Here is a 71,826-nt window from a genome sequence, read left to right as displayed (position 1 = left end):
GGGCAAAGTTGCCTATTGGGGGTCTCTAGCCTGCTGGGGATTGGTTTTCAATTTATCCCCTTTTCTGCTTTTTCTTTAAACACATGATGTGGGAGTCTGCTTCTAACTCCCGGAACCACTCCCTTTTGGAGCTTACTTCTTCCAAAATTTCCGGGCACAATCACTGCATTGCCTGGGACCGGCCCTTAAGACTGTTTGTATTATCCTGCATTGGGATGAATTCCCCTTCGGTTTCTGGTAGTAAGCTTTGAAAAATCCTTTCAAGACACATTTTAGGAAAAGAAATAAAGATATGGAAAAGAGAAAAACTTTCTGAACCAATATTTTGTGGGAGGAGACAATCCAAAGAACTTATCTGGAGGACACAACTGGTCCCCGTGATCATGGCGTGCACCATAGATTCCGACCCAGTCTATTTGTATCAATTGATCTGCTCGATGGTTTGACTTGCTGGGGATGATAAAGGAGTGTTCATTTCGTTTCGAATGTGGTAGCTTTGCTGATCTGTCTTGTCGCCTCATAGTGCCCTTCGAGGGGTTTTCACTAATGAGACTCTCTCTTTTCTCTCATCTCCCGGCGCCTTATGGTGCCTGTGAAGGTTTTCACCAATAAGACTCTCTCATTTCATATCCCTCATCTTACATCGCCTTTCGGTGCCTGTGAAGGTTTTCACCGATAAGACTCTCTCATTTTATTTCTTTCGAGAATCCGGGGTGTTGTAGATACGACCCTCTCTTCCGGGGATTCTTTTGACTATCAACTCATTCCCAGTCTTACGATCCTCTTCTTTGCTGGGGATCAGTGTATTATTCTCGGCCTTATTTGCCGGACTTGGCATCTCTCGAACATTGATCGGGAGGTCTTTTGGATGTTGATGTTGGTTTTGGTGTAGGTTTGAAGAAAGGCTATAAAAATGAAAACAACTTGAAGGGTGATGTGCTACAACTTTTGGAATCAAACCTTTGTTGGAACTTAAAACATAACCTCTGCCCCAGTTTTCTTACTTGGGGAATTTATTTTTTTTACGCTTATGTTGAGCTACGGGCGTTACGCATATTGTGCTATATTGTGCCCACTATGTACATTATGCATCCTATATTTGCTATGATGCATACTATGACCGAGCCGTGAGGCGCCTACGTATCCTCTTTGAGGAATCAGGTCAAACGTAGTTCCCACGGTTTTATATTCCTTGATTTTTCTTTTCTTTCTTTTCATTTTCTTTTCTTTTCTTTTCCCTTTTCTTTTCCTTTCTTTTCTTCTCTTTTCTTTTTCATATCTTTCCCATTAGTGATTCCAAAAGAGGGGTATGAAAGAATAACTTAAGGCTCAAAAGGGGGAAGCAAGGGTTAAACAGTGTTTGGGTATAAGAAAGAATTGCCTCCGTCATCTCATTATTCAACAAATGCCAAATACAAACAAATAAACCAAAAATTGCCATAATTAAAGAAATTACGCATAATATCTCTTGACTGCATCTGAATTGATAGCCATGTCGACACATCTACCTTCGACATCTGTCAAACACAAAGCACCGTTGGACAATATTCTGGTCATGATATAAGGCCCTTGCCAATTTGGGGCGAATTTGCCCTTTGCCTCGACCTGATGTGGGAGGATCTTCTTCAATACTTGCTGCCCTACTTCAAACTTCCTGGGGCGCACCTTCTTATTATACGCTCTTGCCATTCTCTTTTGGTACAGCTAACCATGGCACACTGCTGCCAATCTTTTCTCATCTATCAGGCTCAACTGTTCCAATCGAGCCTTGACCTATTCATCATCATCAATCCCGGCTTCAGCGACAATTCGGAGGGACGGAATTTCGACCTCCGCTGGTATCACGGCCTCAGTTCCATACACCAACAAATAAGGAGTTGTGCCTATGGAAGTCCGGACGGTAGTGCGGTAACCCAACAAGGCAAAGGGTAACTTCTCGTGCCATTGTCTGGACCCTTCCACCATTTTCGCAGTATCTTCTTGATATTCTTATTGGCTGCTTCGACTGCTCCATTCGCCTTAGGACGATATGGGGTGGAATTGCGGTGTGTAATCTTGAATTGTTGGCATACCTCTCTCATCAAGCTGCTATTAAGATTCGCACCGTTGTCCGTGATGATCACTTTTGGGATCCCAAATCTGCAGATGATATGGGAGTGAACAAAGTCCACCACTGCCTTCTTGGTTACTGATTTGAAGGTTTTAGCCTCAACCCATTTGGTGAAGTAATCAATGGTCACTAGAATGAACCTATGACCGTTGGACGCTGCTGGCTCGATGGGCCCAATGACATCCATGCCCCATGCTACAAACGGCCAGGGTGCTGACATCGTATGTAACTCTGTTGGCGGAGAATGAATCAAGTCTCCATGTATCTGGCACTGATGGCATTTCCTCACGAAAGTGATACAGTCGTGTTCCATGGTGAGCCAATAACACCCTGTTTGAAGGATTTTTCTTGCCAATACATATCCGTTCATGTGTGGCCCACAAACTCCAGCATGTACTTCTGCCATAACCGACGTTGCCTGCCCGGCATCTATGCATCTCAACAATCCCAGATCCGGGGTTCTTTTGTACAATATTCCCCCACTGAGGAAGAAACCATTCGACAACCGCCGGAGGGCTCTTTTTTGGTCTCCAGAGGCATGTTCTGGATATATCCCCATCCTGAGGTATTCCTTGATATCATGAAACCAGGGTTCGCCATCTGCTTCTTCTTCTATGGCATTGCAGTAGGCGTGCTGATCACGGACCTGGATGTGTAGAGGATCAACATACATTTTGTCAGGGTGGTGCAGCATTGATGCCAAGGTGGCCAAGGCATCCGCAACCTCATTGTGAACTCTCGGGATGTGTTTGAACTTTACCGATCGAAATTGCTTGCTCAGATCATGCAAGCATTATCGGTATGGTATGAGCTTTAGATCTCGTGTTTCCCATTCACCCTGAATTTGATGTACCAAGAGGTCCGAGTCTCCCAAGACCAAGACGTCTTGGACATCCATGTCGGCAGCCAAGCGCAGACCCAGAATGCAAGCCTCATATTCGGCCATATTGTTGGTGCAATAGAAGCGTAGTTGAGCCGTAACAGGATAATGCCGTCCTGTTTCAGAAATGAGTACTGCTCCTATTCCAACCCCTTTTGCGTTTGCAGCTCCATCGAAGAAAAGCTTCCAACCTGGTTCCTCGGGTAATTCCAACTCATTCGTATGCATCACCTCTTCGTCAGGAAAATACGTTCTTAAGGGCTCGTATTTTTCATCAACGGGATTCTCGGCCAAATGGTCTGCCAGCGCCTGGGCTTTCATGGCCGTCCTCGTCACATAGATGATATCAAACTCTGTGAGCAGAATTTGCCATTTTGCCAACCTTCCCGTGGGCATAGGTTTCTGAAAGATATACTTCAATGGGTCCAAGCGGGATATGAGATAAGTAGTATATGAAGACAGGTAGTGCTTCAACTTCTGAGCTACCCAAGTTAGGGCGCAGCACGTTTTCTCGAGTTGAGTGTACTTGACCTCATGCACTGTGAATTTCTTGCTAAGATAGTAGATGGCCTGCTCCTTCCTTCCTGTGTCATCATGTTGCCCCAGTACACAACCAAATGAATTTTCCAAGACCGTCAGGTAAAGGATTAGGGGTTTCCCGGGCTTAGGCGGGACCAATACGGGTGGATTAGACAGATACCCTTTGATTTGGTCGAAGGCCTCCTGACACTCTGCTGTCCAACCTACTGCAGCGTCCTTTCTCAGCAGCCGAAATATGGGCTCACAAGTTGCTGTGAGTTGAGCGATGAACCTGCTGATATAATTGAGTCTACCCAGCAAACTCATTACCTCTGTTTTGTTCCTTGGCGGTGGCAAATCTCGGATGGATTCAATTTTGGATGGGTCTAACTCAATCCCCCGTCGACTGACGATGAATCCTAGCAACTTTCCTGATGGAACCCCGAATGCGCATTTGGCCGGGTTAAGCTTGATATCATACCTCCGGAGTCTTTGGAAAAATCTCCTTAGGTCTGCCACATGGTCCTCCTGACGCCAAGATTTGATGATCACATCATCGACGTACACCTCAATTTCCTTGTGTATCATGTCATGAAACACCGCAGTCATTGCTCGCATGTATGTTGCCCCAGCGTTCTTTAACCCGAACGGCATTACCCGATAGCAGTAGGTTCCCCATGGCGTAATAAACGCTGTCTTCTCAGCATCCTCCTCATCCATTAGGATCTGATGATAACCTGCATAGCAATCCACAAAGGATCCGATCTCGCGCCCTGCGCAATTGTCGATTAAGATATGAATGTTGGGCAGCGGAAAATTGTCCTTGGGACTTGCTTTGTTGAGGTTGCGGTAATCAACGCACACCCTGATTTTTCCATCCTTCTTTGGGACTGGTACCACATTGGCCAACCACTCGGGATATCGAGTGACCCGAATGACCTTCGCTTGTAACTGCTTAATCACTTCTTCCTTGATCTTTACACTCATTTCTGTTTTAAATTTCCTTAGTTTTTGCTTGACCGGAGGGTATGCCGGGTCAGTGGGTAATTTGTGAACCACTAAATTGGTGCTTAATCCAGGCATATCATCATATGACCAGGCAAAAACGTCTTTGAATTCCCTGAGAGTTTTGATCAATTCTGCTCTGACATTCGGCTCAATGTGGATGCTAATTTTGGTCTCTTGGACGTTATCAGCGTCTCCTAGATTCACCGCCTCGGTGTCATTTAAGTTAGGCTTGGGTTTCTCTTCAAACTGGCACAGTTCTCTGTTTATTTCTTCGAAGGCTTCACCTTCGTCACATTCAGATTCATCGTCACAAACGACCTTTTGCATCATTGAGTCGATTTCAGATTGATTTATTAGACTAGGTCGAAGATCCGCTGTGCATGCCATGTCATTAGAACCAGTAAAAAGAGAACTGTTCAGAAGGAAAAAGAACAAGACAAAAATTAAAATGAGACCAAAGAAGAGAACTTTATTAAATTTGCGGGATAAAAGGGTTCACACTTTTACAAAAACGAAAGTAAAATTTGGATTACACCCTTGAATAATCCGATCAAACAAATAAACAAACAAAACATTAATCAAAGCCTACTACCAAGACTCCCCTCGGACAGGAAGAGGAGTAACCGTCCAATTGTTGGTCTTGGCCTCAGGCCCCACAAATTGTATCTCTGCTCTGCTGGAACCTTCTCCAGCTTCCACCATACTGACATCCGCGAACAGCCTCTCAAAACTCTGATTCAGGTCTTCATTTATACCGATCAAAGGTCCTCGAATCTTTGGGATCGCTGACCCCTTGGCACTTGCTTTAACAAAAGACCTTGAGAGGCGTGGCACTGGTTTAGGCAGAAACCAGACCCTCTTCTTCATTCTTCGCGCCTCCTTCCTGTCTGCTGCGGTTGGTTTGAACCCCAACCCGAAGGTTTCCAGATTCTTAGGAAGGGAAACAGGTTGGACTATCCCTTGAAGTTCAACTCCCAGGCCTTTTCCCGGCACAAATCCATTACCCAGCATTTCTGATACCATCATGACTGTTGCGGCAGCTACCCTAGGGCGCGGGATGATTTCTCCTTCAGAAATTTTGTTGGCCGACCCTGTATTGAAAATCTGGTAGACCCAAGGACCTTTGTCATCAGTGGTCTCTATGAAAGGCACAATGGTTCCGCTCATGGTGCATGTCGTATCCTCGCCGTGCAACACGACCTCTTGTCTTTCCCACTCGAACTTCACTGTCTGATGTAGGGTGGAAGGCACCGCTTTAGCTGCATGAATCCAAGGTCGTCCTAACAGCAAGTTGTAAGATACCGTGGCGTCCAATACCTGGAATTCCATGGTAAACAGGACCGGACCAATGGTCAGTTCAAGTACAACATCCCCCACAGTGGCTGTTCCGTTTCCGTCAAACCCCCGGACACAGATGCTATTCTCCCGGATTCTTCCACGGTCAATCTTTAACTGGTCCAGGGTGGATAATGGACAAATATTGGCGCTTGAGCCGTTATCCACCAATACTCGGGTTACCACCGAGTCTTCACATTTGACAGCTAGGTATAAGAGCTTTATTGTGCTCCGTTCCTTCCACCGGCAGGTCATCATCTGAGAATGTCACTCTGTTCACCTCGAAAATCTTGCTGGCAATGGTTTCCAGGTGGTTTACAGAAATCTCACTGGGTACATGGGCCTCGTTCAATATCTTTAACAGGGCCCGACGATGTTCCTCGGAATGGAGGAGTAATGACAATAGTGAGATCTGGGCAGGTGTTTTTCTCAGCTGCTCAACCACAGAATAGTCTTGTACTTTCATCTTCCTCAGGAATTCTTCAGCCTCTTCTTCTGACACTGGCTTCTTGGTTGCCACTGGGTTGGTTTTTCTTAACTCCACCGGAGCAAAACATCGACCTGATCGAGTCAGCCCTTGCGCTTCACAACTGACTTCTTCCACCTGTTTTCCTTGGTACGTCACCACTGCCTTTTCATATTTCCAGGGCACAGCCCTGCTGTCAATCATCGGCAGTTGGACCACCGGCTTTATGGTCACCCGTTCTCTACATACCCCTTTCAACATGACTGCCGGTGTGGGCAGGATCCCTGGTATTACCAACTTGCTTGGCTCGGGTTTGCTTGCTATGACGGACGGGCTCTTCCCCAATATCACTACCGGCTTGACGCCTTCTCCCTGTGGCTGTATACTCGTTGCTCCACTGGTTAAGACTTCTTTCGGGGCGGCTTGGATCATCATCACTGTTTGTGAGGGTTTTCTTAATTCTCCTCCCTCACACACCAACTCAATCATGTGAGCTTCGTGGTGCGCTGGCAGTGGGTTTTGGTTGATGTTAGGGGCCTCCGGTGTCTGGACCTCGATCTTATTGGTGTCAATAAGATCCTGTATGGCATGCCTTAACTTCCAACACTTCTCGGTATCGTGCCCGAGCATCCCTGAACAGTATTCACAACTGATTGAACGATCCAAATTCTGAGGCGGGGGATTTGGTTCCCGAGTATGGACAGGACTAACCAAACCCAATTGCCGCAGCTTGTGGAACACAGCGGTGTAGGTTTCTCCCAGTTCGGTGAAGGTTCTTTGCTTCCGCAACCTGTCATTCCTGGCATCTGGATTTCCCCGGAAACCTGCCCCTGAAGGATTTCTATATGCCCTTGGTGGAGGGTAGGTGTTTTGTGGTGGTGCATATATGTTCTGGGGAGCCGGTGCGCGCCATTGTGAGCGAACCGGAGGCTGAGTGTATACCTGGGCTTGGTGTACGGAACAATGTGGTTCTCGAGGTGGATAGAAATTTTGTGGTGGGTTGTATGGGTAGTTTGACTTGTGAGGCCTGGGTTGGTTGTAGTGCGGCCTGCCAGCCCTGGACCAACTGCCTGCCTCGATCGTGGCAACCTCTTCTTTCTTTCTTCTCAGCGCACCTCCCGTGCCGCTTTGAATAGCCTGGGTTGTGGCCTTAAGCGCCGAATAAGTTCAAGATCTTGTCCGACCTCAAACCTTCTTCTATCATGACCCCAATTTTGACCACCTCGTTGAAAGATTTTCCAACCGTCGTCACCAAGTGACCAAAGTAGGTTGGATCCAATGTCTGCAAAAAATAGTCCACCATCTCTCCCTCTCTCATGGGAGGATCGACTCTAGCTGCTTGTTCTCTCCAGCGGAATCCGAACTCGCGAAAACTTTCCCCGGGTTTCTTCCCAGTTCTCAATAACGTGAGACGGTCAGGGACTATCTCTAGATTGTACTGGAAATGACCTGCAAAAGCCTGTGCCAGATCATCCCACGTGTACCACCTGCTGAAATCCTGCCTGGTATACCATTCCAGTGCAGATCCGCTCAGACTTTGGCCGAAATAAGCTATCAAAAGCTCATCCTTGCCTCCTGCCCCTCTCATTTTGCTACAGAATCCCCGCAAATGTGCCATGGGATCACCGTGCCCTTCATATAAATCAAACTTGGGCATCTTGAACCCAGCCGGGAGTTGGACATCTGGGAAAGGGCACAGATCTTTGTATGCCACGCTGACTTGATTGCCCAGCCCGTGCAAGTTCCTGAAGGATTGCTCCAGGCTTTTGAACTTTCTCAACACTTCATCCTGTTCAGGGGCCTTAACCGGCTTCTCAACCTCTGCCGGTACTTCCAAATGGGGATTGTAAGCCTGTGGTTCCGATGCGTGGAATGTAGGCTCAGGGGGATAGTATTGGGTGTCGTGAGCCTGAAATAATGGCTCTCTAGTCGTTCGCTGCAAAGGAGCTGATGTAGGTCCCACAAAAATGGGAATGTTGGGTGTTGGGAGAGGTTGATGGGGTGGTGGAGCTTGGGAATCGTGAGGGCTTCTTTCTTGATGATAGAGGGGATTTGGGCGGCTTGTGGAAGGGCCAGAGTGAGGGTATTCCGGCATGTGTCCCAGTGTCTCAGGGCTCTTTTGTGTTTTGGCCAGGGCTAGCTGCATTGCATGCATCTCTAGTCCCATCCTTTCAATCTTTTCCATTGCCTCTTTTAGCAACTGGCTCATCGGCCTTTCTTCCTCATTACTATTCTCTGAAGTAGTCATGCTTGTTGCTACCGGTCCTTTGGATCTGGTTTGGTATGAATGTGTTGCCAGAATTCTTTAACAACTAACTGTCTGGTATCAGACAACAACAAACTTTGTTAGTGTTAGAGCTTAACAGATTTGATCATAACACATAGAGGATGCAATGCACCTAGGCAGTTAACCGTTTCTACATGCTTTGCTTCAAACAACATGCGTCATCCCGGTTTGCTCATTTGTCTCTTTAAAGTATTTTGCGAAACCCTGCGTTTTATTCTATTTACATTTTCTTTTCTTTATTTATTAAAAGCGGTCGAATCTTATGGGGATTGCCTACGTATCACGTCCCCGCGCGAATCAGACCAGGCGTAGTTCTGCCTCAAAGCAAAGACACACAGTAATTCTTCTGGAGTCACTTAATTTCATTATCAAAATTTGCTATTACACAGTACTTAAAATAAAAATAGCAGAAGTACAGACTCCACGGTTTTAAACTTGGTTTAATGAAAAGAAAACAACATATGGAAAAACAACCAAAGCCAAATAAACAGGACTTGACCAAAACTAATTCTCCAATTTAAGGGCCCGCGAGGCATCATTCGGCCTTTTCGCGGCTCTAGGTGTAAGGTCTCTTTGCAGGCTCTTCAACTCGTTCATAATCCGGCAGACGCAGCCAATGATGGAAACAAGGAGGGTCTTCCGAGGTGTTTGCTCACATGCCAAGCATTTCATGTAGATGTAATGCCCTATTTCATCAATCCTTGCTCGGATGTCATCTCTTTCACTAAGCAACTGCCTGATTTGTTGGTTTTTCAACCCCAGTGCCTGAGCATCGTCGGCAAGTCGATCCTGAAACAACTCCATTTGTCTTTCCATGCAGGCCATTGCATCGTAGCACTGTCTCCTGTCAGCCTGGGCGTCTCGTGCTTGTTTGACGATCCGATCATGTAGAGTGGAGCTCGTCTCCCTTAATATTCTGACGCTCATTTCATAATCACTTATGACCTATTGCAAACGCTGCTTCCGGGCCATTGCGTACTTTGCCCATCTGACCTTCATCCTTGTTATGCAAGCTTTTGATTGTTCTAATTCTTCTTGGCTTTGGCCGACCTGATTTCTCAATCTTGCTATCAATCTTTCATCAGAGCGACGCTTCTGTCGGTCAACGTTACTCTTACTGGCTTGGCGAAGGCGGGCCTTCAAGGTTTGGTTTTCTTGGGCTAACTTGTTTCTTTCAGCCTGCTCCGAGGCGACTTGCACATTGTTCTCAAATACAAGCCTTTCAACTTGTTGCTTTAGCTTCCCGATTTCGACCCGGTAACCTTTCTCCCTTTTTAACCATCCCCATTGCTCTTGTGAATCATTGGTGAAGTGTTGGACGTGGGCCCTTTTAGCAGGTCTTTGCCGAGTCTGAAACCTTCTTTCGAACCAAGCACCGTACTTTGGGTCTACCTCACCTTTAGCTAGCTCTCGTACCATGGTTTTGGGCTCCAAGAATCTACATTCATGCCACAGTTTTCTAATCTTCCCCTCGGGGAATATGACTCCCGGGCTCAATTCCAAGGCATGCTTGCTCAGATTTTCATCATTAGGGACTACTTGAAACCTGCCCAGTTGTCGTAATACCCGATGAGGGGCATATGGCTGGATGCTGCGAAGCCCCATTAAGAGAACATGACATTCTTCAGCCGACATGTAGATAACCTCAGTATCAGTCAACCAACCAAATGCCCATTCAATTTGGTCAGATGTTGTTGACCTTAACCGTGTAAACCATTCTTCGACACCTTCAGGAAATCTGGCGCCTGTCATGCGCTTCTTGAATCCGCTGATACAATTCCTCTCGGTCAACCCGTGGTTCATGTATCCTACTCGGTGATGGAGGTGTTCCTGCATCCATAGCTGAAGTAACAGGTTGCAACCTTGGAAGAACGTACCTCCTTCTCGGCATATAGTTAGAGCCCGGTAGATTTCGGACAAAATCAAAGGAACCACAGTACTATTGGTTCTTTTGATTGCCACGTCGGCCATCCCTACCAGACCTATCTCTATCTTTTTGTCCTTCCTTGGGCAGACCATGACTCCCAAGAATGCTGTGATAAAAGCCAAAGTACGTCTTGCTTCCCATTTGTTTCTGTTCCCGCCGTGAGTTAGCCCAAGGTTCGGTTCCTCGAAACCCTGCGGGGTCCCGTACCGCTGATACAAGAAATGGAGATCACAACACCCTCTCGATAAATCGTCATGTTGTACCTTCCGACTAATGCTTAGTAGATCCAGAAACGCATGCGGGGACACTGGCCTTGGCGAAAGCAAATATTGCCCTCTTAACTTCTCATTCAGTCCCGCATATCCGGCAACTTCCTCAAGTGTCGGTGAAAGTTCAAAGTCAACAAAACGGAATACATTGCAGGTGGGGTCCCAAAATGGTATTAGAGCTTCAAGAATATCTGTCCTCGGCTCAACACCCAACAAATTTACAAAACCTCCCAATATTCTTCCTATTACCCCTTTGCTATCGGCTTCCAAGTCATTCCACCACATGTGGAGTTGTAGAGGGACCTCGCTGAGGGCTGAGAATGGTTCATTTTGCTCTGTGTTCATCCTGCACATTTATTAGGGTGACCTTTTAGGTGAAAACAAAACCCTTTATTTTGACTCTAACCAAAAATCTTTGGACAAAAACAAAAAAATTTATTTATATACATGTGTATACATATATACATATATGCTTTATGGTATATCATTTTTAGTAAAAATGAAAAAGAGTTGGACCCGATGAGGGTTGCCTACATATCTCACATCCGGTGAGAATCAAACCGACGTAGTTCGGGTGATAAACTAACTGGTTTGTTTATTTCTATTTTTTTTTTTTTATATTTTTTTTGTAAAAATTTCCTAACATTCAAAACCGGTCATCATGCATGTTTGAAGCAAATAAATGCACAAGAAGTGAGTAGGATGCATCAGGATGGCCTTTTTCTATTTCAGGTTGCTATTCCTAGACGGACCCAACCCCTGTGTTGAGTCCCCTAAGTCAAATGCACATGATGCAAATAAACGTTCCTACTAGGGATCCGGCATGTGGCTTTGTTATACTAGGTTCAGAACCTGGGTGTTTGTTCTAGACCTGGCTTACCCGAGCGGACAGCTCGAGCCGAGGGGGGGCAGCGTACCGGGAATACAGAAGCTTCACCGGCTTAGCAACTTATCCGAACCTCGTTCTAAATTGGGATTTGACACTATACAGAAAAGAAGTCATACGAAGTATGCCCTTCTTCATGATTTAGAAGACTCAGAAAGTATAGGTTTCGGCACAATTTATATACAGTTCACATAATATCAAAGCAGTAAAAGCAACATTTAGCACATTAGGCTCAAAACATGTAAAAATCAGATAAAGCCAAATATAACAATTTATCTAAGCTCAAATTTCTAACCCTGAACCAGTGGTTCTGGGTTACCATCCCCAGCAGAGTCGCCAGAGCTGTCACACCTCCTTTTTTCGCACCAGAGAGGGTGCAAGGGAGTTTTTTCCAATTAAAGGACAATCGAAACGGGATTCGTTTATTTATTTCAGAGTCGCCACTTGGGAGATTTAGGGTGTCCCAAGTCACCAATTTTAATCCCGAATCGAGGAAAAGAATGACTCCATATTACAGTCTGCGCACCAGAAATCCGGATAAGGAATTCTGTTAACCCGGGAGAAGGTGTTAGGCATTCCCGAGTTCCGTGGTTCTAGCACGGTCGCTCAACTGTCATATTCGGCTTATTTATCTGATTTTAAATACCATTATGAACCAATGTGCCAATTTTAACTTTTTACCGCTTTATTGTTATTATTTCAAAAGGATGTGAACATCGCTTAAAACATGTCCTTGGACTGCGTCACATGAAATGCACCCACAATCTGGAACATATTTTATTTGATGTTTTGGGATTTGGATCTGGGTCGCATGAAATGCACACCCCAAGTTTTAAGAAAGTAGATTATTAAACACGCACCTAAAGAGACTATCGTGTTATTATTTTAGGAAGGGCCGTGAAATTTGCTAAACGGCCCGTCCCGGAATCTAAGTATTTAATATATACATTTAGAGGGCCCCGCAGCTTCTACATTTTTGTTTGTCGAGGCTCGTCTCATTTTTATTTTAAAGGATAAACCTATAATGACTATATTTCCTATTAAGTTCGTCTCTAAAATAAAAGAAAATCTCTTAATTATTTACATGCTTGCAGATTATTTACAGCAGGATCCGAAATGCTTTTACAGAATAAGGAAACATGACCATGCATACGGACAGCTGATCGAACATTATGGGCCCAAATCCAGCTCATGCGGGATGGGCCAGACCTGGGCCACTGTTTATCCGAGGCGGGTCTGTTTGGTCTGTTTTGACCTGGGCTCGACCTTCATAAGGTTGAGGGGCGCGGACTTGTGCTAATTGTTATAAGGGTGTGGCTTGATAATTATAACGAGGCAGTTTATCAAAAGAGAATGAAAATTAACTAAGGCGGATAGTTTTATTCTTTGACATGCATTAAAAGAGAATGCTAATTACAAAACACAACTAATTTCCAAGACATAGCCTAGTATACTGCCAATCCTTTTGTCTGTTAACCTAACCAACATATGATATTAAACCATACTACATTTTTTGTATTCACTATATGAAAGGACCAACTCCAATACCCAAACAAGATTGTAAACCATTACACACTACATAATCATCTATATAGCAACTACATGTGGACATAGATGTCTTCAAATCTTCCCTTTTGTATTCATGCTCGACTTTCAAATTACATGGACAGTATTAGTTGTGTACCTGGTATAGAGGAACAAAAGAAGAAGGAAAAGGATCAGCTGAATAGTACACAGCAAACAACAGCACAGCAGATTCACAGCAACAACACAGCAACAACGACCAGCCAACAATGATGAAGCTCAGCAAGGAGTCGAGCAACAAATAAACAAATCCTAGAAAAACAGATTAGGAAATAACAGCCCAGAATGTTGAATGTAACAGCAACAGAAATCCAGTGACCACAAGAAAGCTTGGCAAACGACAGAAAAGCAAAAACCACGAAGACAACCTGATCAAACTGGACTCTTACACAGTTTCTTCTAGACAATACTCATTCACAATGTTTTGAAATTTATTCCTGTTTTTCCTTTTCAGTTTTCTTACTCACAGAATCTCTCAAGACTCAAAAAAATGAACCCCTTTTCTAATGGAAGGTCTCCTCTTTTATAGCCTAACCTTAACACTTTACAGTCTGTTTTACAACTCAAAATTGCCCCCCTGTTGTTTTTCCACTCACTTGTTTTAAATAACCAAGCTCCCATGAAATCCCTGACAGCCCCTCTCTCTTTTTGGTTGTTAAAGTGTATTGATCACTTGTTTATTTAACCAAAGTATGGGCAGTAGGAATATAATCTGACAGCACATGCTGTCCAATTATTTTAATTCCTTAAAGCTAACCATACACATGCTGCCCACGGTCTAAACCAAATGGCATCGTGTTTTAAAATCAAAGTCTGAATCTGCCATTATAACCTTTCCCCTAGATGTTCTTTAATTCGATTTGAACAAAATCAATAGGCAATACAATTCAGTTCCTAATGGGACTCAAATACGATCACAGCAGAAATAAGCAATACGAATCAAGTTGTTACCATTAACGATTGAAACTAATTGACGACATATATCGACTCGACTATATTAATCGTAACACATAACAATCAATCGTTCATATAAACAACACGTATAGAGTCCCGAATGACTTCAGACAAATTTGTTCAAACACTGGGAACTTATGTGAATTAAACTCGTTTGACGACTAATCTAATTGATGAGCACGTATATCACAGGGTATATTCAGAACACAAACAGAAGACAATTGGCCAAATAAAAAGGCCTTTAACAGAGATGGAAGAAATCCGAATGAAAAATAACAAAATAACAAACAAACACAAAGAAATATGCTGACAACTTAATTAGAAATAAAACAAAAGAAAGGAAAACTTACCAAAAAGAGTTTGAAATCAAAATGACCCAAATCTGACTCAACTTCGAACTCTTGAAGCCGAACAAACTTTAATCAGGGTGTTCTCACATGAGAACACCTTGATTAAGGTCTATTAGACCTCAAACCCTTGTCAAGGCCGGCCAGATTCCCCAGGTGCATGTGTTCTAAGGTCTGGATTTCCAGATCTGATTTTTAGGGAGTTGTGGGTAGATTCGGACCAAACCAAGCTTGGTTTGGTCACGAGGAAGGTCAGGGGAGTGTCTGGTATGAAGATGGGGTGGTTTGGCATAGATCGAGTTTTGTCTCGAATCTTCAAATCCAGATTCGAGACGATAGGAGGTGATTCGAGGTTCGTGGTTAGTGGATTCGTGTTCAGGGTGGTTGGATGCTTTAGGGGTGTGAAGGGGGTGGTCACCGGCGTTCGTGCCGCCGGGTTTTGGTGGAGGGGAAGCTAGGGCGGCTTGCTAGGGTTTGGGGTTTCAGCTCGGGGAAGGAGACGAGTGAGGGGTGGGGTTCGGATAGGGGGCGTGGGGTGAAGGGTTGAGTTTATATATGGGGAGGCTGATTGGATCTGAGCCGTTAGATCAGATGATCTCAACGGCTTGGATCTGATGCTGAGAAATGAGACGGGGTCGTTTGGTAGTTAAACGGGGTCGTTTGGTTTAAGTGAGGGGTTGGATCGGATTGGTTCCTGGGTCGGGTTTTGAAACGGGTTACTGATAGAGGTCCTGAGCCGTTGGATCGAGAGTTTGAACGGCCCAGATCAGACGCATGATGCGGCGTCGTTTCGGGAGGTGGTCAGGGCAGGCCTGGTTTGGACTGGGTTGAGTGCTGGTTTGGGCCTGTTTTTGTTTCATTTATTTTGGGCCCAACCGATTTTCTTCCCTTTTTGTTTTTCTAGTTTCATTTTTCTTTTAAAACAAAAAATAAAATAATAGACAATAAAATAATGAAATTAAAACTAAACAACAATGGAACATTTTAACACAATTATCACCAAATATTCAAGTAAGTTAACTAAAAGCCTAGAACGAACGATGCACACCTATATATATATTTTTTTTGAATTTTCTTTTACTGACACATATTTTTGTATTTTTGTTTGATAATGACTAGATGCAAAATGGACAGACCCACAAATGACCAACAACACATGTTACGGAAAGATCGAAAAATTGTACAGCGAAACCATTTGTCACTATTTTTATTTTCTTTTGGAGCGATCGTCCGTGCGGCGCCTTATGGTGCCTGTGAAGGTTTTCACCAATAAGACTCTCTCATTTCATATCTCTCATCTTACGTCGCCTTTCGGTGCCTGTGAAGGTTTTCACCGATAAGACTCTCTCATTTTATTTCTTTATTGAAGAATCGGGGTGTTATCGATACGACCCTCTCTTCTGGAGACCCCTTTGACCATCAATTCAATCCCAGTCTTATGATCTCTTCTTTGCTGGGGATCGGTGTATTATTCTCGGCCTTATTTGCCTGACTTGGCATCTCTTGGATATTGATCGGGGGTCTTTTGGACGTTGATGTTGGTTTTGGTGTGGGGTTAAAGAAAGGCTATAAAAATGAAAATAATTTGATGGGTGATGTGCTACAACTTTTGGAATTAAACCTTTGTTGGAACTTAAAACATAATTACTGCCCCAGTTTTCTTGCTTGGGGAATTTATTTTTTACACTTATGTTGCGCTATGTGCGTTACGCGCACTGTGCCTATTATGCACACTATGTACATTATGCATCCTATATTCACTATGATGCATACTATGACCGAGTCGTGAGGCGCCTACGTATCCTCTTTGAGGAATCAGGTCAAACGTAGTTCCCACGGTTTTGTATTTCTTATGATTTTATCTTCTTCTTTTTTCTTTTCCTTCTTTTCATTTTCTTTTTCTTTTCTTTTTCTCTCTTTTTTTTTTCATGTCTTTTCCATTAGTGATTCCAAAAGAGGGGTATGAAAGAATAACTTAAGGCTCAAAGGGGGAAGCAAGGGTTAAAAGTGTTTGGATAGAAGAAAGAATTGCCTCCGTCATCTCGTTATCCAATAAATGCCAAATACAAACAAATAAACCAAAATTGCCATAATTAAAGAAATTACGCATAATATCTCTTGACTGCGTCTGAATTGATAGCCATGTCGACACATCTACCCTCGACATCTGTCAAACACAAAGCACCGTTGGACAATACTCTGGTCACGATATAAGGCCCTTGCCAATTTGGGGCGAATTTGCCTTTCGCCTCGACCTGATGTGGGAGGATCTTCTTCAATACCTGCTGCCCTACTTCAAACTTCCTGGGGCGCACCTTCTTATTATATGTTCTTGCCATTCTCTTCTGGTACAGCTGACCATGGCACACTGCTGCCAATCTTTTCTCATCTATCAGGCTCAACTGTTCCAATCGAGCTTTGACCCATTCATCATCATTAATCCCGGCTTCAGCGACAATTCGGAGGGACGGAATTTCGACTTCCGCTGGTATTACGGCCTCAGTTCCGTACACCAACAAATAAGGAGTTGTGCCTATGGAAGTTCGGACGGTAGTGCGGTAACCCAACAAAGCAAAGGGTAATCTCTCGTGCCATTGTCTGGACCCTTCCACCATTTTTCGCAGTATCTTCTTGATATTCTTATTGGCTGCTTCGACTGCTCCATTCGCCTTGGGACGATATGGGGTGGAATTGCGGTGTGTAATCTTGAATTGTTGGCATACCTCTCTCATCAAGCTGCTATTAAGATTCGCACCGTTATCCGTGATGATCACTTTTGGGATCCCAAATCTGCAGATGATATGGGAATGAACAAAGTCCACCACTGCCTTTTTGGTTACCGATTTGAAGGTTTTAGCCTCAACCCATTTGGTGAAGTAATCAATGGTTCACTAGAATGAACCTATGACCGTTGGATGCTGACGGCTCGATGGGCCCAATGACATCCATGCCCCATGCCACAAACGGCCAGGGTGCTGACATCGTATGTAACTCTGTTGGCGGAGAATGAATCAAATCTCCATGTATCTGGCACTGATGGCATTTCCTCACGAAAGTGATACAGTCGTGTTCCATGGTGAGCCAATAACACCCTGTTCGAAGGATCTTTCTTGCCAATACATATCCGCTCATGTGTGGCCCACAAACTCCAGCATGTACCTCTGCCATAACCGTCGTTGCTTGACTGGCATCTATGCATCTCAACAATCCCAAATCCGGGGTTCTTTTGTACAATACTCCTCCGCTGAGGAAGAAACCATTCGACAAACGCCGAAGGGCTCTTTTTTGGTCTCCAGTGGCATGTTCTGGATATATCCCCATTCTGAGGTATTCCTTGATATCATGAAACCAGGGTTCGCCATCAGCTTCTTCTTCTATGGCATTGCAGTAGGCGCGCTGATCGCGGACCTGGATGTGCAGAGGATCAACATACATTTTGTCAGGGTGGTGCAGCATTGATGCTAAGGTGGCCAAGGCATCCGCAACCTCATTGTGAACTCTCGGGATGTGTTTGAACTTCACCGATCGAAATTGCTTGCTCAGATCATGCAAGCATTGTCGGTATGGTATGAGCTTTAGATCTCGTGTTTCCCATTCACCCTGAATTTGATGTACCAAGAGGTCCGAGTCTCCCAAGACCAAGACGTCTTGGACATCCATGTCAGCAGCCAAGCGCAGACCCAGAATGCAAGCCTCATACTCGGCCATATTGTTGGTGCAATAGAAGCGTAGTTGAGCCGTAACAGGATAATGCCGTCCTGTTTCAGAAATGAGTACTGCTCCTATTCCAACCCCTTTCGCGTTTGCAGCTCCATCGAAGAAAAGCTTCCAACCCGGTTCCTCAGGCAATTCCAACTCATTTGTATGCATTACCTCTTCGTCAGGAAAATACGTTCTTAAGGGCTCGTATTTTTCATCAACGGGATTCTCTGCCAAATGGTCTGCCAGCGCCTGGGCTTTCATGGCCGTCCTCGTTACATAGACGATATCAAACTCTGTGAGCAGAATTTGCCATTTTGCCAACCTTCCCGTGGGCATAGGTTTCTGAAAGATATACTTCAATGGGTCCAAACGGGATATGAGATAAGTAGTATACGAAGACAGGTAGTGCTTCAACTTCTGAGCTACCCAAGTTAGGGCGCAGCACGTTTTCTCGAGTTGAGTGTACTTGACCTCATGCACTGTGAATTTCTTGCTAAGATAGTAGATGGCCTGCTCCTTCCTTCCTGTGTCATCATGTTGCCCCAGTACACAACCAAATGAATTTTCCAAGACCGTCAGGTAAAGGATTAGGGGTTTCCCGGGCTTAGGCGGGACCAATACGGGTGGATTAGACAGATACCCTTTGATTTGGTCGAAAGCCTCCTGACACTCTGCCGTCCAACCTACTGCAGCATCCTTTCTCAGTAGCCGAAATATGGGCTCACAAGTTGCTGTGAGTTGAGCGATGAACCTGCTGATGTAATTGAGTCTACCCAGCAAACTCATTACCTCTGTTTTGTTCCTTGGCGGTGGCAAGTCTCGGATGGATTCAATTTTGGATGGGTCTAACTCAATCCCCCGTCGACTGACGATGAATCCTAGCAACTTTCCTGATGGAACCCCGAATGTGCATTTGGCCGGGTTAAGCTTGATATCATACCTTCGGAGTCTTTGGAAAAATCTCCTTAGGTCTGCCACATGGTCCTCCTGACGCCAAGATTTGATGATCACATCATCGACGTACACCTCGATTTCTTTGTGTATCATGTCATGAAACACGGCAGTCATTGCTCGCATGTACGTTGCCCCGGCGTTCTTTAACCCGAACAACATTACCCGATAGCAGTAGGTTCCCCATGGCGTAATAAACGCTGTCTTCTCAGCATCCTCCTCGTCCATTAGGATCTGATGATAACCCGCATAGCAATCCACAAAGGATCCGATCTCGCGCCCAGCGCAATTATCGATCAGGATATGAATGTTGGGTAACGGAAAATTGTCCTTGGGACTTGCTTTGTTGAGGTTGCGGTAGTCGACGCACACCCTGATTTTTCCATCCTTCTTTGGGACTGGTACCACATTGGCCAACCACTCGGGATATCGAGTGACCCGAATGACCTTCGCTTGCAACTGCTTAATCACTTCTTCTTTGATCTTTACACTCATTTCTGTTTTAAATTTCCTTAGTTTTTGCTTGACCGGAGGGTATGCCGGGTCAGTGGGCAATTTGTGAACCACTAAATTGGTGCTTAATCCAGGCATATCGTCATATGACCATGCAAAAACATCTTTGAATTCCATGAGGGTTTTGATCAATTCTTCTCTGACATTCGGCTCAATGTGGATGCTAATTTTGGTCTCTTGGACGTTATCAGCGTCTCCTAGATTCACAGCCTCAGTGTCATTTAGGTTAGGCTTGGGTTTCTCTTCAAATTGGCACAGTTCTCGGTTTATCTCTTCGAAGGCTCCCCCTTCGTCACATTCAGATTCATCGTCACAAACGACCTCTTGCATCATTGAGTCGGATTCAGATTGATTTATTAGACTAGGTCGAAGATCCGCTGTGCATGCCATGTCATTAGAACCAGTAAAAAGAGAACTGTTCAGAAAGAAAAAGAACAAAACAAAATTAAAATGGGACAAAAGAAAAGAACTTTATTAAACTTGCGGGATAAAAGGGTTCACACTTTTACAAAAACGAAAGTAAAATTTGGATTACACCCTTGAATAATCCGGACAAAACAAAACACACAAAACATAAATCAAAGCCTACTACCAAGACTCCCCTCGGACAGGAAGAGGAGTAACTGTCCAATTGTTGGTCTTGGCCTCAGGCCCCACAAACTGTATCTCTGCTCTGCTGGAACCTTCTCCAGCTTCCACCATACTGACATCCGCGAATAGCTTCTCAAAACTCTGATTCAGGTCTTCATTTATACCGATCAAAGGTCCTAGAATCTTTGGGACCGGCGACCCCTTGGCACTTGCTTTGACAAAAGACCTTGAGAGACGTGGCACTGGTTTAGGCAGAAACCAGACCCTCTTCTTCATTTTTCGCGCTTGCTTCCTATCTGCTGTGGTTGGTTTGAACCCCAATCCGAAAGTTTCCAGATTTTTAGGAAGGGAGACAGGTTGGACAATCCCTTGAAGCTCGACTCCCAGGCCTTTTCCTGGCACAAATCCATTACCCAGCATTTCTGAGACCATCATGACTGTTGCGGCAGCTACCCTAGGGTGCGGGATGATTTCTCCTTCAGAAATTTTGTTGGCCGACCCTGTATCGAAAATCTGGTAGACCCAAGGACCTTTGTCATCAGCGGTCTCTATGAAAGGTACAATGGTTCCGCCCATGGTGCACGTTGTATCCTCGCCGTGTAACACGACCTCTTGTCTTTCCCACTCGAACTTCACCATCTGATGTAGGGTGGAAGGCACCGCTTTGGCTGCATGAATCCAGGGTCGTCCCAACAGCAGGTTATAAGATACTGTGGCGTCCAACACCTGGAATTCCATGGTAAACAGGACCGAACCAATGGTCAGTTCAAGTACAACATCCCCTACAGTAGCTGTTCCGTTTCCGTCAAACCCTCGGACACAGATATTGTTCTTGTGGATCCTTCCGTGGTCGATCTTTAACTGGTTCAAGGTAGATAGTGGGCAAATATTGGCGCTTGAGCCGTTATCCACCAATACTCGAGTTACCACCGAGTCTTCACATTTGACAGCTAGGTATAGAGCTTTATTATGCTCCGTACCTTCCACCGGCAGGTCATCATCTGAGAATGTTACCCTGTTCACCTCGAAAATCTTGCTGGCAATGGTTTCCAGGTGGTTTACAGAAATCTCACTGGGTACATGAGCTTCGTTCAATATCTTCAACAGGGCCCGACGATGCTCCTCAGAATGGATCAGTAATGACAACAGTGAGATCTGGGCCGGTGTTTTTCTCAGCTGTTCGACCACAGAATAGTCTTGTACTTTCATCTTCCTCAGGAACTCTTCAGCCTCTTCTTCGGACACAGGTTTCTTGGTTGCAACTGGGTTGGTTCTTCTTAGCTCCACCGGAGCAAAACATCGACCTGATCGAGTCAGCCCTTGCGCTTCACAACTGACTTCTTCCACCTGTTTTCCTTTGTACATCACCACCGCCTTTTCATATTTCCAAGGCACAGCCCTGCTGTCAATCATCGGCAGCTGGACCACAGGCTTTATGGTCACCAGTTCTCTACATACCCCTTTTAACACGACTGCCGGTGTGGGCGGGATTCCTGATATTACCAACTTGCTTGGCTCGGGTTTGCTTGTTATGGCGGACGGGCTCTTTCCCAATATCACTACCGGCTTGACGCCTTCTCCCTGCGACTGTACACTCGTCCTTCCACTGGTCGAGACTTCTTTCGGGGTGGCTTGGATCATCATCACTGTTTGTGAGGGTTTTCTCAACTCTCCTCCCTCACACACCAACTCAATCATGTGAGTTTCGTGGTGCGCTGGCAGTGGGTTTTGGTTGATGTTAGGAGCTTCTGGTGTCTGGACCTCGATCTTATTGGTGTCGATAAGATCCTGTATGGCATGCCTTAACTTCCAACACTTCTCGGTGTCATGCCCGAGCATCCCTGAGCAGTATTCACAACTTATTGATCGATCCAAATTCTGAGGTGGGGGATTTGGTTCTCGAGTCTGGACAGGACTAACCAAACCCAATTGCCTCAGCTTGTGGAACAAAGCGGTGTAGGTTTCTCCCAACTCCGTGAAAGTTCTCTGCTTCCGCAACCTGTCATTCCTAGCATCTGGATTTCCCCGGAAGCCTGCCCCTGAAGGGTTTCTATACGCCCTCGGTGGAGGATAGGTGTTTTGTGGTGGTGCATATATGTTCTGGGGAGCCGGCGCGCGCCATTGTGGGCGAACCGGAGGCTGAGTGTATGCTTGGGCCTGGTGTACGGAACAATGTGGTTCTCGAGGTGGATAGAAATTTTGTGGTGGGTTGTATGGGTAGTTTGACCTGTGAGGTCTGGGTTGGTTGTAGTGCGGCCTGCCAGCCCTGGACCAACTGCCTGCCTCGATCGTGGCAACCTCTTCTTTCTTTCTTCTCAGCGCACCTCCCGTGCCGCTTTGAATAGCCTGGGTTGTGGCTTTGAGTGCCGAATAGTTCAAGATTTTGTCAGATCTCAGACCCTCTTCTATCATGACCCCTATCTTGACCACCTCGTTGAAAGATTTTCCAACTGTTGTCACCAAGTGACCAAAGTAGGTTGGATCTAGTGTCTGCAAGAAATAGTCCACCATCTCTCCCTCTCTCATGGGAGGATCGACTCTAGCTGCTTGTTCTCTCCAGCGGAACCCGAACTCGCGAAAACTTTCCCCGGGTTTCTTCCCAGTTCTCAATAATGTGAGACGGTCAGGGACTATCTCGAGATTGTACTGGAAATGACCTGCAAAAGCCTGCGCCAGATCATCCCACGTGTACCACCTGCTGGAATCCTGCCTGGTATACCATTCTAGTGCAGATCCGCTCAGACTTTGGCCGAAATAAGCTATCAGCAGCTCATCCTTGCCGCCTGCCCCTCTCATTTTGCTACAGAATCCCCGCAAATGTGCCATGGGATCACCGTGCCCTTCATATAAATCAAACTTAGGCATCTTGAACCCAGCCGGGAGTTGGACGTCTGGGAAAGGGCACAGATCTTTGTATGCTACGCTGACTTGATTGCCCAGCCCGTGCAAGTTCCTGAAGGACTGCTCCAGGCTTTTGAACTTTCTCAATACTTCATCCTGTTCAGGGGCCTTAGCCGGCTTCTCAATCTCTGCCGGCACTTCCAAATGTGGATTGTAAGCCTGTGGTTCGGGGGCATGAAACGTAGGCTCGGGGGGGTAGTATTGTGTATCGTGAGCCTGAAACAATGGCTCACTGGTCGTTCTTTGCAAAGGGGCTGATGTTGGTCCCACAAAAATGGGAATATTGGGTGTTGGGAGAGGTTGATGGGGTGGTGGAGCTTGGGAATCATGAGGGCTTCTTTCTTGATGATAAAGGGGATTTGGGCGGCTTGTGGAAGGGCCAGAGTGAGGGTATTCCGGCATGTGCCCCAGTGTTTCAGGGCTCTTTTGTGTTTTGGCTATGGCTAGCTGCATTGCATTCATCTCTAGTCCCATCCTTTCAATCTTTTCCATCGCTTCTTTTAGCAACTGGCTCATCGGCCTCTCTTCCTCATTACTATTCTCTGAAGTAGTCATGCTTGTTGCTATCGGTCCTTTGGATCTGGTTTGATAGGAGTGTGTTGCCAGAGTTCTTTAACAACTAACTTGTCTAGTATAGACAACAATAAACTTTGTTAGTGTTAGAGTTTAACAGATTTGATCATAACACATAGAGGATGCAATGCACCTAGGCAGTTAACCGTTTCTACATGCTTTGCTTCAAACAACATGCGTCATCCCGGTTTGCTCATTCGTCCCTTTAAAGTATTTTGGGAAACCCTGTGTTTTATTTTATTTGTATTTTCTTTTCTTTATTTATTAAAGCGGTCGAATCTTATGGGGATTGCCTACGTATCACGTCCCCGCGCGAATCAGACCAGGCGTAGTTCTGCCATGAGGCTAACATTTATATAAAAAAGATGAACAAACATTACATTTGAAAAACTTTGTAAAAACAATGTCTTGAAATACACACATTCAAATTGAAATAAACAGATACAATTCTTAACATCTCATAACGTGCCCCACTTTCCACTTGTGTTGTAAATTATTAGATCATTTGCTCAAGGCGGGGCTTGACCCGGATGACCTCCCAATGTTCGATACATCCTTTCCAACTCCACTGCTAGATGACGGGCAAAGGTGGGTGCATGCTCTGTAAACCTTTCATAATCCATTCCTTGGCAGTTTACATAACTTTGAGAGGTGTAGACCGCCAGGTCGTGGATCTGTGCCCTGAAATCTTGGAGATATTGGCCTTGATTCTGCAACTGCTGCTGGCGAGTGGTGGCTATATCTCGGATACGGCCTTCACGATCTAGGGCTGACTCTAATAGAGCTCGGAGTCTGGCCTGCTCTAATCTCATCTGCGCTCTTTCTCTATCAGTGTCCGCTTGTTGATGCTCTCTGTACCTTCTTGCCTCTTCTAGTTGTGCACGAAGTTGGTCTTCTGATCGTATCCAATGGTCTTTTTCCTTCTTGAATTGTGCCCTGTCTTTCTCGGATTGCCTATCTTGGCGTTCCTTATCAGATCTGGCTTCTTCGTTTAATTGTTGGATCCTTTCTTTTGCTTTGCTCAACGCCCTTTCTTTTGCAGCAAGAACGGAATCATAATCTTGCATTCTTTCAAAAAGATTGGCGATGGTTTTTTGATCCTTCCAATTCCTCATTGGCGTTTCAGAAGCCTTTTTCATTCTCAGAAATCGAGCATGAAGACTTTCATTCTCGCAGGCTAGACTCTTCTTCTCGCCTTCAGCTTCTTGTGCTTGCAAATCCTTCTCCAGACTGAGGTTCCTTAGATTTTCCTTTAGGGCATGGATAGTTGCTTTGTACCCCTTCTCTTTTTCTCCCCAGATCAACCGCTCTTGGATTTTATCATTAAAGTTTTGAATATGGGGTCTTTTAGTTGGCCTTCTTAGCTCAGGTTCTGGTACATCATCCACGCGAGACCGTTTCTCGAACCACCTTGCATATCCAGGATTTATCTCACCCTTTGTAGTGTCTGGGACTTGAGTATCGCTTTTCAAGTATCGACATCCATTCCACATCTGCTGAAGTAACGCCTCAGGAATAGTGGCCTCTGGGTGTAATTCGATTTCTTGCGTACTCAAATCTTCATCATCAGGAACTACTTGATATCTTCCTAGTTGTCTTAGGACTCTCAATGGCGCATACGGCTGGATGCTTCTCAATCCCAATAGTAGCAGATAACTATTTGAGTTTGACATATGTATCACTTCCCTCATCGGGAGCCATCCCAGAGTCCATTCAATTTGATTTGCCGTTAGAGCCCTTAGTTGAGATACCCATACTTCTATCCCTTCTGGAACCTGATAATTTTTCACTCTTTCCTCATAACCCTCGATGTAATTATCGTTGCTTGGCCCATACTGTATGATCTTGGGCTGTTGTTGGAGATGTTCAATCAGCCACATTTGCAACAAAATTTTGCATCCTTCGAAGACTTTCGCTCCTGCTTTACATAAAGTCAAAGCCCGATAAATGTCTGAGAGAATGATGGGGACAAGGGTGTGGTTTTCCTTGGTGGTGAGGATTTGCACAACTTTTGCGGTGCGAATATCGATTGTTCGCTCTTTGTTCGGGAAGACCATGATTCCTAGAAAAGCCACCATGAAGGCGAAGCGACGATGAACCTGCCATGCGTCTTTGTCTTGTTTGTTAGTAAGGCCTTTCTCATGAATTTCGAACCCATCTGACTTTCCGAACCTTGAATACAAAAAGTTGAAAGAACAACATCCGTTGACGACATTGCTTTTCCTGATTTGACTGCTGATGTTCAGAAGACCGAAGAATCGATGTACCGAGGGAGCCTTCGTGAATATCAAGCTTTGATTCCTTAAACTTCCGTCAAAACCAACATATCCAGCTACCTCCTCTAATGTAGGAGTGAGCTCGAAGTCAGAGAAACGAAAGACATTGTGAACAGGGTCCCAAAAAGTTACTAATGCCGCAATCAGATCATCACGGGGTTTAACTTTCATAATATCCGGGAGATTTCCCAAATGCTTGATGACCCACTTTTGACCATCTTCGCCTAATTCACACCACCACATTTGAAGCTGGAATAGAAACTCTTCTGTATTTGCGGATGAGGGGTTTTGTGTGGTGCTCATTTTGTATCTGAAATTTAATTTAATAAAGTCAAGACTCATTTTGAAAACATACTCTAATCATTTTCAATCAAAACTATTTTCAAGATTTAAACTATTTTTGGGAATTTTTCAAACTATTTTCAAGATTAAATACCTTTCAAGATTAAATACCTTTATTTCAAGATTTGAAAACTATATTTTACCTTTTTATTTTTAATTTTTATTATTTTTTTTTTTATATTATTATTATTATTATTTTTATTTTTTATTTTTTTAAAAAAAACCCCATTTTATTCCTCAGTTCTTACCATGATTTCATTTAAGTCGGTCAGCAAGCATGTTCGAGGCAAATGAATGCACATATAGCAAGTAGGATGCATCAGGATGGTCTTTTTATTTCGGGTTCACCTGTCCTAGACAGACCCAACCCCTGTGTTGAGTCCCCTAAGTCAAATGCACATGATGCAAATAAACGTTCCTACTAGGGATCCGGTACATGGCTGAGTTATTCTAAGTGTAAAACCTGAGGTTGATTGTTCTAAACCTGGCTTACCCAAACGGACAGTTTGAGCCGAAGCGGGGGCAACGTACCGGGAGCACGAAAGTCTGCCCGGCCTAGTTACTTGTCCCAACTCCGTCTTATTTGGTATGACTTTAACAGAAAGGTGGGTCACGCGCACGTGTACACCATAAATTCAGAAGACTCAGAAAGAAGGGGGTTTCGTAACAGTTGTATATATTCACAATTCAAATAATATTAAAGCGGTAAAAGCATCATTTAGCACATTAGGCATATATCGTGTAAAAATCAGATAATAAATAAAGCCAACTATAACAATTATTCTAAGCTCGAATTCTTAACCCTGAACCAGTGGTTCTGGGTGTAAATAAGTCCCCAGCAGAGTCGCCAGAGCTGTCACACCTCCTTTTTACATACCTGCGAGGGCGCAAGGGAGTTTTTTTCAATTAAAGGACAATCGAAACGTGATTTGTTTATTTATTTCAGAGTCGCCACTTGGGAGGTTTAGGGTGTCCCAAGTCACCAATTTTGATCCCGAATCGAGGAAATGAATGACTCCATATTACAGTCTGCGTACCAGAAATCCGAATAAGGAATTCTGTTAACCCGGGAGAAGGTGTTAGGCATTCCCGAGTTCCGTGGTTCTAGCACGGTCGCTCAACTGTTATATTCGGCTTGATTATCTGATTTTATACAAATATGAACCTATGTGCCAATTTTATCTTTTAACTGCTTTCATAATTATTATTATTTTTTACAGGGAATTGCAACGTCGTGAAAACATACCTCGAATCACGTTACATCAATGTACACGTGATTGTTGACATATCTCGACTCGGTTGAGATTTGGATTTGGGTCACATAAATGTGCACCCGAGTTAAGGAAAATAAATTATTAAAGGCGCGCTTAAAGCAACTAGCGTATTGTTATTTTGGGGAAAAGCCATGAAATTCGCTAAACGGCATGTCCCGAATTCTAAGTATTTTTATATATATACATTTAGAGAGCCCCGCACTTTGTACATCTTTGTTTGTCGAGGCCCGTCTCATTCCTTATGAAAAGAATTTGCAACGTCATGGAAATGCATCTCAGACCACGCCACAATCAATGTACCCGTGGTTAGAGACACATTTCGATTCCGTTGAGATTTGGATTTGGGTCACATAAATGTGCACCCGAGTTTAAGGAGATAACATTATTAAGTACGCGCTTAAAGAGACTATCGCGTTATTATTCTGGGAGGGCCGTGAGATTTGCTAAACGACCCGTCCTGGAAACTGAATGCTTCGATAATATACATTTAACGAGGGCCCCGCAGCTTGTGCGTTTTTATTTGTCGAGGCTCATCTCGTCTTTATTTTAAAAGGATATCCTGTAGCAACTACGTTTCTTGTCGCATGTGTCTCTATCAATTGAAAGCGGAGATAGTCCTAGTTAATTATATGCTTGCAGGTCATTTATAGCAGGATTCAGAATGCTTAAAAAAATTCAGAAACGAGGCTGCGTGCACAGTCAGCCGAGCAAATAATCACGGGCCCAAATCCGGCCCATGCGTGATGGGCCAGACCTGGGCCACTGCTTGTTCGATGCGGGCCTGCTTGGTCTGTTTTGACCTGGGCTCGACCTTCATGAGGTTGAGATTGCAAGTTTTGTGTTCTTTGTCTTAACATGTGGTTTACTAGTTATATGGGACCATTAATCAGAAGAGGAAGAACTTAGCCAATGATGTACAGTTTTCATGCTTGGCATACATTACAGCACATATTACAAAGTAAAACTAAGTCTGAGATGCAACCTATTTCATTGAGAATATTTTCACCTATCAGCATACATATGTAAACTACCATTTAGCTAATCTATATTGATATACACTGGGCATACATGGCTGCTTCTATTATCAACACAGGAATGAAAATTATCATACAGTACATGATATCTAATATAACAATCTATGTATGAAAGTCAACTTCAGGTCTTTTCTTTTTGCATTCATGCTCAATGTTCCAATTACATTTGATAGTGCATTGGTTGTGTACCTGGTATAGAGGACAAAGAAGAAAGGAATGATCAGCTGGGTAGTATGCAGTAAACACAGCAACAGCAGATACACAGCAACAACACAGCAACAAACCAACAATCACAAGTGTTTTCCACAGTCCATAGACAACCAGCAACAATTTCCAGAACAAAGAAAAACAGCAGATGGTCGAGCACCAAACAAGTAATCCCAGAAAGAGTAATGAAACAAACAGAAGTAACAGAGTGTTCTATGCAGCAACACCAGCAGTCCAACAATCACAAGCAGCTCAATCAGTGCAAACAACAGAACTTGGCCAAGACAGCTTGACCAATACGAACCCTTATGTAGCTTTCAGACAGTGTTTGATTACAGTACTTACTAGAAATTTCCTTATGTTTTCAGTTTTCTTTAAACTCACAAGACCTCTCTTAAGACTCAAATTTCTAACCCTTTTTTAAGTTATGAAATGGCCTATTTATAAGCCAAACGACCCAGTGCAGCTAAGCTACCTGGATCCCCCCACTTGCAGACTGCCCATTCCCTTTAAGCCCATGCCTAAGCATCTTTTGGTGCCAGCCATTTGTTCCCCACGCCTGGTTTATTCTTTAATCAAGGATTATGGGCTTATTTTAGTATTCATTTTAAACCCATACTCTTGTGTCTTGTTCCCCATTGGCATTAGTTTAATCCTAATTTAGTACCCTACTTGTCAGCTCATTTAAACTAAGCTTTTTCTGTCCTTTTCAAACCCCAGACTACCCCTGTTAAACCCTGATTATTACTGCCCTAAACCCATCGTAGCATCAGGGCATTTTGAACTTCTGAAAGTTCAATTTCAGAATTGCCCTAGCCTGATTCTTTTAATCGTTTTTTACAATGCAGTTACAAACTAGCATTCACAGATAATGTCCAATATTCATTTCACAATACAGGTTTGTTCAGTCATGTGAGGTTGTACGTATTAGCATATCTGAACATTCAGTCATAGGGAGTTAATCGACGACATTTATCAAGTCGACTATACTAATTATAATAGGTAATAATCAATCGCTCATATAAACTACACATACAGGGTCCCGAATGACTTCAAATATCTTTGTTCAATTACTGGGAACCTATATGAGTTAACTTATTTGACGATTAATCTAATTGACGAGCATGTATATCACAGAGTACATTCAGAACACACATAGAAAATCAAACGACCAAATAAAAGGTCTTTGACAGAGACGGAAGAAATTAAGAAAAACATCATACAATAACACACAGTCACAACAAAGCATGCTAACAACTCAATCAAAAACTAAAACAAAGAAAGGGAAAACTTACTGAAAAAGTTTAAACTAAACTGAACCAAATTCAACTTAGCTTCGACCATTTGAGGCCGAACAAACTTTAATCAGGGTGTTCTCACACGAGAACACCTTGGTTAAGGTCCATTAGACCTCAAACCCCTGTCAAGATCGGCCGGATTCCCCAGGTGCATATGTTCTGAGGTCGGGATTTTCAGATCTGGTTTTTTAGAAGTTGTGGGTAGATTCGGACCAAACCAAGCTTGGTTTGGTCACGAGGAGGGTCAGGAGAGTGTCTGGTATGAAGATGGGGTGGTTTGGTATAGGTCCGGGTTCGACTCGAATCTTCAAATGAAGATTCGAGACGAAGGAAGGTGATTCGAGGCTAGGGGGTGACAGATCCATGTTCAGGAGAGTGAGGGGGTCTTAGGGTGTTCAGGAGGTGGTCACCGGCGTTCATGCCGCTGGCTTTAATGGCGAGGGAGACTAGGGCGGCTGCTAGGGTTCAGGGGGGGAGGGGTTTCAGTGTTTGGTGAAGACGATGAGCGGAGGGGGGGTTCGAATAGGGGGCGTGGGGTACGATAGAAAGCTTATATACGATCTAGGGGTTTAGATCCTGGCCGTTGGATCAAATGAGATCTATGGCCAGGATCTATTCACTTAGGGAAGACGGTGTCGTTTTGGGTTTGATAGTGGGTGAGACCGGGTGAGGCTGGATCGGGTCAAGGTTTGACGGGTTTAAGGGGAATGGCCTAGGTCCGTTGGATCAAGGGGTTGGACGGCTCAGATCAATTTCCTAAGACGACGTCGTTTGGGGTTGAATGAGTGGCCTGATCAGGACCGTTCGTTTGAGTCAGATCAACGGTTCTAACAGGGGTATTGATACGATGTCGTTTGGGGTCCTGCTGGGGCAGCCTGGGTTGGGCTTGGTCTTGCATTGGCTTTGGGCCTCATTTGGGGTCCAAACCGATTCCTTTCCTTTTTTTTTTTTTAATTTCAACAAATTAACCAAAAATTCCTAAAAACAATGCAAATGATTAAAATGAACCTACACACATATTGGGTAACACCTACAACAATAAACACACATATTAGAATTTTTTTAAAAATGGTTAAATCACAGCCTAGAGTAAAAGCTGCATATTTTTTGTGAATTTTCTCTTAAAACCGGACTACGGCCTGATTACACACGGCGTTCTTATTTTTTGTGTTTTTTGTAAGATTAATTGCAACACGGGCCGAACCACAAATGACTAGCATCACATGTCCCGTGAAAATTGTACCGCGATGCCATTTATTATTTTTGATTTCTTTTGGAGTGATTGCTCGTGGAGCAAAAATCACGTGCTTACACTTGTTAAGAGTAGAATAAAGAACTTGTAGTTGGATAGACAATTGTATAGAAGGTTGCGTACTTTCTTCCTTCATCGAGCTTGTATATTTATAGCCCTCTCAACTTGTTATGGCTATTGCACATTCCGAGGGGATTTGACCATTGCTCATTTATTTATTTTCATACTTTGCAGCTCCAGCACTTTTATGAATATGGATAGTATATTGAATTGTCACTCCTTTGAAGATGGATATGGGCATCTTTGCAATATTGATTTCCTTTCCTTATTTGACTTCATGTACTTGGACAGATCCTATTTATCTCCACTTTCCTTTCTTGAATGTGTAAATTCTTCATTGAGTACCAACATGAGAATCCTTGTGTAGAGGATTCTTTTCCTGGTAGTAGAATATTTGCTCTTTATATGCAAGCAATATCTTGGTTGATCTTCTTTACAGAACTTTGCATTTCATAACTCCATCTCCACGTGCATCTTCTTCAACCTTCCATAGCCTTGATAAATTTTCATAAGAGCAATAGTCATTCTCTATATGGAAATCAAACTTATTTCCATACATTATTTTTTCCATACCAAAGGGGAAATGTAGTAAGAATATTTTCCCATAAATAATAGTGACATCTTTGAACTCCTATTGGAAATCCTTTCTCGATCTTGTAAAATAATCTTCCATAATAGAGATATTTACTTTACATAGAAAATACATTCTTCTCCTATTATATTGAAAATATTCCTTTCTTGATCTTGGAAAACAATCTCTTTCCATAGTATGTACTACATCCATAATATATTTTCTTTCCATAGAAAATATATTCTCCCTTGGTCTTGTAGTATCTTTTCCATGTAGTGTTTTTCTTCCACAAAATAATAGATCTTCTCCGTGATTCTAGCAACTTTTCTTTCAAGATGTTGAAAAACTTTCCATCCATAATATCCTGTAGATTCTTCTTCTGATATTGTAGTTAGTCATTCAATATTTGATATTCACTTTCCCATAATAAGCTCCCTAGATAAATTCTTCACATAATATTCCCTTTCCTATATTTGTTTGGATCTTTACCAGCATCTTCTTTCTTGAATAAACCTGTACAAAAATAAGATTACCACAAGTAAATGTTCTTTGATTAATAATTGTGTTGGTTTGTTATCATCAAAATTAATGCATGAAACCTTGAAGCTAACAATCTCCGGTAGTCGAGCCACATTGAGAGTAATCTCTCCGGTAGTTGGGTCATTATGAGAGTAATTTCTCCGATAGTCGGGTCATTTTGAGAGGAATCTCTCCGATAGTCGAGCCATATTGAGAGTAATTCTTTGGTAGTCGGGTTATTTTGAGAGTAATCTCTCCGGTAGTCGGGCCACATTGAGAGTAATCTCTTCGGTAGTCGGGCCACATTGAGAGTAATCTCTCTGATAGTTAGGTCATTTTGAGAGTAATCTGTCCGGTAGTCGAGCCACATTGAGAGTAATCTCTCCCGTAGTCGAGCCACATTGAGAGTAATCTCTCCGATAGTCGAGCCACATTGAGAGTAATTTCTCCAATATTCGGGCAAGGATGAGTACTCATCCCCTCACACCCTATGATGGTCTTCTTCATGCATGGATCATCTTGTGAAACAAGAACAAATTTCTTGTTTCACCTATAAAAAAGGACAATAGAATAAATAAAGCACAAGAAAATAAGAAGAAATTACCTTCGCGTCAATGCTTCCGAGTCGTCAAAAGTAGACTCAAAGTGGTTTGCAAACGCCGAAAGTGAAACTAATGGAATAAAGGGTATTGTATTTATAGAAGTCATAAGGCAGTTCTTGGAGGTGAATTGCCGATGTGGGATTGCGTATTTTGCACTCCGGATAGAATTTGACTACTGCATTATTATTTTGTAATAGGATTGGTCTCGGTAGTTATCGCTGGAATTCAAAAGCAATTCAAATTGCTATTTGGAATTGAAATCACTGGCGGCTTGGGGTGTGCATTCGATTTTGACCTTATCGATAATTACTTATCGATTATCGATTTGTACATATGCTTATCGTTATCGTTTCAATAAGGTTTTGATTTTTTTGATTTCGATTTATCGATTTTTGAGGTTTATCGATTCGGTTATCGATTATACCAATAAGAAAATTTGTGGGATTTCACAGAAAGTATATCGCTATAAACACATCTAACTAATATGGACAAAAAGAAGCTAAAATAAGACGAACACCGTTTATAACATAAAAATTGTGTCAACCTTACATTCTTCACCGCCGTTTTTACCTTTCTCTCTCTCCCGCGAACTGCAAACCCAGCAGAGAAAGTAAACTCCGGCGTACTCCAAGCCAATGCCCCTGGAAGCTCTTGAGCCATTGAAACGCCTCCTTCCCATGTCGGCGCAGAAGCTGAAGTGGAGAATGCGTACCTTCTTCTTTCCAGAACTGATCCGAGATATGGTCTGGCCATGAAAATCCGCTGGCTAAGAAGATTCAACTTCATCCTGTAGCAACTGAATCACGAAATTCCAACTATAAATAAGAACTTTTGTAAGTTCTAGTCGATCTTATTCGTGTGGGTTTGGCAAATGGAAGTGTGATTAGTATCAGAAAGGGAAAATGGCAAAGGCGCAGTCGAGTTAGGGACTTAGGGTAAAGGAAAGAGTATTATAGAATAAGGGTATATTTATCTTTTTAGTATATCTTATCGGTTTATCGATAAATCGATAATCGAAGAGGACAAAATCGAAATCGAAATCGATAACTCGATAAGGAAAATTTCGAAATCGATAAATCGATAACAAATAATCGATTCGATTTATCAATAAACCGATTCGAATGCACGCCCCAACTGGCGGCTACGACTTTCATGGAGATTAAATCACAAAAATCCCATTTACAAATCACACAAGGTGGCGGCTATGTCTTCAAGCACATTAATTTCATGGTTCGGCAGCACTGGGATATTCTTGGGCGGTTGAGAGGCTACGAGTTGTGGTTGAAATACATTCAAATTGCGTGAAATTTTCTAATCATGGCAATAAAAAAGAATGTGATCCAATCATTATAATAAGTCTTGATTTTAGTTTCCTACTGAGATATGGAGATGCACTGGCGCTACAACTTATTTTAAAATAATAGTTTGCATGATTTTGTCTTTGTCCTAATTCAAAGGTAAATGGTTATTACATTGTTAGGGTAATTGATTGGGTATATATGTAACAAATTACATGGGTAGTACTCTGCATTGTTCTCTGGCATGCGACAAATTTGACAAGTTAGCAATACTTCGGACCCATTTTCGGTTACGACAAGCCTATACCTCAACAAGTCTTGAAGCATGGGGCATTTGTAGGCATATAGAATTTATCGGATCTAAATTCAATAAATAAATTGGACCATTTTTTAAATCTATTAGTCCAAATAAATATTTTGAGCTAATATAATTGGATTAGTTATATAAGTCCAATTTAATTGGGCTACAAGCGATGATCCCACTTCATTAGGCCCAAGATGACATCTTCCTAGAGGCTCAATGCCGCATGTCGAATGACGTGGCATGCCACGTCAAATGGAAGAGCCAATAGAACCATGCCACATGTCAAAATGACATGGCATGCCAAGTCATATTAGAAGGCCAATGAAACCGCGCCACGTGTGCAAGTGACATGTTTACCAATCAAATGCGGTCATGTCACACTTCAATTTGATTGGTCGGAAAGAGTTTGTTCTTATCACAACTTCTCTCTTCCACAACTATAAATTGGGTTTTCATAACTCAGAAAAGACACCAAAAGTTATAACAAGAAGCAAGAGAGAACTCGCGGATCACACGCCGCAAATTTCTCTACAAGTTTCAAGCTTCAGGCAATCAAGTTCAAGTTCAAGCTGAAGAACGAAGAACAAATCAAGGTCAAGTTCAAGCAATCAAGCTCAAGCTCAAGAACAAGATCATTGTTCGTAGCAACAAATATAGATTCAAGATCAAGCTCAAAGGCCCTTGGATTTATTTACTATTGAAAAGAAGAATCAGAGGATTCATAAATATTGTACACTCATAATATTTGAAATAAATACTACGATTGTTGCATTATTTTTCGGTCTTGATTTTATTTTCTCGACGCAAATTTATTGTCTACAAGGATATAATTACATTATTTCTAAACTATACGTATATATAATATTTTTATTATTTTAAATTTGGTTATTATGCTAATGTAGTAACATCGACTTCCATTAATTAAATTTATTGTTCCAGGCTATAAATGCACGTCTGAATATTTATGTGCTATTATTATCGTGCAACGCACGTGTCACGATTCTGATTTTTCATCCTCGGGAGTCGTGATGGCACCTACTAATGTGAGTTAGGCAAGCCGACTGTTTGAACAAATTACCCTTTTACCAATTTTATATTCCTTATCAATTATAAAACAATAACGTGTAAACAATGAAAATTACAATAAGCGGAAGAAATGCAGTAAACTATTTGAAATATGTATCTAATATAGCTATTTGAGCCTCGACCACCCAGAACTGGTGTCATAGTTTCACAGACGATCCAAGAATACTACATACAAAGTCCGAAAGATAAAAGATACATTGTTTCTGAACTAAGTAAATAAAACAGGAGTAAAGGGATAGAGGGAGATGCCAGGGCCTGCGAACGCCTGCAGGACTACCTTGGATCTCGCGTAGACTGAAGGCACCCACCCAATCTACGGTCCAAAAGTTGTTGCTCCAGGATCTGCACACAGTGCAGAGTGTAGTATCAGCACAACCGACCCCATGTGCTGGTAAGTGCCTAGCCTAGCCTCAGCAAAGTAGTGACGAGGCTAGGACCAGACTACCAAATAAACCTATGTAATTTAACTATATACAGCGGAAAAGAAGAACAATAATATACAGTCAAGTATGGGAGGGGTGACATGCTACGAGGGAACTATCAATTTAGAATAGAAAGACAACAGGTAATTGGAATAAACAACATATCTTAGATATCAACAAAGAATCAGAAATCAATAAGTGCACGACATCACCCTTCGTGCTTTTACTCTCGTCCTCACCAAAGCAATCAAGTAATGAAAAAGGTGCACGACATCACCATTCGTGCTTTTACTCTCGTCCTCACCATATAATCAATATAATCGGCACGGAATGATACATCGTGCAGCACGACATCACTTTTCGTGCTTTACACTCTTTCCTCACAAATCATACACGGCATCACCCTTCGTGCTGTAACACTCTCTCACCAAAACAATACACGGCATCACCCCTCGTGCTTTAACACTCTTCCTCACCCAAACAACAATCACAAACAATAGGGCAAGGGAATAAATGAAATTACAATAAGAATCCCGGCAAGGGAATAATAGTTCAACAATCAAGTCCGAGCAAGGGAACAATATCAAAAGAAGCATCAACATCCCGACTAGGGAGATAATATTAAAAGCAACAAATTCCCGGCAAGGGAGATAATATAACGATTCTCTTCTCTTTTTCACTTTTATTTCTCAACTCACTTCACAACTTGATCCAATGCTCTAAAAGGTTCAATTACCACTTATACTTTCACATTTCATTGTACAACTTGAGCCAACGCTCCTCAATATTCAAATGTCATAATTACTTTCACAAACAATGCCTAACAATAAAAATCATCACCAAAGCATGAATTATACAACCAAATCATAATTACCACAATATAAGACTCACGGGCATGCTTGACACCAACGTATATATACGCGTCACCATGCCTATACGTCGTACTTGACAAATACCACATAGCAAAAAAGACTTGACTCTTAATCCCTCAAGCTAAGGTTAGACCAAACACTTACCTCAATGCTATGAACATAATTCAAGTCTCTACTATCGGTTTACCTTTTGATTCTACCACTAATTCGCTCGTATCTAGCCACGAGTTACTTAATTACATCAATAAATGCTAAATGAATCAATTCTAATGCATGAAAATGAGTTTCCTAAAGTTTTACCCAAAAAGTCAAAAATTGCCCCCGGGCCCACATGGTCAAAACCCGAGGTTCGAACCAAGACCCGATTACCCATTCCCCCATGAACTCAAGTATATAATTTGTTTTGAAATCGGGCCTCAAATCGAGTCCAAATCCCCAATTTTTGAAAAACCTAGGTTCTACCCAAAACACCCAATTTTCCCCATGAAAATCATTGATTTTGAGTTGAAATCATGTGAAAAGATATTAATGATTGAACAAAACGGGTTAAAATCGACTTACAATCGATTTGGAAGAAGAGTTGTCTTTGAAAAATCGCCCAAGAGTGTTTTGGTTTGAAAGAGTGTGAAAATGAAAGATTTTCGGCTAAGTTATAAAATTGCAAGTTGCAGATGTCGCCGCAATTGCGAACCCAGAAGTCTGTTACCTTCGCATTTGCGAACATGAGTTCGCAAAGGAAAATCAGGCCTCTTCGCATTTGCGACTGTGCCTTCACATTTGCGATGTCGCATACCATTTCTTCGCATTTACGAATAAGGTAGCCCAGGCCACTTCTCGCATTTGCGATACAATGCTCGCCTACAACATACCAGCAAATTCTTAAGTGAAGTTTTCACTCCATGGCCTATCCAAAAGTCACCCGAGCCCTCGGAGCTCCAAACCAAACATGCACCCCAACCTAAAAACATCAAACGGGCTCGCTCGTGCATTCAAATCACTAAAATAACATCAACAACTATGAATTTAGCATCAAAATCATGAAATTTCTTAAGAACTTCAAATTTTCCAAATTTTCTAAAATACGATCCGATTCACGTCATTTCAAATATGTTTCTTACCAAATTTCACAGACTTATCTTAAATCACACATACGATCTGTACCGGGTGCCGGAACCAAAATATGGGCCCGATACTATCAAGCTTTAAACACATTTCATTTCCAAAACTCATAAATAATTCCAGAAAATAATTTTCTTTAAAAATTCATTTCTCGGGTTTGGGACCTCAGAATTCGATTCCAAGCATATGCCCAAATCTCATATTTTCCTACGGACCCTTCTGGACCGTCAAATCACGGGTCCGAGTTCGTTTACCCAAAATATTGACCAAAGTCAACTTAAATCTATTTTAAAGTCAAAATTCATCATTTTTTCACAGATTTTCATATAATGGCTTTCCGGCTACGCGTTCGGACTGCGCATGCAAATTGAGGTGATGCCAAAAGAGGTTTTTGAGGCCTCGGAATGCAGAATTTACTTTTAAAACAAGTGATGACCTTTTGGGTCATCAGAACACGTTCGTAGAGACTAATATATGTAAAATCATCTATATTCTCGTGTATAATTCAAAAGGTTGCTTAAAGAGTTAATTGGACACAAAGAATTTTGTAATCCCTCTGTTTCAACTTCACTTAAATTGGAGTAGAGGGACCATATAATAAGGAAAATAAAATATTGACACTAGATAACAATATGCAAGAGGAATTGACCAATTATTGGCCATAAACTAGTTTAGCAAAGACAACTCCAAAAAATTTGGCATTAGATAGCCAAATTTTAAAAAATCTACTTCCTATTTGTCCTCTCTCTATAAACCCCCACCCTCTCTCTCTCTCTCTCTCTCTCTCTCTCTCTCTCTCTCTCTCTCTAACCTACGTAATCTTTTTTTTCTCTCCTTTTCTCTCTATGTATTTTTCCTTCTATCTCTTCTCTTTCGCTCTCATAGTTTTGCAAATTATGCAAAATAATCAGTGGGATGAAAAGGTAAAGTTGATCTCACATCAGAGAAAATTAGAAGCAATAACTAAGAGAGAAAAAATATATTTCAACTTTGTTTTTCTTCTCTCTTTTTTTTTGGTTGGATTGAACTAGTGGGTATGATTGAAATTGGTTGAAAATATCTAGACGGGGTTATATGCAAACTTTGAGTAAGATTATAAGTGATTTAGACTGGTTTCAGGTAAAAAAAAATGACCTAAAAATCCAACTGCGACATGTGTATATCACGCTGTATATTGTGTACATCAGTGTATATCACGTTGTATATTGTGTACATCAGTGTATATCACACAGATTTTTACGAATGTATGTGTATATCACTTTGTATATTGTGTATAAAACACAATTTTTTATGGACGCCCGTGGATATCATATTGTATATCGTGAATATAACACAAATTTTCATGGATATTCATATATACACATGATATACATGAGATACCACTAATGTACATAGAGATATACACGAAATACAAAAGGGCATACACATGTGGAGTCGTCTTGAGCCTGAGTTTTCAATCTGAAATGTGTTATACAAAGAAGGAAAATAAAATTTTAATATACTTTTTTGATATACACATTATTATTACATTATACACTGTGATATACAAATAATATAATTACTATTGTGTTATATATATTTGAATATACAGATAAAAAAAATAAAAAAAATAATTAAAAAATATTTGAGAGTTTTTTCATACCACTGAAGGAAATGGAACCTAATTTCTAGGATGATTGTTGCTATAAGAAGAGAGAGAGAGAGAGAGAGAGAGAGAGAGAGAGAGAGAGAGAGTTTTAAATATTTTTTGCTATTTTTAAGGAAAATAATTTTGATGGGGCTTATGATAGGGTGGTGGTTGAACCATTAGAAGAAAGAGAATAACTTTAGGCTACCATATGCCAAATCCTAAAACGTTTGGCTTTTATGCCAATTGTTGGACCTAGTTGTCACGCATGCCAAATTCCCTATAATAATTGGCTTCTAATTAATTGTGAAAATGACACCAGGTAACCATTTTTAAGCATGTTGTTTAAAATATATTCATAGTTTATAATATATTCAAAGATTAGCCAAATTCGCTCAAACTTCAAGACATGACGCGTCACGACCCAAATTTCATTATAGGACGTGATGGCACCTAACACCGTTGTTAGGCAAGCCAACCCTAAATCAACTAGTGAGTTCTCTTTTATTTTCATAAACAATCCCAATATTTACTTAGCTTAAATCTAAAACAGTTGATAATTAACAATTTTATAAGGCAACTGAATCAGAAAAAGAATAAGGGAATTATAATAATAATATACAAGCCAAAAGTAACACTCTACTAATGTGTGTGCCAGGATCTAGTGTTATAAGTACAAGAGCAACTAGTAGAATGTACAAAAGAATATAATATCTTACTGCCTAAAATAGAATAGACAATAATAAACAAAAGAGAGACTCCGGTATGCTGCTGAATGGCTCAGAAGGGGCAGCTCACCGTGGAGTCTCGGTCAAGTATCAGGAACGTGCGCCGGACGGGTAGCTAGATGCACGTGCCTCAGATCCTGTACAATTAAGTACAGAAGCGTCGTATGAGTACATAAACAATATGTACCCAATAAGTATCCAGTCTAGTCTCGAAGAAGTAGTGACGAGGGGTCGACTTGACACTTACTAGGGTTAAATAATAATATAATTTAAGTGTTACGCTAAGCATGGATGTCATGAATAAATAACAGTTGATAACGAAAAGTGACGGGTTCTTTCATAAATAATATTTCAGTTTCCGACGTTTCAGTTAACAATCTATATTTCAAGGCATTTAAAGCAGTTCAAATCACAGAATATACCAAGCAAACAGCATGCGCAAATAATGCCGAGGTCGTACGACCCGATCCAATATAATAATAAAGTGTGCATTGCCGGAGGGTCGAACGACGCGAACCATAGATGCATCTATTACCGTGCTCATGAATCATACATGCGACACGGTCAAATACAGATAAACACATCAAACAGTTAATCAATTATTTTATCAGGAAAGAAATTACCCGAAGTAATGTCAAACTTCTCTTTAACGGTCAAGAAAATGATGTTTAGCTTTTTAGAAATTCATTTGCCAAGTTCGATATGATTTACGCATTTTGAATTGACAATAAAGTTACAAATACGGCAAGTAAATCATGCTTTTGGGTTCTAGACTACCGGGACTTAAGCATAATAGTGCTACGCACGGACTCTCGTCACCTCGTACGTACGTAGCCCCCGCAATTAGTGGCACATATTCAATTATTACTCTTATGGGGAAAATTCCCTCTTACAAGGTTAGAAATGAGACGTATCTTGCCCCAAAACTTACTTTCAAATTCAAGAATACGCTCAAACCCTAAAATCGGAGCCGAACGATCCAAAAATTCAAATGGGGGTAAGAACTAGTCAATATATGCTCAAGAGTTTACATTCTTATTATTAAAGTAATTTTCCAACCCTAAATGCAAGGTTCCTAAAATTTATCCCCGGGCCCACGTGCCCGGATTCCAGATTTTTTTCGAACAAAGTCGTTATCCACAACCTTAGGATCAAGAATATATGATTTCTACTATATTCCAGAATAAATTTCGTGGTTAAATCTCATTTTTATCGAAACCCTAGGTTTTACTCTAAACTCATAATTTTCACTAATTTACATGTTGTAATCTACCCATAAACTATGTATTAAACTCACATTAAATAGAAATAACTTACCTCACAAAGCTAGATGGAAGTCTCCCCTTTTGAAGCTCTCAAATCGCGCAAGAATGGAGTGAGATATGTCAAAAATGACAAACTCTCATATTAAATGAAGGTCACTTGCCTTCAGCGATTTCCGCATCTGTGGTGAGGGGACCGCATTTGAGGTCTCGCTTCTGCGGGAGATCGTCCGCTTCTGTGGAAAATGGTCGGACTAGCTGGGGCCGCATCTACGGTCAGGGGACCGCTTCTGCGGTTTCGTTTCTATGGAAGAGGGGCCGCATTTGCGGAACCTGAGCTCCTCCCTTTGGGCCGCATCTGCGATGGCTTAGTCGCTTCTGCGGGCTCGCACCTGCGGCTGGCCAACCGCAGGTGTGGTTGTGACAGCAACTGGAGCTTCAGCTCATTCTCAAATTTTCAACTTAGCTCGAGGCTCGTCCGATTGACGCTCGGGGCCCCTGGGGCACCGCCCGAACATACCGACAAGTTTGAAATCATAAAACAGACTCGCTCGCACCCTCGGAATGCCCGAAACAACATTAAAACTAAGAATTACACCCTAAAACAAATTGAATCAAACTTATGAACTTCAAGTTCTTCAATCTACTTCCAACGTGCCGAAATATACTTATGCTACTCGGAATGATACCAAATTTTTGCGTGCAAGTCTTAAATGACATTATGGAACTATTCTTGGTCTCGAAATTCCGTTTGGACTTCGATATCACAAAAGCCGCTCCAAACTAAATTTAAAGAACTTTAAAAATCCTTAAGGAATCAACTTTCACTATTAGGCGCCAAAACGCTCCCGGGTCATCCAAAACCCGATCCGGACATACGCCCAAGCTCGAAATCATCATACAAACCTGTTGGAACCTTCAAGTCTCGATTCCAGGTCGTTTACTCAAAATGTTGACCAAAGTCAAACTTGGCCTTTTAAGCCAACCTTAAGGAACCAAGTGTTCCGATTTCAACTCAAACTCTTCCAAATTCCGAACCAATCATCCCCGCAAGTCATAAATCAGTAAAAACAAGTACAAGAAGTCTTATTTAGGGGAACAGAGTTCTATAAAGCAAAACGACTAGTCGGGTCGTTACATGACGTCCTAGAGTTTAAACCTCAAAGTTCAAATTTCAGGACATCATGTCATAAAGTTCGAAAATTGTGTCAATAAGTTTTAATCTTATGTCCTGAATTTTAAATTAGTAGTTCAGAAATTTAGGACACTCAATCGTGAATTTCAAATTAGTAGCTCAAAAATTCAGGACACTAAGTCTTGAATTTCCAAATTCAAGATACTTAGGCCCCGTTTGGCCATACATTTTGGCAATATTTTTTCAAATCTTTTTTGAAAACATTGTTTGTTCATAGATTAATGATCTATTTTTGAAAAATTTCTGAAATTATTTTTCAAGTTCCCAAAATCTAGTTTAGGGTAGATTTTGGGTGAAACTTGTTCTCCCACTCACAAAACTTCAAATTTTTTTCAAATAAAATGCATGTCCAAACATAATTTTAACTTCCAAAAATTATTTTTCAAAACTACTTCAAAAATTACTTTTTCAAGTCTCAGCAAAATTTATGTCCAAACGCTAGCTTAGTTTGGGTGAATTGTCTAATCTTCAAATACATTATAAATTTTGGATATATTTTAAAGAGCGAGCTTAAGATGACTATTATTGCACTTCACCCTAATTAATTTCATAGTTTAAGGAATAATGACTTTATTTTTTGTGGGGCGGAGCTAGAAAACGTATTACGAATTTAGTATCTTTTGTTCAAATCCAACATTTATCTTAATTTTTTATTAAATATATATAAATTATTAATTTAGAACTTGATAAATTAAAATAGTTAGAATTCTAAATTTATAGCCTTCAATCTTGGCTCCACCCCTAGTTCTTATGGTAAATGTATAACTAAAATTCTAAGAACAAAAAACGAAAATTTATTCAAGTAAAAAGAATTTTATCAGAGACAAAAAAAAAAGCAAAAAAGAAGAAGAAGCTAACTTCTGCTTTTTGATGCGTTGGTCACCGTTAGCTAATATATTCGGCCGAGAAAGAAAGATCAGAACGGACGACGTGTCGCCGGCTGCAAAATCTCTCCGTCTAATCGCCGCCGTTCCATGTCGTCGATGCTAAACAACAACAGTATCTCCATTACTGTCTCTGATGACGAGCCCGACGAATTTGCCAACAAGCTTAGGGCACGAGCTCGAAGGAAGAGAAAGAAAATCGGTCACCGAAGCAAAACCAGTTGCACTCATATTATCTTTAAAAAGCTTCTCCGGTGGTGGCCTGTTCTCCTATTCTTACTTGCCGCAGCTCTTCTCATCTTCGAGGCCTCTCGAATTGGAGGGAAACCTAGTTCGCTTGTTAAAAAACCGGATCCGGTGACCGGACAAAAGCTTAATAAGCCTGTTGAGAAGAAACCGCCGGCGAATTTAAATCGTCTCGATCCGGTCACTCATGTTGTCCATGGAGTTAGAGAGCGTGAGTATTTTTGCATTATGATCTAAATTATTTAAGTGCGAAACTGCTGTTTGCTATTATTACGATGTCAGTTTAGGCAGAATGTGCACATTGCTTGTATAATTGAATTGAGTTTAAGTTCTCTTCACTAATGGTGTAAAATATATTTAAAATATCAGGTCAGTTATTAGGTAATTACAAATAAATCTCTTAAGGTAATACTAATGCAGGTTAAATATTACTGATGGTGCAAATTCTTTTTATCCTATAGTATATAACCTAAATCCAATTGAAGTTTTCTTACATTCTATATGAAATGCCCCTGATATAGTGATTTAAAAGTTGAATGATTTAAGGAGTCGACAGGCTGCTTGAACTATGCATGTTTGTAATGTATGACCAAGCATCCAATTTGAAGCTCTTAATGTTTGTGATTTGTTATATTCTACAAAGAGATGAAATATGTGCTAGGCATAAGGGCAATGATAAAAATTTGGTCTTTATGAGCTCAGTGCTTTATTCAAGATCTTCCACTCCCAATTGATTTCCCTTGAACTTTCCAGACGAGGGCTATTAGTTGGGAGTTTCAATATTGGTCAATATGGGTCTTTAAGGGTGTTACTTAGCGAACTGCTTGCGAGCTAAGTTGCAAGGACTCTTCATTTATGGCGTCGCACCCATGTCGACACGACACCAATACTAGTATGGGTGTGGGATACGTTCCGGATCTGGTCAATCAATATTGAGTACTTTGACCACAAAATAAGGAGAAATTAGAAATAAGATTTGGCGTTTTGATTTCTGATTAAGACAAAAGCTAATGTAGATTTCTGGATGACTACCTACAACTTGATAATAAAAGATTGAGTAATGAACTCTACACACTGCATGCAAGTTTTCCACAATGTCTCATAATTTAGGCATATTTTTATAGATCTATTTTTAGATATACCCGACTCCCCCCACCCATATCCGTACCTAGGTTCATACACCCGAATCTTAAAATTTAGATCACGAACCGGCCTCTAGATCGACACCCGTATCGGATACCCGCACCCGAGTCCGAGCAACTTAGCTTGTGAATGACACTTGTTTATTCATCTAGAATTTCCTTGTAAATGCTTCCTTTCAATTGTCCCAAAAATTTGACCTCTTTCCCTAAATGACAAAGTCATCTAATTTTAAAAGTCAAGTTAATGTATAATTTGACTTTTTAGGGAAAGAGATCAAATTTTTGGGACAATTGAAAGGAAGCATTTACAAGGAAATTCTAAATGAATAAACAAGTGTCACTCGCAAGCTAAGTTGCTCGGACTCATACTTGGAGTTATTATATGAGTATCTAAGATATAGGAGGAATCATAAAGTTGGTGCTAAAGTGATCTGGCTGACATATGGGACAGATCATTTGGCTTTTCTTCAAGTAAAACTATGTTATTCAGTATTCCTTTGTGGTTTATTACACAGTGATTTTGTTTATGTACAAGATATTTGAAATGCTTGTCAAAGTGGATATGTTTTTTGGCCCATCGTCTTCAATAATGTGCAACAAATCATGCATCTCTCAGCCTGCTTGAAGCTACTACCAGCTGAAGAGCTTGAGCATCTGGATTTTCCCATGGATAAAGTACCTGCTGATCCTATTAAACGGGTGGTATACATCACAGAGGCAAATCCTGCTTATGTTGATGAGAATATGCCACTTGAGCAACACTCGGAGTCCACAAGATTTAATTTATTCACAGGAAACCAAACTCTCAAGCAAAGGGATGAAAGTTTTAAGGTTGTCGACCTGCATCTTGCTTTTGGTGATTGCCTATTTACCTATGAAATAATTTATGTATCTCTCTCTTTCCTTTTCTTTTGACAATTTGCTTAAGCATTATCTCTCAGGTGAAAGGAGAGGCTTCTATCCACTGTGGTTTTTACAGTGATAAAGGAGGCTTTAGGATTTCTGTTGAAGATAGAAATTATATGGAATCCTGCAAAGCTGTGGTGTCGACTTGTGCATTTGGTGGTGGAGATGATCTCTATCAACCTATAGGAATGTCAGAGTCATCTCTCAAGAAGGTTACTTTTTTGGGATTGTTAATGCTTAAGAGTGGTTTTCAATCTTTAGTTTACATGATGTGCGATTACACTTCAATTGCAAAGTAGTTGGGTTGGAGCGTTGGAGAATTAATTGATGCAGGACGCATTAGTTTACTCAATGTTTTTGGAATTAAATGATGCAGGACACATTAGTTTACTCAATGTTTTTGGAATTAAATGATGCAGGTATGCTTTGTGGCTTTTTGGGATGAAATTACACTTGCATCACAAGAGGCAGATGGCCATAAAGTTGGTGATGACCATTATATCGGAAAATGGCGCATTATCCTTGTTAAAGATCTACCTTTCCGAGACCAAAGGTTGAATGGTAAAATCCCAAAGGTATGCTTATTGCCCGATTCCTCGATTTATTGTATGCTTTTGTATTTTACAATGAAAATATCCTAATACTTAAAGTGAAGCTTCTGTTAATCTTGCCTTACTCCCGATAACAAGATTCTTCTCCACGATGCGTCGAGAAATAATGGTGCCTTACAAAGTAGAAGTGCTATAAAGCAAATCGGATTGATGATCCAATTGTGAAGATTAATAATGTCGGGAAAGTCAAATTTAGTCGCCTTTTGATGCTTCCTTTAAGATTTAATAATTGGATTTTTGGACCATGTATCATTTTGGAGAAAATCCATCATCTCACCTGCATACTCTCCAACTGCTTGATTTTCCATTTTTTGTCTCTGTACCTGGGCTCCCCATTGTAGCAATAACTGCAGAAATTGCATAATTTAATTGATGATTGCATCTGAAGTTCATGTGCCTTTATTGTCATTGATCTAGTAGGTAAAATTTCTACAAAAAATATCTGTATAATGCGGCAGCAAGTCATGGTCTCCAATTGTGGATTTCAGGACGTTGACCAAAAAAGTAGTTTTCAGGATGTTTGTGCTAGGGTTTTGATGCTTTTTGTCCAATATTTAGTCCACAATACTCTCTCACAATAAATTTTCAAGTTTCTTATGTTTATCCTTTTGAAATTTTTTAAATAATAGGTTTATGTGAATGTGTACTTTTTTTCTTGCTAGCTGTTTTATCAGGATTTAATTCATGTCTAAATTAATCAGATGCTGGCCCATCGTCTCTTTCCGAATGCTAGATATTCCATTTGGGTAGATTCGAAATCCCAACTTAGGAGGGATCCATTGGGTGTGCTGGAAGCTTTGCTCTGGCATTCAAACTCTGTGCTAGCAATCTCAGAACATGGGGCTCGCAGTAGCGTGTATGATGAGGCAAAGGCTGTTGTCAAGAAAAACAAAGCCACCCCGGAGGAAGTGGAGGTGCAGTTAGCTCAGTACCGTCAAGATGGCCTCCCTGAGGATAAGAGATTCAATGGGAAGAAAGGTAGGATTTCTCATTTCCCTTGTCAGCTGGGGATGGACTTACCATAATTGTTATCCACTGCATAATCATTATAAAATTGTACCTCAATTCCACAAACGAGACGACCTTTTTTTCCTCCCAAGTAGATAAGTCATTCTCACAGTCAATTTATGTGTGCAGCTCTTGCTGAGGCTTCAATTATTGTGAAAGAGCACACACCATCGACTAATCTGTTCATGTGCCTATGGTTCAATGAGGTGGTTCGCTTTACATCCCGTGATCAGCTGAGTTTTCCATACATCCTTTGGCGGTTCAAAGAGTTTAGGAATATCAACATGTTCCCTGTTTGTACACGTAAAGATCTGGTTAATAGCATGGGTCACATAAGAAAAGCGAAGCCTCTAACAAGTTGATGTATATTCGTTGTTTGCACGAGAAAGGTAGCCGAAACAAGAATGCTCAGGTCTTTCTCCAAGGTTCGAGCATATTGCTTCCTCTATTATGTGTGTTGATGACATTGGATTGAGAGATCGGATAGGATAAGCATATTCCTATTTATTCTTCAGAATTCAAAGGGCAATGTTTTTGAAGCCCTGAAGGGATAGGGAGAGGCCGAGGGGGTTTCATCAATGGGAAGAAGAGGAGAGCAGCGAGTATGTTGTGTATTTAAACAGTGTGGAAGGTCTTTTATTGATTTATAATTCTTTTATCATCTCTTTTGAACAAAGTGGCGTTGTTTGGAAGGTTTTTTTTTTATCAATTTATTATTCTTTATTATCACTAGTTTTCTGAAAATGTTAAATTTGTTGGGTATTCTGCCAGGGTTCGCATTCTACTGTGTTAATATTGAGGTGCGTTAACAAATGTAAAGCACCTAGTTTAGCTCTCTTGGATTAGTGCAGGATTTGCTCGATAATAATGGCGATGTCAAGACTAAAAATAGTTCCATACTTAAGTCATTATACAGTCAAACCTCTCTATAACAACCTCGTTTGTTCCGGATATTTTTGTATGTTATAGCGAATTGCTGTTATAGGAAACATATATTATGACAAAACATGAAATTTGGTTCCGGTAAAAACTTGACTTTTATAGTGAACTAGTGTTATATAAGATGTTATTATAGAGAAGTCTGACTGTATTCGTTCTTTGTCTTCGGTTACTTGATTGTAGGTGAAAAATTACTTACTATATTGAGCCTAGACTAAAATTTCTAATAAGCAACCTCTCTAGTGTAGTATTGTCAACTACTCAAGTTAACTCTCTGCACTATTCTCTTGTTTAAAACGATTCTGTCAATGAGGAAGCCATCAGCCTCTTTCAGTATTGACCATAAAATTATGCATACTATATTTCCCACTGTTCTTTTATGTTGGAGTCTTGGAAAAAGAATTCACTATTCAAAGGAATCGTAATACATAGAAAGGCAATTCTCTTTACTGACTCGGAATAATGTACAAAGAAATATGAATAAATTTTTATTGAATTGTTACAAATTGAAAGAATATTTAACAAAAAGGTCATATATAAGAAGTCCTAATTGTTGACTAGTATACAGTTCTATTTTGCTTGCAAATTTTCTTGCTCTATACATATATATACTTCTCCACCTAAAGGTATCAAAAGGTAGACTTTCTTAGTTGCCAGCCTTTGTGGTAGAGACAGCAAGTCTAGAAAGAATGAATACACAAATGGAGGAAACAAACACAGCTCCAGCAAAACAAGCAAGATCCAGTCCATTAACCACAGGAACATTCTTGAATTTCTCCAATACTCCAACTTGAAGTAGCATTATTAGTGCATGTCCTATTCTTGATTTAGCTTGCATCACTGACTTCATTCCCATTATCGATGGAAGTGTCTGAAAGTAAAACAAATTTTGGCCCGACCTTTGATCTCCTTCAACATTAGTTCTTGATCCCACGAACATGACATACAATCCCATTCCAAAAGTAAGCATAGCAGTCCCTAAAAGAAACATATCTGAAAGAAAAAATAGAACATTATTCGTTTAGAGTTAATTCTAATTTGGTAACATAAAAATGCAGTCAATTATCTGCTATAATCGGTTAAAATACGTTGATAGTATAAAAATAAATTAAGAAAGAAGTACTTACCTATAGCTTCGATCAATAGCTGCACGACATGTCCTAGGTCTGACTTCTGTGAGAGTGCGATAAAATAGTGGAAGTATGACTCTACCACTAGGTAACAGCCCTGCAATAACGAGGATGTTTATGTATTAGTCTTAAAATTGTAAAATTCAATGATTTCTTCCTGATGATACAAGTAAATAGAAACAACATAATCATAAATAATAATAATAATAATAATAATAATAATAATAATAATAATAATAATAATAATAATAATAATAATAATAATACTAATATATATTACCTCAACAAAGCATAATAATGAACCAATCAAAGTCCCTGCAACTGCAAAGAGAGTGAAGAACCGGCAATCCAAAATACCCTGCAAAACAGAATTCCATATATCCACTAAGAAAAAACAAATCTTTAGCATAAGAATATACTTCAATTTCTTGGGTTTTTATTCATTTAGTTAACAGGAAGTAGGAAATGTCAATCTGGGATTTGGACTTGTGGACATAAATTATTATGCGGAACTTCAAACTGTGTATACACACACACAAAAAAAAAAATCCATACAATAAAATCACACTGATTTTGAAGTCGATAACTTTACACCCTGTATTCATACCTCTACTAGTTAGACGCATAGATTGACAAAGGCGGATCTAAAATTTTTAGTACATGAGTGCACTATTAAAAAAATGAGAAAAAAACGTATTAAGTATGAATTAATCCCTATTCCTCTTAATAAATAACTCAACATTCAACCAAGTGTATCATTCAACCTTCTTGGAGTATGAATATCAATAATTAATATTATATACCAATTTAGAAAATAAGTACATAGAATACCTAATTTTGCGGAAAGACCATGGGTTCACGTGCCCCATAATTTTGCCTATAAATCCGCCAGACACGACATTTTATATCCCTATGAGAAAAAGAAAATCCATACCTTCTCGATGAACAACTGTAGATGATGCAACTTCTGCGGCATTTGTTTGAGGAAGTTTTTCAAGTTCTGAAGTATTAGATCTGAGACATTTTCTGCTACTAAACCGATATCTGGAAACCAGTTCTGTGTCATTGGTTCGTCAACAACCACACATGCCAATCTTGACATGGTGCCTGCCCCACCAACATGAGCCTTAGCTGCCACTGGTTTCTTCTCCACATCTCCGCCACCAACATTAATCTTACTACCTTTGTTTAAACATAGTAACCTCAACGAATAATTCCTGAAAGATTTACAAGGTGTTTGTTTCCGAGCATTGTCACCTAACCCCAATTGTTTTGAGGTACGTAACAATCTACCACTGATGGCCATTTTTCAGCTTGTTTAATTTTCTCTTTATTTTTTTTGACTTACTTTCTTTCTCCATTGGACCCAAGTATTTATATACAATACACAGAAAAAGTGCAGAAGATTCGTGGCATATTAGCTAGTATTGTCGTGAAGTAATGTGACCTTTGTTTTGGCACTGTTCTCCACTTTTCTTGGAGAGGTTGGTTTTGGTAAGGTATTATGAACTTTTCAACAATGTTAACCGCAAAAAATGTGGTGCAGTGGATGAGACTGATCTTTCCTTAACCAGAGGTCCCGAGTTCGAGTCCTAGGTATGAAAAAATCCTTGGTAGGGAGCGCTTTTCCGAATGGGATCCTACGCGGCGCGAATCCGGATATAATCGGGCTCCAATAAACACCAAGTGGGAAACTAAAAAACACTTTTCAACAATGTTACATTACAGTGTGTAGGGTCATAAGCATTCTCTTCCGCACACGTGGCAGTTCGTATCATTCCGCGGACTTCTATTCGTAGAGAGAATAATTTCAGAATTTGGAAAGTGGGATTCCTTTTTGATTTACATGGTTGAATTTTAAAACGCAGCTTTGGGCTGTATATCAGCTGTCGCCCCACGTGCCTTAATTTGTAAAACCCTAGTGAACGGTGTATACGAATAGATTGAACGTCAAGCAATTGAAGTTCCATTTTAGTGGTCATAACTACTTAGGTGATAGGTTTTTTTAATAGAATTAGGGCTAAATTTGAATATGTTAAACAGGTTGAAGCTTAATGTGTCAAAACCAAATCGCTCAATTAAAGTTCATTCTTCAATTGTTTATTTAAATTTGTATAATATGTTTTACTTTTTTTTTTGCTAATGAAAAGACTTATATTAGAAATTAAGTAACGTGAGAGTTATAATTATTATAAGTCAAGACCGTTCAAATAAGAAACAAAGCTGATAAAGCAAAGGGAGGTGGATTTTAACCCCGATGTTGATCTGACGCAACTGTTTTCCCTATTATATAACCGAATATATTTTAATAAGCTAAATTTGACACTTCTATATGGGACGATTCAAGCTCATCAATAAGTTTCTGTACGACGTCTTTCTCTATACTATTCATGGGTAAACCCCATACAAAAGATATTTAGGAAACAAGCTAGTGAAGAGAACAAAAATTGAATGTGTGGCCTATTCATTCGCACCTTCTTTCCACATGATTGTAAAGGAGAGCAGATTTAAACTTGTGAGTACCACGTTTGAATTGTGACATTTGTTGGCCTTGGTAGAGACGCGTCTTCTTTTAATCACATGAATTTCCTTACTTTCATCTTTGGAGTAAGCATTCGGCAACAAGAAGACAAATTCTTGGGGGTAAGGATAAAAACTATGGAGCTGTAAGATTGGTTGAACCATATTAAAATAAATATATATTTAGCTCACAAAATGATGGTTGGGCTTGTTTTTGTGTATCCGTGAATAAATAAATAAATAAATAATTGAATCAACTGTTTTGGTACACATAAACAACACTGTCTCTATTTTTTTTTTCCCATAAATAAAAGGAAGATTTACTGGTTTGAGATCTATTATTTGTACCCAGGGACAAAGCTAGAGTAGAGGGCGGATGAGACAGGTTCATTTGAACCTAAAATTACATTGTGCATATAATGTCAAAATCCTTTATATGCATGTATATTAGATGTTTATTTTTTAAACTTTTTTTTGGTCTCATTGGTAAAAATCCGTTCTCCCCATATGATTGTACTTGTTAAGTGAATTATATAAGATCAGAGGTAAAACTAATGGATTCGGATGAACCATAACGTTTATAGAGAAATGTATACTTTTAGCCGTTACCATATATATATATATATACACTTTTTGGCTGTCAAATGTAATTTGTTTCTTTGCCTCGAGAAGAGAGGAGCTGTGGTGGTGTCATAACCCAAAAATCTCAAATGTCGTGATGGCACCTATAATAGTACTAGGCAAGCCGACATCCACAAATAACTACACATCTTTAAATTGAAAACATAATGAAACAAGCTTAATAGTAAAAATCTCATAAATAACTGATTAAGAAAATACCACAACTCAATACAAAATCCCCCAAAATTCGAGTGTCACTAAGTACATAAGCATCTAAATGACAACACAATCTGACTGCTAAGACATTGTCTAGAAAGATAGAACAGTACAAATAAACTAAAAAGAAGGAGAGTCGAGGTCTGCGGACGCCAAGGCAACTACCTCAAAAGTATCCAAGCAATAGAAACTCCAAACCTAGCAACCGCCATGTCCAGAAGTACCTAAATTTGCACACGAAGTGCAGAGTATAGTATGAGTACAACCGAGCAGTGACGAGCTCAGAAAGGTACAAGCCAATGCATATTAAAACAGTACAAACATGATAAGAAAAATGACAGTAATACCTCATAGAAAACTCATAATCAATTGTACACAATACAGAAATGTAGACATGCTTTCAAGTTTAACAGTTTAAGCTCAACATGGATAAAATATGTGAAGTATGACTGATATGAGGAATGTTGTATCTCTATATCTACATGTCAAATGTGCACGTCACAATCTCTGTCACAGTCTCTGCCTTTCGGGTGAGCACTCTGTGGCGAGCACTTTGTGCGCACTAGGTAAGCCTGCAAACCACACAGGAGATGTAAACCATACTAAGCAATCCATGTGCGGCAGGCTCAATACAGAAGACATTGAGGTAACTGTGAGCACCTAATTTTTACCCTACAGAAAATACTCCTACAAATTCACAAAAAATAGATTTGTTTTTAATTATTTTAATTTTTATAGAATTTTTAGGAATTTCTTGCTAATTGTTGTTTGCACTTTAGTTGCATGTTTAATATCTTAAAATTATAAGAAAATACCCAAAATGTCTGAAATATTCATTGCATAATATTTTAGGTTTATTTGCATTTAGGAATTAATTACATTGATTTAATTGCATTATTAAGCAAAAATCACAAAAATGGTCATTTCTACATATTTAGCTTTTAGTTTTTAAAATTAATATTTAGCTTTTAGGAATTAATTACATTGATTTAATTGCATTATTAAGCAAAAATCACAAAAGTGGTCATTTTTACATATTTAGCTTTCTTTAATTTTAAGTTAATTAGTTGTTTTAATGATAGAAATAGATAAATAATTTTAATTTTTACAAATTAGATTAATTTCGGACTCATTTTAAGTTTTAATTGATTATGATTTAAAGTCCAAAAAAGAAAAAAGATTTAAGAAAGGAAGATGGCCATTTTTCTAAGTCAAAAATTGGACTGGGTCACATTAAAATGGCCCAATTGCTTTAAATCAAGCCCATACCTGATCGGCCTAACTCTCTATATTCCTAAAACACCCAATTCCCCCTTTAATTCAGGTGATTTGCATTTATACCCACTTTTTGGGTCACATTTTAACGTATACCCCCTTTGCAAAAAAAATTGCAAGCGTACCCACTTTTCGCGTAAACTTCAGGCATACGGGTCTGAAGTAGCAAATGCGATTACGCAAACTTCAGCATTCTAGTAGACGGGCCTGAAGTTGTTTGTAATTGTTGAACTTAAGCATTCTACTAGCTGAAGTTTTGTTCTCTATTTGCTGAACTTCAGCATGTTTTAGCTGAAGTTTTGTCCTGGATTCAATAGTTTTGTCGTAAAACTTTTTCAAAAACTTCAACAAAAGATGCTGAAGTTATTTAGTTTATTTAAAAACTTCAGCACTAAATAAGCTGAAGTTTTGTCCTGGATTCATTAATTTTTTCATAAAGCTTTTTCAAAAACTTCAGCAGAAGATGCTGAAGTTATTTAGTTAATTTGTAAAAACTTCAGCATTAAATAAGCTGAAGTTTTTTGTCCTGCATTCGTTAGTTTTGTCATAAAGCTTTTTCAAAAACTTCAGCACTAAATAAGCTGAAGTTTTTTTGTCCTATAGTCGTACTGGCTGAAGTTTTGTTCTCTATTTGCTGAACTTTAGCATAATAGTTCAACTTTCAGAGCTTAGTGTAAGAATTGCATCAATAAAGCCGCAATCAGCTTGCTGTTTGATATCCCATTCCTGGATCAATCTGAATTCATTGCAAATATAATAAATACGGACAATGAATTATAAATAGATGAAGAAAAGTTCTAAAATGTTGTTTCAACAAAAATGACAGTAATTATGAGCAAATCAGTAGTAAAATATACTACAAATTAAAAAAATAAAGAGTAAAATAAAGAGTAGAAAAGAAAGAAGGAAGAAAGGAGCGCACAAGTAACGTATATGTTAAGTAATTTTAAAAATATAGTTATCTATACTATATTAAAAGCACGAAGGCCCTTAGCGAAATATCGTTCGCCTTTTTTACCCTTTGAAAATAAAGTATACACTAGACAAAATAGTCATTTAACTATTTTCCTAATATTTATGACTTTAAAATTACCTAAATTTCAATAATATCTTTTTCCTTATTTAAACTATATAATATACCATATTTATAAAAGACATACCAGCATAATCAATGTAAGAAACTAGCGTGTACTAGAACTCATTCAAGGTTTAGGAGTGTTGTCTTTGTTTTAGAATTATTGCCGGTTAATTCTTTAGAATTTTACTATTTTAGTAAAAAATAAAAGAAAATTAATTGAAAGAGAATAAATATAAATTATTACTCTTTTAGTGTGAATATTTTAAAGGTTATTCACTATTCTCTTTACAACAAATAACTTAAAGTAATGAAAGGGTGCATGTGCATTAAAATTTACCAATAAGTAATAGATTTAATTTTAGGTCCATAATTGTTGAAGTTTCCTATACATGGTAAATCAAACTTATAAACCTAACATGATGAGTAAAAAAATATATATCTATAAATAAGTTTACCAAAGACAACAATGCAATTATTAAAATAATTACAATTATATTATAGTAATAATAAACTATAATGTATTTTAAATTTTTCGTTGAAGTTATACATGTTAAAGCACAAACTCGGTTAGATAATTGAAATATAAATAAGAAACCAAAATTTATATATCTAAATTAATGGTAATAAATTGTACCTTTTCTTTATAAGAAATTTAAGGATAAAATAGTAAAAAATAAAGTATATTATAAATAAGTCGTCATTTTTAATGTTTTCCTTTTTTGGCATCCAGTCCTACAAATGCTAATCTCACTATATTTTTTTATATTAAACTATTTATAGTAGTTATTAACTCAATCGTAATTGCTTTTATAACTTTATAATATCAAGTTTATACATATTGAAGTCTCATGTACATCGCAAACCAAACCTATAAACATATTAGGAACTATCTATAACTAAGTTTAAAAATGACAAGACTATATTTGAAAATAATATAATTATAGTAATAATAACTATAATGTACTTTAATATTTTTGTCGAACGTATACATGTTAAAGCTCAAACGCAATCAGATAAGTGAAACATAAATAAGATAAATTTATATATCGAAATTATACTAATAAATGGTATATATATTTGTAAGAAATTTAAGAATGAAATAGTAGGAAAAAATATATTTTAAACAACTTGTCATTTTTTTCGTTGCATTTAGTCCAACAAATGACAATGCCTAGCTCTATTTTTTTATTAAATTATTTATTATAAGATATTAATTCAATCACATTCATTTTTTAGACTTTACATTGTCAATATTAATTTTTGGAGTTATAAGACTAACCTTTTATTCTCTTTTGTGTTTTGTTTTTAGTATTAAGTCATTAAAATAACAATAATTTTCATGAGACCTCACACATACTCATAAATCACAATAAATTATCTAGAAACTTTTGTCGGCCAAGATTTCTTCATTTATTGAGTTAACTAAATGAAAACACCATTCAGCAGTTCCAAGAATATTTCTTTAACTTTTATTATATAATTTAAAATTAATTAAATATATAGTCGAATAATATTTACGTAATTTTTAAAAAATTATGTACTCATTAATATATTAATATAGGTACACGCGTAACGCTTTAATATACGTATATTAACGTCGTAAGTTAAAATGGGTGTGTGCAATTTTTACCTTTAATTCCTTCCTACCAAAATCACAACCCTCCTCCTTGAAAAAAACCAACAGCGGCGCTCCATAGCTCCTCTCTTCTTCAACGAAAAACAGCCACCCCTCCGTCTTCAGCAACAGAACTCCCTCCTCTCAACACCTTCAGTTGCCTCAACAGTCCTCTCTCTCGTTTTCTGCGTCGCTTCCGTCATCGGCGAACTCACCGGAAACACGAGAGTAGCGGCGCCTCATCTTTTCACATCTCCGCCAGCCGCCATCTCTGACCCTCGCACCCATATCTCACTCTCGCCTGATACACACGTACTCAAGAGCTTACATAAATGGGCTGGGAATTTGAAAAGTCTAAATCTCTGATTTGAAGAACAAAACAATAAAAAGGGAAAGAAAAAAGGAGTCCGAAATTGCTCAAGTTGGTTACTACTGGTTTTCGAATTTATTTCTCGGAGTTTCTGGATATCTGTTTGTGTAAAAGTGCTGGGATTTCGCTGAGCTGAGCTGCTGCTGATTCTTGACTCGTTAATTTCGCCCCTGTTTGGTTTTCTCTTCATCGAACTTAATTCTAGAGGAACTAGCTGTTTCCGGCTGGATTAGGCTCTCAATTTTGTTATCTCAGCTTAATCGGGTATGTGCACACACCCCTGTTACTCCGTTTGAATGCCATATGAAAAGTAAATTTGTTCATCTTTTAACTCGGCTCAACTGCATAGATCTATCGTGTGTAATTGATGATCTTGTTTTGAATTGTCTCCTCTGTTAGACTACGGAATTGTTTATCCTCTAATCATATTCAAATGTTTAGATCTAGCATGTATAGTTGCTAAACTGGTTCTTAGAATTCCTTCTTTGTTAAGATTTGAAATTCTCAGCAGGTTGAAATTAGATATTCGAGTTGTTAGATGTTAAGGGATAATTTGACATTTACTGTTGATAATTAATCATTGTTAGAGTTTCATTTGTAATACCATAGATTTATCGCTTAAGGTTGTAGGTTAGGGGAAATTGTGATGTCTTTTTTACCACTAGAGTGAGACTAGCCAGTTAGGAATTAGTCTTAGGATGCTATTGATCAACTACTGATGATGGACTTTATCTTCTGTGTATTAATACCTTACATATTCTCGTATTTCCTATATCTCTTATATTGCTGTTACTTTGTTTTTATGGTATTTATGTTATGTTATGGATTTTATGGTATTTTATGTTGTTTTATTATGAGTCTATTGATAGTACTAATATAGTGTCTCTTGTTGCCTCTTTGAGCCGAGGGTCTCCTGGAAACAGCCTCTCTGCCCCTCGGGGTAGAGGTAAGGTCTGCGTACATATTACCCTCCCCAGACCCCACTTGTGGGATTACACTGGGTTGTTGTTGTTGTCTTGAAGAATCTGAATGTGTTCATTTGAAATGGGCTCTGAAACTGAAATATGTGCTATAGCTATGTTAAACTATTTTGTTTGTTCTGCATTCATTTTCATCTGTTCTCATAAGATGGATGTGTAAGTATCTGTTGGGTAATTCTTAAAATATGGATGGCAAGCTTGAAGGTCAGTTTCTTCGAACTTGTCCAGTTAGTTTCAAAGTTGATTTAAATTTTAGTGGTGTTGAATGCACAATTGCTAACAGGTCGCAGGGTTTTGAACTTGTTAATGAATCAATAGCTAATCCATTTCACCACAATTAATCTCCATAACACAAGGCCTTACAATAATCTCAAACTTAGGAGTTGAACAAATTATGGATGTTTGTAGTTCGCTTTAGACACAATTTAATCTATCATCATAATTATGTACACGTTCGCATGACATGATTATGATTTTTCAAAAATTAAATCGAGGTATGCGTCCGCGCAACTTCGGCCAAACAATCTTTAATTTATAAAGCGTGATAAATCGTGTACACGTATGTGTGACATGGTTTTCGCGCCCCAAATAAAACGGGTTTACACACATGTAATCCGTTTCAAGATTAAATCCATAAACGCCATAATTAAAGGCGGTAAAAAGGTAAATGTACATATGTTCTAAAAATGAGTAATTAAACAATTTAATTAAGCCATGTATGATTAAAGCGATCGTGCTAAAACCACGGAATCCTGGAGTGCCTCACACCTTCTCCCGGGTTAACAGAATTCCTTACCCGGTCTTCTGTGTTCGTAGACCATAAATAGAGTCAATTTCCTCGATTTGGGATTTAAAATAAACCGGTGACTTGGGACACCATAAATTATTCCAAGTGACGACTCTGAAATAAATAAATAATTCCATTTCGAATAGTCACTTTAATTGGAAAAACTCCCTATCCCCTCAGGAAAAAAGAGGTGTGACAACCACACTCAGCCTTGATGATCTTGAAGTTAAAAAAAGAGAGCCTTTTTAATTAATTAACGTTGGCAACCCAGTTATAAAGAGAAGAGCTCGCTTCTGTTGCTTTGTTCGCTTCAGGGGAAGTGATCCTTTTTGTGTACCTGATACGCTTCAGATCAGAGAAGCGCCAGATGTCTCGCTTCGCATCGCTTCTCGCTTTAAGCGAGGAAGCAGTCACTTTTAACAACACTGAATCTGCCTCTCCCATCAATACTCTACCATCCTCGTCTTTGATGCACCTCACTTGGTCCAAATCCCGAGCCTTCCTCTCTGTCGCCTTGGCCAGCCGGAATAATTTCTTCTCCCCGCCTTGGCCCCTAGTTCCTGGTACGGACTATCAAAAGCGGCAGTCTTAGCCTCTGTGACCGCCAGCTTCGCCTTCTTCCTAACTACCTTATATCTCTCTCTGTTCGCTCTCCTCTCTTCCTCGCTTGTGCTCCTTATTAACTTCAGGTATGCCCCCTTCTTCGCTTCTACTTTACCTTGTACCAGTTCATTCCGCCACCAGTCGCTTTTGTGCCCGCCAGAGTAACCCGTCGAGACTCCCAACACCTCTCTCGCTGCTTCCCTTATACAATCCTTTGTCGACGTTCTTCCTCTCTCTCACAGCCGATAACCTCCCTTCCAACTCCTGAGCTTTATCCTTAGTCAAGGTGCCCCACCTGATTCTCTGTCGTCCTCGTGCAGTCCTCTTCTTCCTCTTCATCATGATACCGACGTCCATCACCAAGAGCCTATGCTGCGTCGCGAGGGTCTCACCCGGGATAACCTTGCAATCCTTGCATAGCCCTCTGTCACACTTCCTAAGGAGAAGACGTGTTTTCAATCGTCACGGAATTGAAATACGAAACTTGAAAAATTGATTCTTGTATCTCAATGTGCTGATATGAAATTTTAGAAAAGTTTTGCAGGCTTTTATTTCAAATTTTTCAATATTTGATGCAGATTTTTATTAGAAGATTTATTACTTTGAAGTTCAAGGGTGTTGTTATGCTGAGCTTCTTGCCTCTTAATATCTATTTAATTAATGTATATTTTATCTTATTTGAGCACTTGACCCTTTCGAGTAAAAGAAGCATTCTTATATTTGACGGCACTCATCTGCTCCTCTATCATTGCCTTGGGACAATTTGAGATAATCTCTGGATTCGTCCCTGATTTATTGAATTTGTGTTTTGGTTAAAAGGGAAGGTTATTTACAATTTGAGATAAATGGGGTTCTCTACATACTCGTTGCTCATCTGTTTCTAATCATATCTTGCAGAAATGATTGTTTTGGCAAGTTCAGTGTTTTGCTCAGCCCCAACATGGCCACTGTGCAACCCATCAGAGAGCAAGCAACACTCTAGTACACCCATCTTTAGGAGGCTGACTTTAACAAGATGTCAAGCCAAAAGATGGTAAGATTTTCTTTGACAATTTGGCGATCAGTTTCTGTGCAATTCTAAGGCTTTTCACTAGGTTAACTCTGTTCTTGACGCTAGCTGTGATTGTTATGATATGTACAAAGAGCTAGTTCCATATGCCAATGCATGGTCTTGGCAAAAGGCTATTGTGGACAAGAGGAAAGCACAAATTGAAAGGAATGAGGATCTTGCGGACACACTCATTGTATTGCAGCATCAGCCGGTTTATACATTGGGTACTGGTAGTTCTGAGGAGAATCTACATTTTGACATAAAGAATGCTCCTTTTGAATTGTATCGAACAGAACGTGGTGGTGAAGTGACTTACCATGGCCCTGGTCAGGTACATTTCACTTGCGCCTACTTCCCCAATTGTATTGATGCAGTATGATCCTCATTTTTCGTAGTGTGCTCTGCAGCTGACTGAATAGGTTGTTTTTAATGCTTGATGGTATTGATTCAAGGGCTTGCAAAGTTTCTATTCTAAGTTCTCTAATCAGATGTTGGTAAGCTGAAATGGGGCTTTGACAAGACTGCTGTTATACTCTCCACTGCTTAACTGCTGGGGCAGGGATGTGTAGATGGTGTTAGGTTTCCCCTTTTTGAAATGTATTACTTAGGATTTGCATATGTGCTTAAAGACTTTGAATCATGTGTTCGTTTGAGCTCTTACACTTCTGACATGTGATGCTTTTATCTGAAATTGTAGCTAGTTATGTACCCAATCATCAATCTCCGATATCATAAGATGGACCTTCATTGGTACCTCAGGAGCCTTGAGGAGGTGATTATACGAGTTCTTTCTTCATCATTTTCTATGGAGGCTTCCAGAATTGACGGTTTAACTGGTGTTTGGGTCGGTAAGTTCTGAATCTCCATATTATTTGGATGGCCTATATCAGTCTGCAACAGTATTATCAGATATTTCTAAACAAGATTTTAAGATACTGTGGTTATAAAGGTTTAGGTGAAAATAGTTAGTTAAAATGGTTTGTATTGAAGGTCCCTCATGTGCTCTGGGGCATATGAATGACATTGGTGATTTAGAACAATTTCTCGTAGGAGTTGCCTAGTCATGGGAACTGGCAATTTCATCTCAATTACATTGTTGTTTCTCCCCTTCCACACACCTCGCATACGAACCTTTTCTTCATTTTTTTATCCCTCAAGTTTTCTGTATTGTTATTATTACGTCTCTTAATTCTGAAGGGAGGCATGAAATACTGGTCTAACACTGGCTTCTTTCAGAGGGTCGCAAATTAGCTGCAATTGGTATTAGAGTATCTCAATGGGTCACGTATCATGGCCTAGCGCTGAATGTCACCGCAGATCTGGCTCCCTTTCAGCAGATAGTTCCATGTGGGATCCGTGATCGTCAAGTTGGAAGCATAAAGGGATTACTGAAGGAGTTCTCAGTCTCTAATGGCTGTGGTACAGAAAACCATCAAGACACTGATGATTTCCAACTTATTGATATTGCTCATAGATCTTTAGTTAAGGAGTTTTCTGAAGTTTTCCAAGTTGATATCCATGGTAAACCTATACCTGTTTTAACTTCTTTTAGAGAAAGCCCTTCTCCTGGCTTGATTAAGGATATGACTTATTCTTGAAGGGTGAATTAGTCATGAAATTTTACAAAGAATTATCAGATTTGATGCAATTTTTTCTTTTCAAGTGATTTGGTCTGATTGATCTAAATTATGAGCATTGCAATTCTGCAATTGATACTTTAATATGGATACGGAGTAGTATGCTTTTGCTGTGTCGAACATGTATGGCACTGGTTAAGAGTGTATTACCATCAAACTCAATTATTCCTGAAACAAACTTATCTTCTTCCTTTTTGGATAAGTAAAAAACTAATTAACAAGGTGTAAAGATTCTTTCGTTGTACATTTGGACATTTGTTCTGTGGCTCCCTTTCTATGTGGTCGGGAGCTACGTTATGGTTTCCTTCCTCTCTGGTTAAGTAGCTAAAAAAAGAAGCGGTATCAGGACCGAAATACTGCATCAGATAATTTGAAGCTAATGCAACCCAAAGTTTCTATAAAACAAAAAAGAAAAGGATGAACAACTTCATCTACAAAGATTAGTAGTTTTCAGAAACAGGTCTGGAAGGAAAGAGCCTTTGAAGAAATGTAAGCAACGACCATAAGCAAGTTATTCCCAAGACTTGGAAAGTCACTATCAAAGCAATCAATGCACCATTTCTGTCAAACAACTCCGGGGTGACAGGAGCTCCGCTCATGGCAAACATCAGCTTCTCCACAAAATGCACGGATCTTGTCAACTGATATATTCTGTAAACCTGCAAATATTCGAAATCCTCAATTCTCCATTCTACTTTCACACCCGAAAGAAAAAGAAAATGTAGCAGTATACATACCTCAAAAATAATTGGCACCACGGGCCAAGAAGATGATCCATGTCTGTCAAGAAATCTCTCGAATAAATATTGTACTAAACAGCCAAGCAGAAAAGGAGCCACTGCAACCAAGCCTGGCAAGCCAAGTGAAGGCCAGGTAACATAAAGAGCAAAGAGGGGGGCAAAAATCTTAAACCCCATTACAAAGAAAGCAGATGTTATATATCCCTTCAGCCCAGTAATAAGGCTCCATCTCTTTGCACTGAATTGTAGATATGGCTTCTGAACGTGGTCAGTGACCCGAAGGTATGTCGCAAGGCCAATATAAAACATGACCTCAGAGAAAAATGAAGACACAATTTCTGCAAAGACATGTAGATTTCATTAAATTTTGACATGTATAAAAGCAGGTGCAGCTAATCGTGTTCATCTAACTATGTTCACAATCTCATGGCTCATACAATTTGGAAAATCTCAGTTCTGTAAATCTGATAACATGCTACCTTCTAGTAATGGTAAAATAGGAAGAGATCCTATTACATGATACGACTCTTCGACCAGGAAGATGCTTTTAGGTGGAAGAAAACTGACCATAAAATCAGTATTCAAGATATCATAATGTTGTTGCTTAACAGCTTAAACAAGCAAGCTACACATCAACCGAGCTTGCCTATTAAAACTATCATAACTACCAGAACGTAATCAGCTAGCCCAAAGTAACACTTCAACCTACAATTCAAAGTTGGGTATTTTTACTACATGCAGCTGATACAACAATCATAAACATAAAAGCAGAGGAATCTTCTGAGACACTTAAATCTTGTTTTCCATCAGCTTAGAGCATACTGCTAATTACATCTAGTGGGGATGTATCTAATTAACCATTTTAATTGTCTGAGCTAGTAGCTTCTACTCTCCATGAATGAATAGAATAGATGATTGCTAACAAACCATAGGAACTTATATGCTTTATCCCAAAAGAGACAGACAGTTCATGATCGGAGTACCTCCCATAGGAACTTATATCAGCTAGATAACCACAACATTCAAGCTTAAGAAAATAGCATGGTCCCACTTCTTTGTTCATTAACAAACTAAAATAAATTGTTTGTTTAATCCAAAAGGGAGATATTCCTAAATTATGTTATAAAAATTGACTAAATTAGCCCTCACTATACACATCAAAACATTCAAAGCTGATAATTTTTTAACATCATTTCCACAAATTTCTATATCCAATCACTAGATTAGTCAGCACCATTCCAAGAATTTGCATATCCAGTCAATGTTTACAGAAATCAGCACATATAAAGTAACAACCAAGTATTAACTAAACTTTTGGCATACCTGCAAAGGTCACATTCTTGATTAAGTCATCAATGGCAACAGCAATGAAGAACCGAGGAAGCACTAAAGAAGAGATCAACGCAATAGGAGCAATAACCCAGAGAAAGGAGCTTCTTTTTTCCTCAAAAGGGGCTGACACCAACTTACTTTCTTCAATTAGTTGGTGAGTAAGTCCGTGGAATGAAACAGAACCTGATTTACCCCGAAATGGTTCAGACCCATTACTGGCGATTAGACTTACACTCCTACTTTCCCTGCCATCATAATTTAACTTCTCCGGAGGACTAGAATTAGAGGCATACACTATCAACCCCTTCTTCAGTGATGGAATAACTGTAGTAACAAATAGACCATATTGAAGCAGAGCAAAAAATACTATATTTCGAGGCAATATAGAGGTACATAGAAGAGGAAATTACAAAGAGAGAAAGGAACTTTGCATTCCAACTACGCACAATAGTATCTTTAAAGCAATATAGACACTCCAACAGAGGAAAATTTCAAAGAAACAAGAAAATTTACATTTCAACCCACAATATTATCTTTATAGGAACAAAATAAAACCCAAAAGAGAAACTGAAAGGAAGCAAGGAAATTTACATTTCAACCCAAAATACTATATTTAAGTCAATAATAGGCATTCAACAGAGGAAATTGCGAAGAAAACGAGAAAATTTACATTTCAACCCAAAATATATCTTTAAAGCAATAAAATAAAACCCAGCAGAGGAAATTGAAAAAAAGAAGGAAATTTACATTTCAAACCGTTTTGAGCAAAAGGGTTTGTTTTCTCCAATCGAACATAGCTTCTGCCATTGTTCTTCCGCACCAGAGATGACACAGAAACCTAAATAGAATTAACAAAATTTTACAAGTGTATATACAGATAGCTATGGGCTAAAAACAAAAAAAAAATACTTACATTGTGAAACTGGAATTGAGAACATTTGGGGATTGAAGCTTCATGTTGAAGCAAAGAACAAGCAGATTGCAGGTTCATATTTTGTTTTTTTTAAGGATAGTAGTAAACCCTAAACCCCATTTGAGCTCCTTTCTTTTTTTCTTTTAAATTCCAAGTATTAATTTACAAATCTCTCCGTATGTTTACTATAATGACACATGGCCTCATGCAGTTTGCAATATTACGGACACCTTATCCCATATTAACGTATTTGAACATCCGAGTCCACCAGCTAAAAGCTACTCCCTTTTTTCAATATATATGAATTTATTATTACTACTTATTTGGGAACTCAATGTCCCAATTTTACTTTAGGATCTGTTTGGAAAACCATTACATAATTAGAATTGGTGTAATTACTAGCAGAGGTGGAGCCAGAATTTCAAGTTTATGAGTTCGTAATTCTAATTGTTTTAAGCTACTAGGTTAAATTAATTTAGATATATTCAATGAATTTTTTAAAACAAATACAGAGTTTGAACCAAATCTACTCTAGCTCCGCCCCTGATTACTAGGATAGTGATTACAATGTTATAATTACGACAACCTGTTTGTGTCATAATATAATTACAGTGTAATTACAAGTATAATTACATAGTTAAATTAAATTATATATATAAAGTTAATTATCAAAAATTAAAAGTTAAAATTTAACAAATATATACCTTTATAAATAATATTAATTTTGACATTTAAGATAGATATTGATTCTTGAAAATATATTAAGTAATAATCACATATTTGTAACTAATATTGTAAAAGTATTTGATATATATTTTTCAAAATTAATAAAATTTTACTTTAATGAATAATAAAAACTAAAAGTACATATTTTGTAATAACATCATGGACTGCATGCCTGATAAAAAGATTAATATTTATAAATATAATGCCATAATATTAATCATATATTTTATGTAAAAATAATATATCAATTCTAATTGAAAAATGAATGGCATGCAATCTTAGATAATAAGTGAATACTACTAAAGCAAATAAAATTGGATAAAAAATATAACATAAATTCAAAAAAAATAAATTAATGTAATACTCTTATGTAAAATTACAACATAACTTAAACTAAGTTTCAACATAATTTAAGTAAATATAATTCAAAAGAAAAGAAAAACATAAGTTTATAACCTCATTTAACAATGAGATTCTACTTAATGACATCACTCATTATATGCTAACTTTATTAAAGATTCTTTCTTTTTAATATTAGGAGGATGAATTTCAAAAAAAGAAAAGAATAATAGCACAATTGTGCTAAATAAAAAAGAAAAAAAATATAAGCAACTACATGGAATCACAAAAAATAAAGATTGAAAAATAAGAATATTATTTAAATATTAAAAAAGTAATCTATCCTTTTAACATATTTAAGTTTGCATATAACCTCATCATAACAAAGTTCAACTCTAATAACATTACTCATTATAAGTCAAGTGACTTATTTTTTCTAAGATTACGAGGTATAATGTTTTAGAGAACTTAGAATAATAACATAGCTAAGTGTATTTAAAACAAAGAAAATAAGTAATAAAGAAATAAATTATGAGAAATTATGTAGAAACGCGTAAAGTAAATGTTAGGAAATAAGAAAATAAAAAATAAAAAATGTAAAAAATATATATTTGAAAAAAAAAGAATTTTAAAAGTTTTAAAAAAATTAAAAGTAAAAAAATAATATAAATAAAAAGTAAATTAAAAAGAAAAAAAAGAATTTCAAAAAAAAAATAACCTGGGAATTACATCATGTAATTACTAGCAATTCTCAGCTCCCCTTGAGAATTACAGAGTGTAATTACACCCCCCAGTTACACCTAATTACATGCTGACTAAGTAATTACTTGATCGGACAAACATGTTAAAACTGTGTAATTACACCCTAAATTCAATTAAAGGGTGGCTTTCCAAACATGCCTTTATTGTTTGGTCTTTCCTTTAAAATCATGAGTGTTGCCTATGCTTTTGTTCGTCTCGATGTGTCTATTGAAATCTTTTTTTTTTCATCTTTTCTTGAGCTGATGATATATTGGAAATAACATTTCTACCTTTTCAAGATAAAGGTAAGGTCTGCGTACACACTATTCTCCACAGACCTTACTTGTAAAAGTATACTATATTTCTTATTGTTGTTGTTGACGTGCTATTGAATAGTTCCGGTGAAAGAAGACTAGTGAATGATGGCGTTGTAAATCATTTAAAATTAAAAGTTATGCTAAGTAATACTATAGTGAATATATTTTTTTGTAAAAATAAATCTTTTAGACGGCTATGTCAATCCTTCCTCCCTTATTGTTAAACTTGCTACTAAGTATAAGTTTTTGGGAGGATAATAAAGTAAAATTCTTCCACAAGTTTGACATCAAGTATGAAATGTAACATAAAAATGAATTTTAAGGAATGCTACCTAAAATTTCGGGCATATCAAATTCTTAAATTAATGAGACTAGTAATATGAGCCCAGGGTAATTAATGTAATTTACTTAGGTTAGTAGGTGTATCTGTAAGTATTAGAAGTTAGCAACTACCTACACGTGGGTTAGCTGTCAGATGTTAGTTGCTGGTTAGATATGTGTATATATACAGTGTAGTGTATAGAACAGAGGTGTAATTTATTCTTCTCTTTACTGAATGAAAGAGGAAGCTCTGAGCTCAATTTTCTCTTCCTAATTCATCTGTGTGCGTGTGTGAGTTTCATCATGGTATCAGAGCCACACGACCATTAGTGTAGTCTCTCCATTTCGATCTTCGAATTTTACTTCAGAAGCTCACTGAAGATAGCATCGATGGCGGAAATTGACAATGAACTGCCGCGAAAAGTCAATCACAACCGTCCTCTGTTTTTGAATGCAAATGATAACTCTGGACCAGTATTAATCTCCTTACAACTACGAGGACCGGAGAACTATTCTGTCTGGAGCCGAGCAATGCGAATTGCGATCCTAGGTCGAAACAAGCTAGGGTTTATTGACGGCACATACAAACGGAAAAATTACGGTATAAATCTCGTAGATCCTTGGTAGAGGTGCAATGCAATTGTATTATCATGGATAATGAATTGTGTGTCACTGGAGCTGCTCAGTGGAATCGTTTACTCGTCAAATGCAACGACTGTCTGGAATGATCTAAAGGAACGCTTTGAAAAAATTGATTGTTCAAGGATTTTTCAAATTCACAAAGAGATTGCAACTGAATATCAAGGTACTGCATCAATATCCGCATATTTCTCAAAATTACGATTGTTATGGGCAGAGTTTGATAGCTTAACACCAGCACCGGGCTGCAATTGTGCAAAATCGAATAAGTCAATAGCATTTATGGAGAGATTGAAGCTATTGCAGTTCCTAATGGGCTTGAACGAGCCATATAAACAAGCTCGCAGTCATATATTGATGATGGTACCAGTTTCTTCTATGAACAAAGCTTACTCAATGTTAATGGAGCTTAAGAGTCAAATAGCCATGACAAATCATTCAGACATGACTGGGGACGTGATACAACTGCCTTAATGACAATTAGAGGTGGTTCTCCATTTACACCTAAAAGAGGCTATAATCTATATTGTGATTTTTGCAAAATGAAAGGGCACACTCGAGAAAACTGCTGCAAAATTCTATCCAACAGACTTCAAGCATAAAAAAAGAAAAGGGGATTCAACTCTCTTAATCCTGCATCAGTTGAAGTCTTGAAGATGCTCAACCACAGCACCAGGGAAACAAGAATGCAACTCAATTCAATGATAGGGCCACTACATCATCAAACTTTGGCATAACACTAGTGTTTACTCAGGAATAATTCAACCAGATCTTGAAAATGCTGAATAAAAAAGGAGTGCCAGACACCTCAACCAATATGGCAGGTATGTCCTATTGCAGTGCTTGCTTGGTAAGTGATACAACTAAGTCTCACAATTGTATTATAGGCACTAAAAAAACAAATCATATGACCTCCATTTATAACCTATTATCAGATACAATGGAAGTGATGAAAAACAATAGCAAAATAGTAAATTTGCCTAATGGAACCAAGGTAGCAGTATCACACATTGGCAATTGCAGAATAAGAGAAAACCAGGAAGTAAAAAATGTGTTGTATATCCCGATTTCAAGTACAACTTGTTGTCAGTCTCTAAATTGACAAGGGAAGTTAAATGTATGATTGCCTTCTTTCCTAGATTTTGTGTGTTCCAGGACCTCTACACTGGAAAAGTGAAGGGGATTGGTAGAAAAGATGATGGACTCTACCTACTAACTACTATATATCTAACGGAAAAGGGCCAAACATGCCCCTAGACTATTGGAGTTGGTACAATAATACCTCCCATCCACCTATTTTGCCAAAATTACCCTCACAGTTATCTTTTCGGCTCAAGACTGCCCTTACGATTAACAACCATGTTAGGTAGAAAAAAAACTTTAATTAATTTCCATGTGTCATCGTCCCATTGACCTAACTTAAAATTCACCTAAATTAAAATAACGAAAAAGGGTCAAACCTTTTTCGTAAGGGCAATTGGACGATGACATGTGGAAATTAATTAAGTTATTTTTACCTAACATGGTTGTTAGTCGTAAGGGCAGTCTTGACCCGAAAAGATAACGATGAGGGTAATTTTTGCAAAATAGGTGAACGAAGGGTATTATTGTACCAACTCCAATAGTCCAGGGACAGTTTTGACCCTTTTCCGTAGATCTAATAAGAGACAAGAAAATAAGCCCACACACTCATTGATTGCTAGATTGTACCAACACACATTGCAGCTTTAGCATAGGAGGAAGGGGCATCCCTTTGCAAGAGTCATGAGAAAACTACTATCCATTAGTGAAGAAGAATGTAGAAATATAGTAAATAATTGTGATATATGCCTTTTGGTAAAACAAGCAAAGTTACCATTTCCTATTAGTAATACTAGAGCAAAAGGTGTGTTTGAGTTGCTACATATGGATGTTTGGGGACCATTTAGAGTACATACCTATGATGGTAATAAATACTTCTTAACAATAATTGATGATCTCTCAAGAGTGACCTGGATTTACTTGTTGAAACTAAAGTCAGATGTGATAGTAGTAATCAAAAACTTTCTGCTAATGGCACATAATCGAATAAAAAATAAGGTAAAGAGGATAAGAATTGACAATGGAACAGAATTCATTAATTCTAAATATTCTAGATTATTTAGTAGTCTTGGGATCATATATCAAAGATCATGTCCATATACACCATAACATAATGGCACAGTAGAAAGGAGACACACACATTTACTGGAAGTGGCTAGAGCAGTAAGGTTTAGGGGATATATCCCTCCTAACTTTTAAGGTAAGTGTGTATTGATGACAACCTACTTCATTAACAGGATGCCAACCCCAGTGCTTGCAGGGAAGTCAGCTTTTTAGGTGTTTCACAAAAGAAGCCCCTCAATGGATCACATAAGAGTTCCAGGATGTCTATGTTATGCTGTTCCATCAGTTGTAGGAGACAAATTTCAACCCAAAGCACTGGCATGTGCCATGATGAGGTATTGAGCCGTTCAGAATGGGTACCTGTTATTTGATCTGACTAACAAAACTTTCTTTGTTAGCAAGAATGTCACCTTTAGAGAGTATTTTTCCCTTTAAATCTATTGGCATTGACAGAACTCCCTTGTTTGTTCCTAGTCAATGGCCACATGATGAAGAAGTCACTAAGCAATTGCTTCTCAGAATGGTGCACCTGATACTAGTGAAGGGAATGGAATTATTGAACCAGATGCGGCTCAAAATCACATAGTATTCAGGAAGTTGCATACTATGACAGTGACATTAATAAAGAATCAACAACTCTCTACTAAGAAGATGACATGGCTGACATGCCATATGCAAAACCTGCTATTAGAGAAACAACTGAACATGTTGATTCTACAGCTGAGATTGTAGATGGAGACATAAATCATGAAGCTGAAGTTAAAGTTGCACAACCTTACCCAACTCACAATGCCCAAAATTCAGATACTTCTCTGAGAAGGTCTTCTAAGGATAAGGCTCCAC

General features: G+C 39.2%; 5 protein-coding genes across 5 annotated transcripts; 3 read left to right on the top strand and 2 right to left on the bottom strand.

The window, feature by feature from the left end:
* Positions 1-43,995: 43,995 nt before the first annotated feature.
* LOC104217548 (probable hexosyltransferase MUCI70) lies at positions 43,996-48,677 on the top strand. Its single transcript, XM_009767829.2, has 6 exons — positions 43,996-44,492; positions 46,040-46,254; positions 46,365-46,541; positions 46,749-46,904; positions 47,642-47,918; positions 48,078-48,677. The coding sequence occupies exons 1-6, from the start codon at positions 44,126-44,128 to the stop codon at positions 48,308-48,310; spliced, it is 1,425 nt and encodes a 474-aa protein (XP_009766131.1). The 5' UTR covers positions 43,996-44,125; the 3' UTR covers positions 48,311-48,677.
* Positions 48,678-49,350: 673 nt separating this feature from the next.
* On the bottom strand, positions 49,351-51,395 carry LOC104217556 (uncharacterized). The gene is made up of 4 exons (XM_009767839.2): positions 50,952-51,395; positions 50,298-50,375; positions 50,015-50,114; positions 49,351-49,880 (listed from the first exon to the last, which is right to left on the bottom strand). The coding sequence occupies exons 1-4, from the start codon at positions 51,321-51,323 to the stop codon at positions 49,534-49,536; spliced, it is 897 nt and encodes a 298-aa protein (XP_009766141.1). The 5' UTR covers positions 51,324-51,395; the 3' UTR covers positions 49,351-49,533.
* A 5,951-nt stretch (positions 51,396-57,346) lies between these two features.
* Positions 57,347-62,795, top strand: LOC104217561 (octanoyltransferase LIP2p, chloroplastic-like). The gene is made up of 5 exons (XM_009767849.2): positions 57,347-57,976; positions 60,980-61,115; positions 61,200-61,464; positions 61,831-61,981; positions 62,370-62,795. Exons 2-5 carry the CDS (start codon positions 60,982-60,984, stop codon positions 62,729-62,731), a joined length of 912 nt encoding a protein of 303 aa, XP_009766151.1. The 5' UTR covers positions 57,347-57,976; positions 60,980-60,981; the 3' UTR covers positions 62,732-62,795.
* Positions 62,796-62,936: 141 nt separating this feature from the next.
* Positions 62,937-65,893, bottom strand: LOC104217569 (uncharacterized). The gene is made up of 5 exons (XM_009767855.2): positions 65,756-65,893; positions 65,590-65,680; positions 64,834-65,166; positions 63,508-63,848; positions 62,937-63,429 (listed from the first exon to the last, which is right to left on the bottom strand). The coding sequence occupies exons 1-5, from the start codon at positions 65,831-65,833 to the stop codon at positions 63,211-63,213; spliced, it is 1,062 nt and encodes a 353-aa protein (XP_009766157.1). The 5' UTR covers positions 65,834-65,893; the 3' UTR covers positions 62,937-63,210.
* A 2,963-nt stretch (positions 65,894-68,856) lies between these two features.
* On the top strand, positions 68,857-69,312 carry LOC138890464 (uncharacterized). Its single transcript, XM_070173851.1, has one exon. It carries the CDS (start codon positions 68,857-68,859, stop codon positions 69,310-69,312), a length of 456 nt encoding a protein of 151 aa, XP_070029952.1.
* Positions 69,313-71,826: the final 2,514 nt, after the last annotated feature.

Source organism: Nicotiana sylvestris, chromosome 4 (assembly GCF_000393655.2).
Source record: "Nicotiana sylvestris chromosome 4, ASM39365v2, whole genome shotgun sequence".
Classification (NCBI taxonomy): domain Eukaryota; kingdom Viridiplantae; phylum Streptophyta; class Magnoliopsida; order Solanales; family Solanaceae; genus Nicotiana; species Nicotiana sylvestris.
The sequence above is the reverse complement of the archived record's forward strand: the minus strand, read 5'-3'. Positions and strand labels throughout refer to the sequence as shown.

What these genes read in the sequence shown, in the direction of transcription:
- LOC138890464 (XM_070173851.1), top strand. Translation starts at nt 68,857, where the DNA reads ATGAATTGTGTGTCACTGGAGCTGCTCAGTGGAATCGTTTACTCGTCA.
- LOC104217569 (XM_009767855.2), bottom strand. Translation starts at nt 65,833, where the DNA reads ATGAACCTGCAATCTGCTTGTTCTTTGCTTCAACATGAAGCTTCAATC. An exon ending in CTCAATTCCAGTTTCACAAT is followed by an intron (nt 65,681 to 65,755) that starts GTAAGTATTTTT and finishes AATTCTATTTAG; the next exon opens with GTTTCTGTGTCATCTCTGGT. An exon ending in CAAGAATGTGACCTTTGCAG is followed by an intron (nt 63,849 to 64,833) that starts GTATGCCAAAAG and finishes ATGTCTTTGCAG; the next exon opens with AAATTGTGTCTTCATTTTTC.
- LOC104217556 (XM_009767839.2), bottom strand. Translation starts at nt 51,323, where the DNA reads ATGGCCATCAGTGGTAGATTGTTACGTACCTCAAAACAATTGGGGTTA. An exon ending in CATTATTATGCTTTGTTGAG is followed by an intron (nt 50,115 to 50,297) that starts GTAATATATATT and finishes TCGTTATTGCAG; the next exon opens with GGCTGTTACCTAGTGGTAGA. An exon ending in GCTATTGATCGAAGCTATAG is followed by an intron (nt 49,881 to 50,014) that starts GTAAGTACTTCT and finishes TTTTTCTTTCAG; the next exon opens with ATATGTTTCTTTTAGGGACT.
- LOC104217561 (XM_009767849.2), top strand. Translation starts at nt 60,982, where the DNA reads ATGATTGTTTTGGCAAGTTCAGTGTTTTGCTCAGCCCCAACATGGCCA. An exon ending in AGATGTCAAGCCAAAAGATG is followed by an intron (nt 61,116 to 61,199) that starts GTAAGATTTTCT and finishes TCTTGACGCTAG; the next exon opens with CTGTGATTGTTATGATATGT. An exon ending in TTTAACTGGTGTTTGGGTCG is followed by an intron (nt 61,982 to 62,369) that starts GTAAGTTCTGAA and finishes GGCTTCTTTCAG; the next exon opens with AGGGTCGCAAATTAGCTGCA.
- LOC104217548 (XM_009767829.2), top strand. Translation starts at nt 44,126, where the DNA reads ATGTCGTCGATGCTAAACAACAACAGTATCTCCATTACTGTCTCTGAT. An exon ending in AAAGGGATGAAAGTTTTAAG is followed by an intron (nt 46,255 to 46,364) that starts GTTGTCGACCTG and finishes ATTATCTCTCAG; the next exon opens with GTGAAAGGAGAGGCTTCTAT. An exon ending in TGAATGGTAAAATCCCAAAG is followed by an intron (nt 46,905 to 47,641) that starts GTATGCTTATTG and finishes TAAATTAATCAG; the next exon opens with ATGCTGGCCCATCGTCTCTT.